The sequence below is a fragment of the Talpa europaea genome (assembly GCF_964194135.1).
Source record: "Talpa europaea genome assembly, chromosome: 3".
NCBI classification, from domain to species: Eukaryota; Metazoa; Chordata; class Mammalia; order Eulipotyphla; family Talpidae; genus Talpa; species Talpa europaea.
The window spans coordinates 35,683,515-35,755,603 of record NC_140069.1 but is presented as its reverse complement, the minus strand read 5'-3'; the positions used below and the strand labels follow the sequence as shown (position 1 = coordinate 35,755,603).

Here is a 72,089-nt window from a genome sequence, read left to right as displayed (position 1 = left end):
CTCACCCACATGTCTCTCCCAAGTTCCCCAAGTCCCTGCTGCAAGCCCAAAGCCTGAAGTAAACACACCCTTCTTTTCTACATCTCCCCCTGAGCTCACCTGTGTTCAGCGTTATATAGCTTAATTAAACTGACAACCTGGCAGCTCAGCTCCATCCATCATTAAGTGGGACTGGAGCAACTGACCTACCCTAACAAAAGCAGATTATATCAAACGTTGGAATATTTGAAACCTCACTAGTTAAGGAGAAATTTTTACTTTTTCTATACAGAATAACCTTTCACCTAATTGAAACAATTCAACTGCAAGCAGTGAATCAGTACTATAATTCCAGTATATAACTAACTCCTTAATCCAAAGAAAGAAATTCAGTGGTATCTTTTCATCATCCTTCTGTCTCTTAGAGTCAGAAAAGAGATCACAGCATATGGGTTGTAGGTGACAGGACAGGAAGCCTTCTTGGAGAGTTTTAAGGCACCCCTACTTCAAGAAACAATGAGTTCATTAGTGAAATGCCAGGCCTCAATGCCAAAACAGAAGTACTCTCTATCAGTATACATTGCAGGAGTGAGCACTGAAGTGTTCTCAGCAGTCCGCTAAAGAGATTTCCTAAGAGCACAGACAAAACAAATGTGAACTTTAAAAGGATATTAGTATTTATTAATCTTTCCATTTGAGATAACTTATATGGTTTCTGATGAATTGTGGATATTTAACCAATGACTAAGGGAAAGACTCAAGACTTTGTACAGCCTAGAAATATAGTTGATGCAAAAATATTTAAATATTGAGATTTTTCTCACTGTGAGATTAGAAAGAAAAAAATGAATATTAAGGAATAAAGTAATCAATGGTAGTTTTATTTAGCAAAGTCACCTAGAGTCTGAACATTTATATTTTTCTACTTCATACATGTTTGTAGCTAGCAATTATTTTAATATGTATATGCATAGTATGTCTAAATAATTATATACCCATATTATGTATGTATGTTCATATAAAACATATAAATATTGATTACATATCTATATTAGCATAAATGTTAACAATGGTTGTCTTGGGGGGTGGAAATAATGATATTTCAAGGATTGGGGAAGACATTCACCTATTATATTATCCACATCCATTGAGTTTTTATGGAAAATTGTGAGTTTGTATTAGAAGGAAGCCACCATTCCCATGTCTCATGTTTATATAAAGGGTCTGTACTAATATTTTTTGTATCTGTCCCTCCCTTACAGTCTCACCCCAGGAATTATCTGATAACTGAATTAGGATAGGAAACTGAGGCAGTTGACAGGTTCATTCTCAATCTATTCAATGTCAGTCTATCAATTGGAATCATGCATGTCTTTATTGTCTGTCACACCCCTCTTCATGTACTGACACCCACAAACACAATAAAACCATATAGGAGAGCAAGAACTTGGTCTCTTTTTTTCACTGTTGTGTCTCTAGCACCCAGAAATTACTAGCACACACTGAATGGTCAATAAATCAGTACTTTTTGAATAGTTTTGCTTTGCTCTCCAATATGTGGTGAGGCACCAGCCCCCTCCAGAGAGATTTCCCATTGTGCAGCTGTGCCAGTGACTGAGCTGACAACCTAATTCAGAGACAAAGTTGACAATTCAATGTGGTTGTACTCTTAGACCATGTTCATGTGCTTTACACAGTGCTGCTCAGCTCTACAGTTCCCCACTAAGTTCATTTCTCATTTGACTCCAAGTTCAAGAGAAGAAAGATACCGTTTACTGGGTATCCTCAAATTCCAACATTTTTATCATTAAGACTTTCAATTTTATTTATTTTTTTAAAGATTTATCTATGTATTTATACAAGCACTGGGTACAGTCAGAAGCGTGGGAGGGTGAGAGAATTCACCAGAGCCGGAGAGGGGAACAGAACAGGCAGACTGACGAAACACACTGCTGAGGGGAGCAGCAGGCGCGGCAGGAGAGGTCTGCGCACCATGTGGGACCCTCGCTGGTGGCCGGGGATCGAACAGGCACTGCAGAAGCTGCAGACAGCTTTGCAGCCCAGCACTCAACCACTGCGCCACCAGGGGAGGTCCGACTTTCAATTTTAAAATGGAATTATTTTATTACAATCATGTGCTTCTACTACTCCTTAACATGCATGAGTAAAGAGTATCTGAGCAATAACCAAAAATACCCATTACTGAATGGGCCATCAGAAAAGGGGCCAGCGCAGAATAAGAGTGCTGCAGCCCTCTCACTTACCTAGGCTAGTGACAGGAAGAGTGTCCCCGGTGACCATTCAAAATGGGCTCTGCACTATTTATAATAGCTAAGCTATGGAAACCACCCAAATGCCCAAAAACAGATGACTGGATCAAGAAGATGTGGTACATATACACCATGGAATATTACTCAGCATTCAAAAAAGATAAACTCATGCCATTTGCAGCAACATGGATAGAGCTGGAAGGGATCATGCTCAGCGAAATAAGCCAGAAAGAAAAAGAAAAATACCAGATGGTCTCACTCATAGCAGGAATTTAGAAAACCTAAATAAGGGAAATCAGGAAAAAGACTAATCATAATGAAGTAAAAATCAAAATCAACAGGCAACTATAAACCAGAGACAGAGTACCGGGGGAGGGGGGTGACGGGAGTAGGATAAAAACAAGGATGGTGGGAATTGTATGGGAACTATAACCAAGATGAAAAATGCATACATTGTGCAAAAATGAAAAAATGATGTAAAAAAATATAAAATAAAAAAAAATGGGCTCAGACTTTCAATTCCTCTCATTTCAGAATACCTGTGTCTTGACAAAATGCCCCCACTCTGATAAGGCAGGTATGAGAGGATACTTTGGCAGAAAGGAGCACTGAACTCCCCATAAGTTCAGTGCAGTCCTGCTTTTTCTGTTCTGACAAAGCCAGTACCCACCCAGCATACTTCAGAGGGTTAAAGACTCTCATAGGCACTCTTGTGAGGTTACTGCTCCAGTCCTTGCTACAATCCCACACATCTGCCCATTGGAAACCAAAGAGTCCCATAGTTCAGCTCCTCTAGTCTTTTACAAGTACCTCTTAGATGGGGTTTTAAGAGCTTAAACTGCTAGAAGCTCTTATCTCGGGGTTTGTTTTTAGACTTAAAAAGGAGAACAGTATACACCCACTTTGGAAAACAGTTTGACAGCTTCTCATAAAACTAAACTTATTTTTATCATATGATCCAGAAATCTACTCCTAGGTATTTACCCAAAGGAGTTGAAAACTTAAGTCCACACAAAAACATGCATATGTGTGTTTGTAGCAGCTTCATTCATAATTGACAAAACTTGAAAGCAATCAAGATGTCTTTCAGTAGGTGAATGTGTAAATAAACTCTGGTATATTCAGAAAATGGAATATTATTCAGTGCTAAAAAGAAATGAGCTATCAAGCTACAAAAACACATGGAGGAACCTTAAATGCACGTAATTAAGTGAAAGAAGTCGATCTGAAATGGCTAAATGCTACATGATTCCAATTATATGACATTCTGGAAAAAGCAAAACTATGGAGGCAGAAAGGATTAGTGATTGCCAGGAGTTGGGGATCTGGGAATCGGGGGAGCACAGATGATTCTTTAAGGTGAGTGAAATTACTCTATATGATATTATGATGATACATACTATTATATATTTGTCAAAACACACAGAATGTATAACACCAAGAATGAACTGTTATGTAAACTATGGACTTTGGGTGATTATAACGTGTCAGTATCGGTTCATCAAATGTAACAAATGCACAACTATGGTAGGGAATGTTGATAATGGGGGGGACACAGGTATGTGGGGGTAGTGGGGACATGTCTACACTTTCCTTTCAATTTTGCTGTGAACCTAAAGTTACCCTAAAAAAAAATTAAGCTGAAGTAAATAAATAGTGAAAATGTCATATTCTTCAATGAGAGGACGAACAGGAGAGGGAAGGAGAAAGAAGGAGGTGAGGGTGGAGAGGGGAGACAGAGACAAAGAGAATGCATTAACCTCCCCCTATGAGGGAATTATTGGTATAATTTTCTCTTTGCTCAATGTACCTCTTAACCTTTCCCTGACGTTTCTAAATACTGCTATCTCCTTGTCAAGCCCTTCCCAAATCTTAAAGCCTAGAAATAAATTTTCAGGCAAAATCTTAACTAGCAAATTCAAGCTGGTATGGAATTCATTTTAAATTGGATATTGGCTAAATATTAAAACCAAGAGCTTTAAATCCCTGAATAATTTATCAAGACTGATCTATAATTTAAGAGTCATCAACTGCTTAAATTATTAAGTTTTCAAATGTATAACCTGGCTACATTTAATCACTATTCCAAGAACTTAATACCAGATAGGATCATAACATTTTATAAGAGATTGATAAAATGCCTAGTTGTCCACTGGAGCAGAGAGAAAATAGAGCAAGAAAAAACGAAAGAAAAAACAAACACTAATAGCAAAACCAGAAGCCCAGTCACTTCATAAGCTTTTAGACAGCAGGCCTCCTGCCAGATTATTGGGAGATTTCTCCCTTGACCTGACTGATTCCCTTTAGAGCTAATAATTTGTATGGCACCACAGCTGTAAAGGGTTCAGTAAGTCATCAGTTTCTTCCATATGTCAAAGAACTCAGAGGCTTCCACGTATTCTTTTCTGCTCTGAGTTCAGAGCAGATGTAGTCACAAGACCTGTATTCTCTCCCAGATAAGACTTTGCCAACAAAATCCAACTTCTTATGATGAGGGACACCAGTATTTATTTACTTTGTAACTTACTATAAAGGGAGATTTATTCTTATTTGTTATGAGGAGATACCAAAGTTAGCAAGAAATTTCCTTAGAAATTTCTAAGACTTGAGACTAGACTAGAAATCTGCCCAGTTCTGTCACTTACTAACCATGTTACATTGGGGCAGTAACATTAACTGAGTATTAGTTACTAAGGCACTATTCAGAGTGCTTTACTTGGATTAACCCATATGATAGTCAAAAAGACTCTTGGAAATAGGAACCTATGAGATAACAAATAGAATAAGTAACATACTCAAGATCACAAAGCAGGTAAGATAAATAATTGAGATTAAAACCAAGTAACTCTCTTCCTAGAATCTGAACTCAGCCACTTCATTGGTGGTTTTAAAATGTTTTAAAGATAACCCACTATAACAAACATTTTTTTACAATCACCCATAGTAAAAAATACATTCTATAACATGACTCAGTATACACACATATAGTATATATGTGGGTATTTTATATATTGAAATCAAAACCTTGTGGACCTACACTCAGTCTTACTTCATTTGATGCATTGATATTTTCTAGTGTATTTTACTTCTGAGACCTGCTGGTCACTTCCCAGGAATCTGATTTGAAGATCCACAGAGAATCATGATCTAAAGTTTGAAAAACAAGGGACTTCATTTCTTTTAATTACCTTAGGAATTTGTGATGATTACATGGGATAAGGTGTACCAACTATTTACCACAATGCTTAGCTCATACTGTATGTGTTCAATTCATGGTTGTGGTTATCATTGATCTTGTTAACCAGCTGCAATTATAGGGGAACCCCTGACTGGGCTATAGATGAATTTATTGCCAGTTACAGTCTGTCCCTGGCAGTGAAATAGGGAATTTCCCTAGCATTTTTAACTTGAGATGACTTGTGGCTAATCCTGGTTTGTTCTTCCACTAGATAGGACAATTGACAAGTTGCTATGCCTCTCTACTGGAACCCTCAGTAAATTCAACTGATTACTCTGTATTTACATCCAGCACTGTTCTGGACACTATCAGCTATACAAAATTAGTCTTTGTAAGAGTCAAGATGGAGAGATACACTTCGCTATTGGTACTTCATAAGTGACCACAAACTTGGAGGCACAAAAAAAAAAAAAAAAAAACACTAATTGATTATCTTCCAGTTCTAGAGGCTAGAAATCTGAATCATATCTCAGTAGGATAAAGCAAGGTTTCAGAGCTAAAAGCTAAAGTCAGGCTGTGTTCCCTTATGGAGGCTCTAGGGCAAAAATCCATTTCCTTACCTTTTGTGACTTTTTTTAGAGGTTATCTTAATTTGTATTCCTTGACTTATAACCCATCTTCCATCTTGAAAGCCTGAAACAGGTTGAATCTTTCCCATATCCAATCACTTGACTGTAACACTGACTCTGTCACTACATCTGCTTCTCTAAATCCTCCTTACTCTTCCATTTTCTAAGATGCTTGCAACTACACTGGGTCTACCTAAACAATCCAAGATAGCTTCTCTATTTTAAGAGCCTTGACTTAATCACATCTGCAAGGTGTCTTTTGCCAAACAATCACAGGTTTTAGGGATTATGATGAGGATAACTGGAGGAGAGGAGGGGCAACTCTTCTGTCTAACTCCCAAAATAAGATATAACAACAATAAAAACATGGATCATTTATTGAACACATACTACATGGTAGGCTTTGCTTGCTTCAACTCATTTCCTTGTCAAACCAAGGTTCCAAAAGATAATGCAAATTGCCCTAATCACAGATCGTAGCAAACTAAAGTCTGCTTAACTTCAAAGATCATATTCTAAACCACTTCACTATACGTAACTAACTAGTAAATGTGTGCACATTTAGTGGTTTGCAACTTCTCCCCATCATAGATGCCTTTTATTCTTTTCTTCCAAAGGTTCTATTTTGAAAGATTTTGTATATAATTTTTTTTCATTAACTAAATACAAACTTCTGATTGTAATGTGATAAATTTGAATAAACCTCTTTGATTTTTTTTGGATTTATTTAATTTCAAGCAAAATAATGTAACTTTTTCTTTCTGAAGCAAGCATAAATGAGTTTACTAAAGAATCAAAACTGAGGACTTGAGCCCAGGTATAACCTCCAGATAGCTCTGGGAATGCTGTTCAGATTGTGAGCCTCACGTTGAGAATTTGAGATGATCTGCAAGGAAACATCCTACATTCTCAAGAAAGGCTGGTGGGGTGTCCAGTCAATGTATCTATATGCTGTGGTCTATATACTGAATAAAGCAAGGAGTGCTGTTAAAATTCATCCATTCTATTAAGAGCTTTGTCTTTCAGGAACTGGAAGTTAAAGCAATACCACCTGGAAATATGATTTTTTTAAAGCTACTGACTTGCTTAGAAACAACTTTTGGTTGTTACTGATACAGCTTCTTCAAAACACCAGTCTATCTCTGCCTTGACTCTTTAGCTTGCACCTCCTCTTTGAGACCAGGGAGAGGGCTATCCCTTTAACTGTTGAGATCAGTTTCCAACATCTAGGTGGGTCTTAGGGCAGCTGATGAGGAGAGCTGGGTGGTGATGAGCAGAGAATATATACCTTAATGCCAGCTCTGTCTAGATATTCCCACCTCATCCTCCTTAGACATTGAGCACTGATTGGTGGGTACTTGTTGGAAAGCAAGGTACAACAAGCTGTTGTCCTGTCCTCCAGGAAAGCATCCTTGAGAAGCAGTGGCAGTTTGTTCCAGGCCCCTGAGATTTTCAACTTTCTTCTCCAAGGCTTTGTGGACTAGCTCTGTCCCTCCTTTATTGGGGTTGGTTCCAGTGGTAGTGGTAACCCCACCACATGTGAGGTAGTTGGGCCAATACTTTCAGATGCCAGGTGGAGAAGTCCCAGCTTCTGTTGCTTGTCTCTCCTGCCCAAAGGCAGTTCCTCCATAAAAGATAGGGGAGAAAAGAATATCTGGTCTGTCGCAAGTTCAAGATAGGCCAGGGAAATCAATGCTTAGTCTGCATGGGGGCGGGGGATGGTGGCATCTCTGGACTCCATCTTGAGTCCAGACGCAAGAGTCAGATCTAAACAATAGATGAAATCAAGATAAGCCCAGCCTTCAAAGAATGCAAGTCACAAGGCTTGAAGGATAGGTAACACACAGTTGAAGGCAAAGGGAACCCAGTGGAATAGAACTAGTGTGCACTCTAGTAGGAGGAGAGGACCCTGCAAAAGAGTGACTGGTACTCAAGAGCACAGAAAACAGAAATACCAAGTCAGACACGCATAAAATGATAGGTCCTCCAGGCAACATGGACATGGAGAGTATATCTTAGGCTGTGTGTGCAGCAGTCAAAACTGACCATAACCACTCCTTCCCAAGCCATGGCTTAGCCCCATAAGTAGACTACCCCTTCCCTATATCCACAACACAGTGGGTGTTGAATATTCACTTTTAAGAATGCCCTAGTCCTATCCAGGATCCCAAGAGTTGAAATGTGCAAAGCACTGAGCAGAGGTGTCAGGAGATTCAGAGAGGGTAGAAAAGAAACAGGCAGAGCCAGAAAGAGTTCAACAGAGAGAGACAGAAATAGAGAGACAGTGCTCTTCAAGGAATAATCCTTGGGTCTCAGAACCATACCCTCATGTCTGGCTCCAGCCCTCCCTCCATCACCCACTTTTTAGTCCAAAGAGTGCAAGTCAGAAGTTAAAGAGCTACTGGGCTGTAACACACAGCTAAACCACAAGTAAATCTCACCTCAGAATGAAAAGGAGAGTAGAGGGTCTCCCTGGTGGCTCAAGGGGTTAAGCACTGCACTATGAAGCAGTCCGCAGCCTCTGCAGCATGAGTTCGATCCCCGGCCGGCCAGGGAGCAACCCACATGGCGCAGCAGACCTCTCCTGTCTCCCCCGCTGCTCCCTTCAGCAGTGTATTTCGGCCCGTCTGCCTGTTCTGTTTCCCACTCTGTCTCTGGTGAGTCCTCTCACCCCCGCATCTCTGGCCTGTACCCCAGCTCTTATATGCATAAATAAATAATTCTTAAAAAAAAAAAAAAGAAAAGAAAAGGAGAGTAGAGATGAAAGGACCTGAAACCTGAGTGACAAGGAAGCCTGAATGACAAGAAGAAAGACAACCAAGGTTGGGTCCATATATACATCAACTCATTTAATGGCAACTTCTTGAAGCTCTCTGGGCATCTTTCCTCTAAGTCTAACATGAGTTCTGACCCAATAACATCTTCTCCTCTTCCTGTGTTTGGACAGTGGCTCTAAGCCTGGAGGGGGACTTCCTTCAAGCGCCATTTTGAGGTCATTGCCAAAGCAGGAACTTCAACAAACCCAAGAAAAGCAACAAGAGGTGAAACTCTGCCAAACAAAGCCACACAGTCAGCACAAGGAAAGTGAACTTGACTGCAAGAAAACCCAGGACTTGTGGTCAAGGCCCATCCTTCCACTTGCAGAGACAATTTCTGGGTCAGTGAGTCTGGGACAGGGTCTCTGACTCTGTACACTAAAGCCCCTGAGGAAGCAGAGCTACCCAGAAGAAAACAGGTTTTCTCACCTCTGGGTTACATGAAAGATCCCTGTGGGACAATCCCAAGTACAGCCTCATGGCCCAACTGATCACACTGCTAAGTTCCTGATCTGGCTTGGTGTCTGACCAGCCAGGCTTGCTGGACTCTCAGGAGCCTTACCCATGGCTCCTGCCATCCTGCCAACACTCCCCTCCACCCAGGGGACTCAATGTGAGACAGAGACCTTGGCGCCCCCAAGAAAGCCCACAGGCTGCCCCAACCCCTCTCACAGATTGTTGCTTAGCAAACCTGTATTCATTTCGAAATTCAAGATAACTTATTATTTTATTCAATGTATTTTGGCATAATATTGGAATACTGAAAACAAGAACCCAACCCCATGTGCAGATGCCTAGAAATTCAGAAGTAGGAAATCTATGGGGGCAGAGTGTCATAGAAAATGGGGTTTGATAAAATGAAAATGCATACATTGCGCAAAAATGAAAAATGATGTAAGAATTATATAAAATAAAATATTTAAAAAAACAAATAATATCACATTTACTGTGGGAAAAAAATGGGGTTTGACCTCAATCTAAAAGTACAAGAATTTTTTTCTTTTTTTTAATTTTATTTTTATATTCCCCATACAATTGCAACCCCCTTATTTTGACCCCAATCCCTCTGTTCCCTGCCCACCCCCCCATAGTGTGTCTCTGGTTCATAGTTATTTGTTGATTTTGATTTTTTCTTTCTTATAGCTATTCTTTTCCTGGTCCCTTATTTAGGTTTTCTAGATTCCTGCTATGAGTGAGACCATCCAGTATTTTTCTTTTTCTTTCTGGCTTATTTCGCTGAGCATGATCCCTTCCAGCACCATCCATGTTGCTGCAAATTGCATGTGTTTATCTTTTTTGAATGCTGAGTAATATTCCATTGTGTATATGTACCACATCTAAAGCAGAAGAAATTTTAGCTACACCAAAGAAATGGGAACAAATACATGTAGATATGAGACATAAGAAGATTGTTGTTTTTTTTGGGGGTGGGGTGGGGGGATCCCTCGTGGTGCCAGGCATTCAGACACAGCACTATGAAGCTGTCTGCAGCCACTGCAGCATTAGTTTGATCCCAGGCCAGGGAGATGACCCACATGGCACAGCAGACCTCTCCTCCCTCACCCACTGCTCCCCTCAGAAGTGTATTTCAGTCAATCTGACTGTTCTGTTTCCCACTCAGTCTCTGGTGAATCCTCTCACCCCCTGCATCTCTGGCCTGCACCCCAGCTCTTGTATGCATAAATAAATAATTCTTTAAAAAAAAAGAAGATTGTTTGGGGAACTCATAAAAGAGATTATAAGATAACAAATACAGCATTTAGAACTTGTAAGAGAAGTAAATAAGGTCAAACTAAACCAGGAGGAAAAAGACAGAAGTTGAAAATATACTGAGAGTTCTTAGGCTGGGCACCCCAAGAGGGAATTAATCAGTCAGAAAAAAGAGCAAAAATAGGAAAAGGTGACAAATTAGCAATTGAAATTCACCTTCCAGGGGGAAAACTGGGTGTAGGGGAGACATGGAAGGTGAATGGAAGCTAACTTCACCATATTCCTTTTTGATTGTTCAAAATTTTATACAATGCACATGTATGAGTGAATATAATATATTAATACGTACATGTATATAACACTATCTTCACTGACCCAAAGTACCATGGAGTAAAACTAGGCATCTAGGGTCTCCCTGGTGGTGCAGCGGTTGAGCGCTGGGCTGCAAAGCTGCCTGCAGCCTCTGCAGCGCCAGTTCGATCCCTGGCCAGGTTCGATCCCTGGCCAGGTTCGATCCCCGGCCACCAGTGAGGGTCCCACATGGTGCGCAGACCTCTCCTGCCGCGCCTGCTGCTCCCCTCAACATTGTATTTTGGGCATTCTGCCTGTTTTGCTACCCGCTCTGGCTCTGGTGAATTCTCTCACCCTCCCGCGCTTCTGACTGTACCCAGTGCCTGTATAAATAAATAAATAAATCTAAAAAAAAAAAAAGAAAGAAAGAAAATGACACCATTAAAATTAAAAAAAAAAAAAATAGGCATCTACTCTTAGTACACAAAAAAGCTAAGGATAAACCACTCCTCAATTCTGCTTCCTCCACACCCTCAAATAAACTTACTTTAGCAATTTTCTCAAAGGCTTAAAAACTGGCTCCTTTGATCTCTATCTACCTCAGCTCAGGCTTCAGATTAGGCTGGTGGCCAAGTATGTTATTTTACTTTTATATTTTTTCCCAACTTGGATGAGAACCTACTGCAGAACTGACTTAGAAACCTCACAGGATGCTGTAAGTTATCCCCAGGATTCCAAGATCAGTATTAGAGTTCCTTAGTCTACACATCCCAACCCAGCCCAACCCAGTCCTGGCTCAAAGAAAACTTGCCAATTGGCTTCCTCTCCTCACCTCAGGCTCCATTCCGTCACCAATAGATTTTAATCAATATTTATCTTTTCAAATTAGTATGCAAATTAGAGAAATTTTTATATCAGAAATCAACAGGTGTCCTATTGTTATTTAGTTGTTTTTAATAGTTAACTGATAAAACAGCATTGTTTTGTGGGATGATGTTGAAACTTTGCACTATCATAGAGAAAGTGCTTTTTTCCTATGCTTCATCTGCAGTATCGAAAAACTAAACATTCAAAGCAAGTACTCCATCATTACTTGGTAGCCAACTTGTTGTGTCAGTGCTATAAGCAGTGACTGAAGCAAATGGAGGACTTTCAGAATTCTTTAAATGTTTTGAGATTTAGGAAGAGTTGTATTAGAAAACAATCCCTTAATCAATACTGACTTAATTGTATTTAAAGTCACAATGTTAAGCTCTTGTTAATAGCTAAGATGTTATACATGGGGTTGTATAAACAAGTTACAGGAGGCATAGGAAAAATAATAAACCAAAACTGATTGGCACAACTCAGTCCTAAAAGTCAATTTGGTTACTCTTTGTATATTTTGCCAATTTCAGTCTGTAGGATCACATACTATATTGTGTGAATGAAAGTGTTGCATCCAAATACCTGACTTGTCAATCATGAGTCATTGGAGAAATATTACTTAGCTCCCCACACATGAGTAATTTTAGAAACCATATTAACAGGAAAACATCCAAGGATGGAATAATTGTTAAGCCACTAAAAGCTGTTCTCTCTTTCCTTAGAACTTCTCAAAAATAGGAAACACCTTGTAGTTTGCTATATGTGCCTAGGATATAGATAGAAAGTTTATTGCCATTTGAAGACACTGTCCCAGGCACATGTAGCAAACTACAGAACAGAGCCATGATTCAGAACTAAAAATTAATGTTCATGAAGCATTTACCATGTGTTATGTTACCTCATTTGCTCTTCCCTTCCCCCTTAATAAATGCTGAAAGCAACATGGCTCTTGCACCCTTGCAGCACACAAGCCCCACCAGTGGTCCTGACAGACATGGTTCATGTTCTTGGACTTTGTAGCCCTCTCTGAAATGTACTGTCTCTGGGAACAACTTTTCTCTTGTTTCCAATAGCAAAAAATGGTCCTCTCCTTTGAATTGTTTCTTCAGATCACCTTTTTTCTGTAATTTTTTCTCAATTATTTATATTCTACAAAATAATAGTAAGTTGATTTCCATTCACTACCTCTATAGTAACCTCCACACTTTATCATGAGTATTACTGAATCTCTTTACAGTACTTCTGTTAAATATTTGTGTGCATATACATGCCATCACTCCATTGTGCCTCCATTGTTAGCTGTTAAAATTCTGAGGTATCCCAGGAATTTAATACAGATGTATATAACACTTGAGTACTCACATATAGACAATGCCTTTAGTCTAATGATTTCATCAGCTCATCAAAAAGTGACTATAAAGAATGCTGCAAATGTATGATATAAATTTATGATATAAAAAAAGCTCTGACTTTTATGTGAGTAGATTCTAGTTTTACCATAACTTTAGGATACTACATCATAGACTCTACTAACATAGACTTTCAGATGTAATAAAACTGAATTAGAATATCTGGTTTACTCCCAGTTCTGTTTCTTACTACTTCTAACACTTGAGGCTCGTCACTGTACTCCTTGATTCAGCTTTTCCATCTTTAAAATAGGAGTCACTGGGGAGACACTAACCACCATCCCCCCACATTCCGGTATTTCCTTCCAGGATGAGAGTCCTTCATTGGAATAACACATCCAGCCTCTGGCAGCACCATCCATTACCCTTCCCCCACCAGCCACAGGGCTCCTTCCTAGAGGTAGAGACTTATCTTACCTCACTTGTAAATTTGTGAACACAGTAGCTTATTCCCTTTCCCTTTGGCCTCTTCCTGTGTCAGTGAGAGTATATTCTGCCTTATTCCTCAGTGTAATACATTTGACACACACAGGTATCCACTGGTTCAGGCCTGGCCATGTCCTTCCTGTGATTAGATAGAGACAAGATTAGTGACCCTATGTGCCCAATACATCTAAATCATATAATCCAAATTTTAGTCTAATATAAAGGTCTCTGTCTTTGTTGCCATTTTGCTTATTCTCAGTTAGTTCTGAACTTTGGGTAAAGAATATAGTATAAGCCCCATCATACCTCAATAGGAAAAACAGAAAACAAGATTGTTTTAATTATTTGGATTTGGTAAAAGGTATAACTTTGTTTTTATTTTTTTAAAGATTTATTTGTTTATGCATACAAGAACTAGGGTGTAGGCCAGAGGTGTGGGGGGGTGAGAGGATTCACCAGAGAGAATGGGAGCGAAACAAGCTCATCCACTGAAATACACTGCTAACGGGAGCAGAGGGCAAGACAGGAGAGGTCTGCTGCGTCATGTGGGCTGCTCCCTGGCTGCTGAGGATTGAACTTGGGCTGCAGGGGCTGGCAATAGCTTGATAGCGCTATGTCTTTAACCCCTGAGCCACCAGAGAGACCAAAAAAACTTTTTTATATATATAAGGAATCAGTATTTCAACTTTATCACTTAATCTGTTTAACTGTTGACTACATCTACTAAGAGGAATAAATTTAATATCTAATTATACTTGAAACAAAATATTTTTATCCAGAGTTTTTAGTTTAATAAAATTTTAATTTTGTAGTAGGTGATAAAAATTATACTGCAGATGTACTGAGTAGTAATTATACTGCAGATGTACTGACTGAAGTTTAAAGAATGAAATTTTGAATGCAAAGATTTTTTTATCTTGCAGTTTTTTCATAACTTTATCTCTGTGAACTATGACTTTTAAGCATGAAATTGTAACTTCCCCCCCAAAAAAAAAAACAAAAAAACTTAAAATGAATGTGCCAAATAATCCTGCATTCTTTGACCCAAATCTTGCAATCTTCACTGCAAAAACAACATCCTTCTATAACCTAAAGTGATAATAAATAGGTTGGTATCAACTTTCATTTATTGTCCTAGGCACTGACCACATTTGAAACAAGAGTATGGTTACATGCTTAGAAATTGCTTTTCAGTATTTCATAAACCAGCCCTGTTAATCATCTTGTTAGGGGGAAAAGGATGTCCTAAAGCTATTTCCATACAGGCTTTGTGGACTCCACCCCACCACCCTACTCCACTCCAAATCCCATCACCACCAAAGGGAAGGTGGCTGGGACCTGAGGGTGGGGTTAAGCAGGCAGGTTGGTATAAAGCCAGACACGTGGGCTTTGGAGGGGTCCCCCATTTTGGCTCTCCGCCAGCTCGCGGCTTCCGGCCAGCTCTGAGAGTGCCTTTGGGTTTCCAGGTCGGCGGATCGGGTAGGACGCATTAAAGACTTTATTTCCCTATTTTCTCCCTGAGTTGTACTTTTCCTTAATTCCCTTTCCCTTGTAAATAAACCTTTCATTAACCTTTTGTGTGTGCCTGTAGTGGAGTATTTATAAGTCCCTTTTAAGCGTGCGGGTGAGGACCCACAGCCAGGCAACCCGTTCAATATCGGGGCTGTCTTACAACAATCTTACAAAATAGTAATTCTCATTTATTATATTCAAATTGGTAAGGCCCTAAATGCTTTATTTTGAGAAAGAAAACTAATATTTATTGGATATAATCCATGTGCATAATCCTGTTTAATTCTCAACATCCTTAAGAAAGGCATTATTTCACTATCTAATAGATGTAGAAAATGAAGCCCACAGCAATTATATAATACCAAAAAGCTCATACACGCATATACATTACTTGATAAAGAAGTAGGCTTTCTAAGCTTGATCGATTCATATTCATCAGATTCCAAAACCCCATAATTGTTAGGCTAGTATGGATTAGTTAATGTAAATTACTTCCCAAATAAATATGTTATTGACATAAGAAACATTTTAAGGATGAAAATATATCTATAAAGACTTTAGACATAGTCTTTGTACACAACAACATAGAGAATTTGTGTGTCTAATATGATATACTGAAGAACCATTCACATTATATATGTTCAATAAATGTTGAATTGTATTGTTAATATATAAAAGAATAAATTATAGTCAATGAAATTATTCCCATAAAGTTTGTCATTCCTACAGTAAACTATTATTGAAGAGACAATTCAATACTTAAAGATTGCTAGACTGAATTTCAACTTATCCTTGCTCACATGTATCTCTTCATTAAGTTTGTTGAACTATGGCAGATCATTCACACTCCATCTCTCAGCTGTTTACTAGTACTTCATAAGAACAGTTGAACACATTCATGACAAAGCAATATAATTTCCTTGGTTCAAATCTGGCTCTGCCACTTAACAACTCTGCTAATTAGTTTACCTAAATAATGAGTTTCTTTGTGCTTCAGTTTGTACATCTGCAAAATGATAATAATAGCACCAAGTGCATTGTGTTTTAAATTGAGTTATTATACATAAATTGCTTAAATCTGACACATAGCAAGTAATGTTAGCTATTTTTGCTATTGTTGTTATTGTTCTAGAAATTCAGGATCTCATGTCCACATCCACACCTACTTGAAGGATGAGATTATGGTCATCTTTAGAAGTTCTAGGCTTTGAAGTAAAACCAACACCATAGACAAGTCACTAGGGAAGCCAAAGGAGACAGCTCTCTGACTGAGAGGCAGATAGCGAGAGCTCCTGGTTGGGTAATAACTACTCTATAAACTTGTGTATGTCCTCTAGCCAAGGACACAAGGAACAGATCTGCAGTTCTATGAAGTTGGATTTAATGACTCACTGCTAGGAAAAAAATGTTTGTGGGGAAATGGGGAATGATGAAAAATCTCAATAAAAAATTATTAGAGAATTTGGGCTTGTCTGAGATAATTTGGGGGAGCATTCAAGAAAACAGGGATCTTCCTTGCATTAGATGCTATCCAGAAGCAGGGATAATTCTATGATTTGGTATTTTTAAAATTATTATCTAGACAGTGAGGGAATGAAATCAAGCTAAAAATGTAATCAGTTAAAAAAATAAGTCATTACTACTCAGGACAGGGCAAAGTTTGCACAATTTTATGGATTGGCCAATGTTCTTATTTCTGTCTATTGAGACATGATCATGAAAAGGTCTTGTTTTTTCTTGCTCCATTACAGTCACAAAGTGGTCTTATCTGAGTTTGGTAATCGATGAAAGTATTGATATTCAACAGGAAAACTTCAGGTTCACTGTGAGTGCCAAGCCAGCTCCCAACTAACAGGGGTTGCTTTTCTCTTTCTTTTGAGAAAGAGAAACAGGTAAGACTGTTTTGCTGAAAGGGCAAGGCTTGCCAAGAAAATAACAACTGTGATTGTTATTATTTACATATATTAACAGTTTTATAGCTTACAAAATTCTTTTATACTCATTGTATAACTTGAGCATCTTTAAACAATCCTGGGCCCCCACACTGAACAGCTCCATAAATACATTCATAACATATGGAATAACAGCTCCCCAATGTGAATAATGCCCTGGCCCTGGAGGTGTACAACAAAGTTGACAAGGTAAGGCATATATCTCTATTCTTTTTTACAAAGAAGCTCCCTGAGTGTTCTTTATTTGTCAATAAACTTTAGCGTTCTCTTTGGCAACCTATTCAGCAGCTTACCTTGGGTCTCTGATTCAGTCATAGTTTCCACTTGGAAGCAATTGCATCAGCCTGCCCTATTATGACCTAGACCACATGGACTACTACATTAAGAAATGTTACGCCTTCTACAACTTTGCATGTAACTGTCCAAAACCGGATGTTAAAAAGGATGCATTTAGCCACTTCCTAGAGCAAATAAATCAAAACAGTATGTCTAGTACCTAGAAAACAAATCTTTGGATATTTTGCCTATAATCTGGGAGTAACAGAGAAAATGACTCTGAGTTCTGAAAACATTTTTAAAAACAAAATATTCTGCTAAATTCAGAGGCTGACTTTAAAAGCAGTCTGAGTGACTAGGAAAATGGAATTTCCCACGGAATGTCCAGTAATAATAAACTTCTGTCCAGCACTTTCTTTTTGTAGCTGGGAAATTCCCTTTGCTACTCAATTTCTCTCCTGAAACAATGTAAAGCGAAACCGAAAACACCCTACGGATGGAACAAGCAGTTCCCGGAAACAACACTGGCTTTGATTCAGATTTGTTAAGGAAATCTATCTCTGTAATTTACACATTCTGTGACCTTGGGCAATTTACCTTACCTCTCTTTTTATTAAATTACCATGCATGCTTCTCTCCTTTCATATCTGAGAGTGCCCTGAACCTCATTATCAGACTCTGGACTTTGAATATCAAAACATCTATCACACTATACTGTAATTGTATGTTCAGGTTTCTATCTCCCTTAAGACACTAAAAGCCTTTTGCAGTAGACTTGATGTATATTTTGTTATCTTTGCATTTCAAGTATTTAGTGCATGGCACATAAAATATTTGTTAAATTTATTTGTTGCCTTGGGGGAGGCACTGGAGACCTGAAGAATCAGAAAGGCTTATTTTTCATTTACATACCATTTTATACCTCTTGAATTTTTTACCATGCCAGTTTAGGGGTGTGTGTGTGTGTGTGTGTGTGTGTGTGTTGTGCGTGTTTCTTTTCTAATTAAAAATCATATTTCCTTGAAAAAAGAAATGCTTTTTGCTTATAAGCAAATAAAGATTTGGTGATGGCATGTAATATTGTCCAGCTTCCTTTCCTCCTTAAGCATGGATCAAAGAAGATTATTTAAAAAGCAAATTATTTCCTCTATCTTCCTCTACCTAATAAGTCACATGTATAACTTGAGGAGTAAAGCATAATTTCACTTGGATGAAATTTTTCTTTTATTATGAAAGTGTTAGTCCACTCGGCTCTATCTTAAATATAGAACATTCCAATTTGAGGTTACTTGGAGGAGAGAGCAACGAGGAAGTTTCCTTGGGGGTTTTGCTTAGTGCTCCAGTCAGCTAATCAGAGCTTTGAAAATACATGGCTACTTTTCCTTCTTTTGCCACTGTTATTTGTGTGTTTGGATCTATCAGGGCACATCATAGAACGATAGGCCTGGGGGTTGAGGTAAGATGTAACTAACCATTAGACCGTTGGCATTCAAAGACCACCAAAATCCCTACCTCCACACAATATAAATTTGAATTTTACAGCAAGCAATATTCCATATATGGAATATTTTCAAGGTGTTAGTTGCTAATCATCTTAGTCTGAATGACCACAAACAATTCTCTAGTCTTTCCAAGGGGCTTCCAGTTCTTTAGTCATGTATCTAGATCATGCTGATATGTAAATATATGAGTCAATTGCATTTTTTTCCTACTAGAGTGAACACTCTATTTCCAGTTTTAAAAGGTTGACTATTATCCCTCAATAAACAAATAAAATGTGCAATTTGCCTGGAGTATAACCTAAAAGATAAAAGAATATTTTCCTGAAGTTTAACAGCCTTAGTGAAAATATTTTCAAGATTCCAACTTACATGGTCAACTAACTACGAAATGTCTCTACATTCTGAATTTGTTTCATGCTGTTCATATTTCTGTTGAGTTGAACAGGGTAAAGAAAGTAGCATGTACTGAGGGTATGCATAAACTAATTAATTAACACACATTATTTTATTTCATCACACAATAACTTAACAGAGGGAGAAAACAAGGCTAGAAAAAGTAAGCAGGCTGCCAAAACTTACACAATTCATATATGATGAAGCAGAAAACCAAAGTCAGGTATATATTACTCCATCAAGCTTCCCAAAAAAGTCAGCCAACATAACAAAATACAGATTTAAAAAACTACATTATAAGAATGGATTTGCATAGATTTGAAAAACCTTAATATCATTAAATGAAGAGATTAAATGTGATTCTTATGAGGTAGTATTACACATTTAATAGATAGCTAAAATTTAAAAAATAGTGACATACTAAATACTGATGAAGATGCAGAGAAATGGAATCTCACATATTGTTAGTGTGAATGTAAAATGGCATAGTCACTAGGGAAAACAGAAAGGCAGTTTCTTTAAAAAAGAAACTAAATAAAAAACTAAATATACCCATATGGTGCAGCAATTATATTCCTGGGCATTTATCTCAGAGAGAAATGAAAATGTATTTTCACACAACCACCTATATACAATTAATTGTTCATGGCACCTTTATTTGTTATAAGTAAAACCTGGAAACAACTAAAATGTCCCTCAATGGGTAAATAGTTAAGCAACTCTGGAGTACCCGTACCATGGAATACTTCAGCAAGAGAAAAAAAAAATTATTAATACAGGAAACAATTTTCCAGATGGATCTCAAGAGCATTATACTAAGTAAAAAAAGCACTCTCAAAATATCATGCAATTTCATTGACATAATCCTGAAATGACAAATTTAAAGAAATAGAAAACAGATGAGTGGTTGCCAAGGATTAGGGATGGTGAAGGGTAGCAGGTTGAGTGTGACTGTATGTAGTATGAGGGAGATCTTTGTAGTGATAGAATAGTTCTGTATCTTGACTGAGATGGTTCTATAGGAAAGTATGCAAGTGATAACATGACACAAAGCAATGTACCCACATTGAATAAGTGCAAGTTATGGGGTTTGATATTGTATTATAACTATATAATTTGTAAGTATTCAGCAGTTTAGGGCCCTAAAAAAAATTAACTGCCAACATATCCAGAATCACAGGAAACATTTGCTGGGCCCATAAAGCATAGGGAGAGCAAGAAACACCTAAAAAGGGGAAGGCAGAGCCTGTCCCAACCTGCTGCTGGGGCTGATAAAACTATACTTCGGGAGTTTACTAGAAGAGAGAATTTAGAAATTCCTGCCAGATCATAAGCAAACACTCTGGGGCCACCTGCACAGTAAATCTCAGAAAGAGACAGAGTGAGCTGCCCCCTATGTCCTATTTAAACCAGGAATCCCGGGCCTCCCCTGGTGGCGCAGGCGGTTGTGCGTAGCACTGTGAAGCTGTCTGCAGCCTCTGTAATGCCAGTTCTATCCTGGCCAGCTGGTGAGGGTCCCACATGGTGCAGCAGACCTCTCCTGTCTTGCCCACTTCTCCCCTCAGTAATGTGTTTTGTCAGTCTGCCTGTTCTGTTCCCCGCTGTCTCTGGTGAATCCTCTCACCCTCCCGCAAATCTGGCCTGTACCCTGGCTCTTGTATAAATAAAATAAAATAAAATCTTAAAAAAAAAAAAACAACACACAGGAATCCCTCACCACTCAGCATCGTTGTTCTTCCATGGACTCTGCCCACTTGGACTCCTTCCTACGTGTAATGTCACTGAATAAACTTTGCTTTGCTTTGTCTAGACATGAATTCTTTCATGGCCACAATTAAGAACAGAGGACCCTCCCGTCAAAACCTGATAAAAGTAACTACTGGTGCAAACTGGGTGAGGAATATGTGGGACCACTCTACATTATCTTTGCAACTTTTTCTGTTACTTCAGTATCTTTTATTATCTTCACATAGTTTTAAAAATTGTACCTGGGAGTATTAGTTTCCTGAGGCTGCTATAACAAAGAACCGCAAATCTGGTAGCTTAAGCTACAACAGAAATTAATTTACTCAGTTCTTGAGGGTGAAATTCAAAGTGAAGATGTTAATAGAGTTGGTTCTTTCTAAGGGCTGATTTCCTTTCATCTACCAATAGTCACAGGCTTGTAGATGTCTTTCTCCCATGTGTTCAACATATCCTTCCTTTAAGAACATTTCCCCTGCTTCTGAAGATGCTGGATTAGGGACCATTCTACTGGGTTAAGGGCCAGCCTAATGATCTCACCTTAAATTGATCAACTGTCAAGCCTTTTTCCAAATGGCCACAGTCACAGATACTGGGAGTTAGGAGTTAACATCCTTTTGGGGATACACAATTAACCCACAACACTGGGTCTACAAGAATCAACTGCACAAATACAGGAGACTTAAAGGAATTTTATCTTAAAAACAAAGAGAAACAAACTAAAGATAAAATTCTCTAGTTTCAGTTGACCAACCTAAATTAACATTTAAACAACACTGCTTAAAGAAGTGAGTGCCGTCTTCCATTGCACAAGTAGATGCAAATCAAAAGACAAACATAGCCAATGTTCCTCTCCTCTATCAAATTTCATATGGAGTCTTGGACGTAGCACTATACTGAATGGATAAATTGGATTCATAGGAAAATCACTGTGAGTCTAAAGTAAATGAAGATGCTAAGCCTAGACATATCTGCTGTAGGGTAAAGTAAAAAAAAAGTATCAGGCTTTTCTGCCCTCCCACCATTAGGATTGATGACAGAACCCTGCGGTCCTGAATGCACGCCTGATGGCGGGCACTGGAGTAGGGTGTGAATGCTCATATGTAGATGGGACTCACCTGGGCTAAGACTGGGCTTACAAGGGCAGTGTCACGGGGACGCCAGCAGAACCACGGGAACAGCATAACTTCAAGTAGAGTGAAAAGAACAAAAGGAGCAGAGAAGCAAAGGCCAAGAGAGAACGTCGGTGAGCCCAGAGAGAGAGAAGACTTGCTGGGACCCCTGCCTGCCATGTACCTGGTAAATCCCAATAAAAGCCTGCAAAAGCCACCGAGGGCTCCTAGGAATCTCCTTTACCCCATCTCCTGAATCATAAAGATCCTGCTCTGGCCCATCCTGCCACTACATCTGTCTTCAAAATACTCAAATTTTAAGTCCTTCATGAGACCTTAAAAAGTGACATGAATGCCACTTTGCTTGTTGAATGAATGTCAAAGCTTAAATTGTCTAGGTAGAAGAATTAGTCTTATTCAATATACGCAAACAGGTAATACTAAGACCAGGAGCACTTCCTAATATTTAGATTGTTGGAGAATTTTAATACTAGGACTATGTAGCTAATGGAAATAGCAGGCTCTAAATGTAGTGAATTTCCTATTTCCAGAAATGAGAAGTGGAACAACTCTCCATTGGCTATTCACTTTGGCATTAAGTGGGAGACTACTGCCTTGGAGTCCTTCTTTTGTTCTGCTTTTCAGTACTTTCATAGAAAAACATGTTAATATAACTGTCATAGGAATATTTTTAAAGAATTTCCTCATTTTCTGAATGCTAAATAACAAAGATGCAAATGGTTTGAAAATGGTTGAGAAAAAATGTAATTACGCTATACTGAATTAAAAGATTGATCTTAACATTATCTTTACCTGTAGTTCTATTATGAGAAATGGTTGCTTTTGTCCAATTGATGAGAAGAATTTTGCTTAATTTAGCTTAATTTTCAGAAAAAGCGTTATTTTGCCAATTTTAAAATATACACTTTTTGTACAGAACACACACCCTATTTCATCAGATACAGCAAGTATTTTTTGAGATTGTTTTGTGGGGCAAAGGTACCAAGCATACCCCCATACACTAGTTTTCACAAGTAGAACATTATTATTATAAAGACTTCTTTAGTACTTGTGTTTTAAAAACTTATGAGGTGCTTTTAGGCTGGAAAACAAAAAAGCTGAACACACTCATGTAGTTGGCACCTAGAATCTAGGTCCTTGATCAAGAAACAGAATAGTATTATGCCAGAAGTCCAGTGTTCTAGTTACTACCTCCCTCCTACAAAAGTCGTCACTATTCTGATTAAAGAAGAGATTCGTTTTGCTTATTTTTATAGTTATAGAAATGAGCTCATAGAATATATAGTCTCCAGTGTTTTTTTAATCCAATATTCAATTTGTGTGATTCGTTAATATTGTACGATGTTCAATCTCTCCTCTGTTTAGTATTCCACTCTGTAAAAGAGGCATGATATACTTTCCCATTCTACTACTGAAGAGTATTTGGGCAATGACCAGTTTGAGGCCACTATAAGTAGTAATGCTATGAACATTTTATTATAGTCATGCACATGTCCATATTTACATAGTAGGAAGGAATTGCTGAGTTATAGGATCAGCGTATCCTAAATTTTAACAGATACTGCCACACAATTTTACACCAGTTGACACTCCCACCAGCAATGCATGAGAGTTCCAATCGCTGTAAATCCTCACCCACACTTAGTATATTGTCTTTTTAGCTTTAGTCATTTTAATATTTTTGTACTAGTGTCACACTATGATTTTAATGTAGTTCCCTAATGAACGATGATGTTGAACTTCTTCTCATCTGTGCTATTCACATATCCCCTTTTATGAGGTGTCCTTGCCCAATTTTCTTTGGATTGCTAGTCTATGCTTTTAAATTTTGAACCACGTGAATGTATTACTTATTTTTTGAAAAGTAAATTCAAAGGTAATGTAATTAAAAACAAATTTCATAGAATTCTATATTGCACACTCTTCTTTGTAGAGATTTACAATATACTAGGAATTCTAAAGCTCTGCAATTCTTAAGTTCTCTCTCTCTCTCTCTCTCTCTCTCTCTCTCTCTCTCAGAGGAAAGCACAAAATACCAGTCCCCACTACCACAAATTACACAGTCACATTTCCCACATTTGGGGAAATCGCAGGGGCTAGCACATCCAGCATGCAATGGATAAATAAGCCTTACCTGAAAAACCCACTTTCATGATCTTCATGTCTCCCTTGACAGATAAGTGTAAAAGCTTTATACTTTTCATCACCACAGAACAATTTGGAGAAACGCTGTTTCCTCTCCTCTGTAATTTTATTTTTTGTGGAATTAACAACTGCCTCTTTTTCACTTTCTTAGCACTTTTAGCTTCTTTTTCCAACTTTAATACATATATAATTTGATCTATTAAATATCTATTAATCTAATTTCCCAGATATTTCAAGTTAGATGAGCTATGAATTCCTCTTTTTGTGAATAATGTTTTGAACTTAATTTGCATCTAATACACTATACTATAATTCTTACTGTCTACATCCATGTTTCTAATTAGGTTAGTCAAGTCCTTGAGGGCGGGAACCATGTTAACTAATCTTTTTATTCCAGAACAATGCCTGGCCTATTGTAGGTATTCAATTAGTCACTGTTGAATTAATGAATAAGTATAATTCAATTAATTTAACCAGTGTCCTTATTCTTAGAGTTGGCCATCATCCTGTTTCAGTGAAAATGGGTTACTTTCTAATTCTGTCATCTTTTACATATCAGGATTTCTCTTCACTTACTCCTGATTATGTTTTCTTTGTATCTTTCTTTCTTAACTTACTCCCATGTTTTGTTGGAGTACATCCTCTAGTGAATATTTCCATCCTCCCATATGTGAAAATATTTTAATTCTGCTCTTCCTCTGCCCTTTTATCCCAGTTGGTTTGTCTGAAATTTTAGATCGGAAGTTATTGTCCTTCAGAACTTTGAATATAATTTATTTCATTGTGTTTTAGCATAAAAATGTTATGGTGATAAATCCAATGCCATGCTAATTTCCATCACTTTTTGTTTCTTCTCCCAGAAAACTTTTCCAGTCTTTCTTCTTAGTCTTCTGACCCCCTTTTTTTTTTTTCTTAAAGATTTATTTATTTATTTATTTATTTGTTTATTTATACAAGCACTGGGTTGTCAGAAGCGCGGGAGGTGGAGAGAATTCACCAGAGCGGGGAACAGAACAGGCAGACCGATGAAACACACTGCTGAGGGGAGAAGCGGGCGCGGCAGGAGAGGTCTGCATGCCTTGTGGAACCCTCGCAGGCAGCCGGGAATAGAACCGGCGCTGCAGAGGCTGAGGGCAGCTTCGCAGCCCAGCGCTCAACCGCTGGGTCACCAGGGGAGGCCCACTTCTGACCCTTTTAATGATGCACTTAATATATTTTTTTGTTGTTTTCACTCACTGGTACTTGGTGGGCCTTTTCCACATGAAGATATTTCTCCTTCGGTCTTGGCAAAATTTCTTTATTTTTTGGATCATTTCCTCCCACTTTTTGTTCTTTTTCTGGAACTCTTAGTTTTTCTGAGCACTCTGTTGCAAAAAGCATATTAAGCAATAAAGCAGAGTATCACACCACATCTTGAAAGCAAAACAATTTATTTCAAATGATCAAAAATTTTGTACACATTATTTCATTACAACTGTTCACTATTGTAAAATGCCACTGTTACTCTCAACATCAAGCAATATAAAAATACAGGAAGCATTTGGTTCTCAGCAGGAAGAAATCCTCCACCAGGATTAAGAGTTCCTTTTTGCAGTTGTCTTAGAATTTATTAAATGCGTAGTATAGACTTGGCGTTGTATATATTTTCAATTCACATTCTACAAAAGTCACCAAAAGGTGAATGGTACTTGTTTAAAGCAAAACGAGGGGGAAACGTTTGCAGTCCTTTTCTGTTTGGCACTGAACACTGAGACACTTGCGATCTTCCCTGAAGTCAGAGAAGTGGATTTTTCAAGAATAGTTTTCAATTTGTGGCTCTAACTATGCGCTTAAAACAGAAAAAGTAGGCAAGAAAGGAGACACCCAGAGGACCAGTGTTTAACAGGAATGAAACACCTGTGTGCCCAGGATTGGGAACGCTGACAGGGCTTACCACTCACCCTTCACGTCTGAAGTGGCGGGAAGGGAGGGAAGCTCTGAGTCCAGGTAAGTCCAAGAGTCCACCCTACCAGACTTGCTGGGTTCCGGGAGTGTGGAGCAATCCTAAGTCACCTCGCTCCCGCGAAGCCCTCCCCGCGCAGGCGCGGAGCGACGCTCAAAAGCGCCCCCGCCCCCCGCCTCCCACGCCCATGCGGGATTCCGCGCGGCGCCAGGACAGGTGGCCCAGAGACCTCGCCCGGAAGTGAGGCCCGCTGACAGGCGGATAACGGCCAGCAGGCAGAGAGTAAAATTCCCCCACCCCCACCCCACCCCACCCCCAAAATCTTTTACAAACTTGGGGGATGAGGTGGAAAGCAGACAAGCAACGTGCCCCTTGGCCCCGCCCCTGGCCCGGGCGCCGCACGTGCCACACAGACCGCCTGGGTCGCGCCACGCAGCCCGCGGAGACCCGGGGCCTCGGGCTGAGGCGGGAACCCGCCCCGGGAGTCGCGATCCCCCGCCCCTCTCCCCTCTGACGTCGCCTGGGAAGTCTGGGGTGGGAGGATCTCGGCTGCCCGGGCTCAGTGGCGTGGCGCGCCGGGGCCGGGAGAGGAAGCTCCTCCTCGACGCGTCGCGCCGCCTCAGCCTTGACCGGGTTCTCAGAGCAGAGTCCGCTCCCGCTCCGGAACAGCCGCGGCCGGCGTGGGCCGCGCGGGGCATGGGCGACCGCGTGACCTAGTGTCGGGCAGCCAGGAGGACTCGGCCGGGCCGACCGCGCGGGGGCGGACCCGGGCGGCCGAGGGGGCGCGGGAGCCGAGGGAGAGCCGGGCACACCCGGAACCGGCCGGCGCCTGAGCGCCCTGAGCGCGCGCGACCATGAACGGGGAGGCCATCTGCAGCGCCCTGCCCACCATCCCCTACCACAAGCTCGCCGACCTGCGCTACCTGAGCCGCGGCGCGTCCGGCACCGTGTCGTCGGCCCGCCACGCAGACTGGCGCGTCCAGGTGGCGGTGAAGCACCTGCACATCCACACGCCGCTGCTCGACAGGTAGGTCGCCCCCGCTCCGCGACGGGGCCCCGAATTCAGCCGCATCCCCACCCCGCCGGCCAGGCCCGGAGAGAGCGGCCACCGGAGCCCCAAAGGTGGTGAGCACGGGGCCTCAGGCACACCCCTCGTCGCCTCCAGGCAGCCCGAGGCCTGGGGCTGGCCAGGTGGCGAGAACCGGCTTCTCTAGAGATGCAGCCTGTGCGTTCCTCCAGGTTCTTTCCCTGCCTCCTCCTTCCCTCTTGCACTCCTGGGCTTCCCGGCACTGTCCAGCCAAAAAAAAAAAAATTAATCTAGGTGTGAAGTAATCTCTGAATTACGTAGTTGTGTAAACAGTTGGCAGATCAGTAAAACGGGGGAGAAACCGGCACTCACAGCCCAACTCTAAACGTCCTATTGAAATGGGATTGAAATTGACGGGCGTTTACAGCGAGCATGGGTTTTGTTTTTTGTAGTAATTTTGAAATCGGATTCTACCCTCACCGGCCAGTGGGTCACTCTTAGCCACACGTGGCCATGGAGCGCTTGAAAAGGAACTGTGAGTGTAAAATACCGATTTCACTCTTAGTACTAAAAGAGGAAGTATAAAACCTCATGGACGCTTATATGTTGATAACCTAAGATTATAGTATCTTTTATCGATTGGGTTGAATGTAAGATAACATTAAAATTCATCTCACTTGTCTTTTTTTACTAGAAAATTAGAAAATTTTAGATTGTGTAAATGTTCACATTACATTTTCATGGAACAATACTGCTCTAGAGTCTAGGATGCTGTGGGTTGGGGGTTTTGTTGTTTTGTTGGCAGTGGTGGTTTATTACCTGTAGTCATGAAACTTTCGCTGTCAAATTTACCCTGGCAGTTTAGCGCCTTTCACACAGGAAAGCCTGTCCCCAGAGGAAATATGTATGATTTGTGCTAACTGTAAACTGAATTAGAAGACTATTAAAATGGCAAAGCCAAAACCAATATTTTGAATGTCTCTCACATCCTAAAACACTTTTAGTATAACGTGGAAATTTTAAGGGAAGGCTAGTTTCTGTTTCCAGGAAAATATTTCAACCACATGTCAGAAACTCGTGACTCTATGTGTTAGTCAATGGGTCTAGTCACTTAGTCTATTTGTTTTCCTTACAATAGCGATTTAAGTAGGCCCTGATTAGGTTCTTAGTTAACATCTCTGACTGCACATTCTCCCCTCTTCCCCTTATATCTAATGTGAAAATACCTCCTATTAGATGCCTGATTAGCCAGAGGTTGCTAATGTCCAATACAGTTAAGTTTATCAGCATCAGCCCTACCAATGTTACTGGACTTTCATCTTTTGCCAGTGTCACTATCAGACTTGGATGGGCCAGATCTCACAGAAGTCTGAGACACCTCTAAAGACTGTTCCACTTTTTGCATACCATAATACGAGTCTGGTGCTATACAGGGTGTGGTGTTGTTTACCCTGGACCTTGAATTCTGTGGAGCAAGTGCTAGGCAAGGGACTATATGTGCATGTAGTCAGTTTGAAGGGTAGTGATTAGAGAGGGCGGATATCTTTTAAAATCAACTATGCAAATATATGGAAATCTAACATTAAAAGATCTACTAGGTATTCTATAACAAATCGATCCTCCCATTTTGGATGTTGCTTCTAAGGTTTTTTGTTTATTTTTTTAAAGATTTACTTATTTATGCATGTGAGAACTGGGATGTAAGCCAGAGGTCCTGGGGCCAGGGTGGGGAGGGGGGGCTTCACCAGAGAGAATAGGGAGCAAAACTAGCAGATCTACTAAAATACACTGCTGAGGTGAGCAGTGAGCAAGACAGGAGAGGTCTGCTGAGCCATGTGGGTTGCTCCCTGGCTGGCCAGTGATCGAACTTGTGCTGCAGTGGCTGGCAACACCTTGATAGTGCTGCCTTTAACCACTGTGCCCAGGGAAGCCCACTTCTCAAGTTTTTAATTTAAGTAAATTTTGTGCCATTTGGAGGCCCAGGATTGAGGGGTCAGTTGCCTTTCCATATTCATTAACAGTTTTCATAATCTTCACTAAATTGAGTTGAAAATTAATTCTATCATCAAAGAAGCCATAAAGACCAGTGAAACACTCTGGAATAACTGCATTAGGTTCTTTTCTCCCACTTGTTACCTAAGATGTTAATATCACAGCATTTATGCAGTCTGAGTATAAAGCTGGGCTATGTAATTGACTCACAGGGTGTCTTATTTCCTCACTTACAAAGTGGGAGATGGTATATACATGTACTTCTTGGTCTCTGGTGCAAATAATGTTTGCATTGTTCTTTGGGATCTCATGAAAGAAAAGTAAGTTTATGTTCTGTTACCTGTGATTGGTGAGTCATTTTCCATAACCTGACTTGTGTCCAATAAGTGGCTCTTCCCTAACAATTTTTAACTATTTATAAGTAGATGAGTCTGATTGGTTGTTCAGACACACAGTAGGGGAAATGACTGTTATTTGACTGAAATGTTAAGTTGGATAATTTGGGTGATATATCAGCAGAAGCTGTATTTGACATTTCTATTTTTAGAATTACAAAAACCCATTTTAAACTGTTTTGGCTTTGTCTATTATTCCACTTACTCAATCTTTATAAAATCTGACTTCAATAACTTTCCTTCTTATCTGATGAAGCAGTAGAATGAGGGGAACATAGACTTAGTGATTCAAACCTTACTCCATGCCTGTCACTTATTATTGGCATGACCATTAGAAAATTACTAATTTATATGTGCCTCACTGCCCTTGTGTATAAAATAGAAATAATTAAAGCAACTGTAGAGGTTAATTTAGGATGATAGTGCATATGAAGTGGCCAAAATAGGATCAAAACAAAAGGAAGTATCTCATACTCTTAGAAGTGAGTGTATTAAGTATATATGAAATTTTGCTATCATTCCCTCTATATAGTTCTTTGAGTATTTCAGGAATTTTCAGATCCATCTTGTGTCTCCCTGTCAGGATGCAAAACAGTAATTGTCTTGTTGACCTACAACCCTTGATGCATATATAGAAATGTTTAAACTTAGGGTCTGTAAGTTAATTAAAACAGGTCTCAGACTGATAGAGTTGGTTACTTGATATTTGAGGTATTAAGTGGTAGAGATAGGGAGAAGAAGGAAGCTTTTCACTTTATATCCTCTTGTAATTTTTAAATTTCAAGGTATATTACCTATTCATAACATAAATGACTAAGATTTTTTGCTTTATTGTTTGTGTTTTGTTTCGAAAAACAAATCTCATAATCTGAGTTGGAATATCTGTTGTTTTCTTTTTTTTCAACAGTCATTCATCTAGAGCTTTGAGTGGTTACTCATCATCACTTACCCAATAGGCTTTTCCTAGAGACAATTTCTATTTTTTTTTACTGCTGCTACCAACACCCATTCAACCAGGGCAAAAACTGATGACATCTTGAATTCCTTTTTTTTTTTTTTTTTTAATAACCCTAGTCAGTCAATCACTAACCACCTGGGCATTCTATTCAGCTTGTGTTTTTATTTCCATTTGCAACCTTTATAATTTAGAGACTCTGCTTCACATCTTACCTAGTATTATAACCTCCTTAACATTCTGACTTTCAAACTGTATGTCTTTGTATTGATCCTACATTTTGCTACCAACTTAATCATCTGCTCATGTCATTCCTGCTTAAGAACCTATAGTCACAACTCAGAGATTACTACATAAAATGTAAACAGCTTCACCTGACTCTAAGCCTCTGCAGTATGACCCTGGTTCATATTCTAAGCATAGCTTTTATCTTCTTTGTATATAACTGGCACATATCTATTAGGTATACTACGTGAAAGGCACTGTTCCAGGTCCTGGGGATACACAGATGAAAAGACAAGGTCCCTCCCCTCTGAAGGTCACATCCATCTTGGTTACCCTTTTTCTAATGATTTAGAGTCTATCCATCCTTAAAGTGTAGTTGAAATCCCACCTCTAAAGACTATGGGGTAGCCCAAAGTTTACTCAGAGCTCCACATAGTTCTCTACTTACTTGTTTGCTTTTGGTGGCCTTTATTACATTCTGGTTTTTTTTTTTTAATTTTAATTTTAATTTTAATTTCTTACTTGGTCTCCTTATTTTTTTAACTTAATTGAGTAATAATTGACAAATATAATTGCATATTTTTAAAATGTGTAACATGACTTTGGTGGTGGATGTGGGTGGTGTGTTAAGATTTATCTGAAGAAGTGTGAGGCTATACCCTTAAATCGTATTATTGTTGTAAACCTACATTACATCAATAAAAAATCATATAGTTTGAAAAACTTAAGTGTACTACTTAATAATTTGATATACATACCCAATGTGGAACAATTACCAGAAGATAACAAATACTGTGTTGACATACAAATAAAAAGGTGCTCAGCATCACTAACCATCTGAGACATGCAAATCAAAACCACAGTGAGTTTTCTTAAAAGATTTCTGGCAGTTTAAGGGCATAATCTGCTACTTTATATTTATATTGTACATAGTGCTAAGTATAGTTTACTCATAATGAAAGTTTAATATTTATTTGTTTTATGTATGAGTAAGCAAATGAACCTGGTATTAGAGTTACCCCACAAATCTGTTTTAAGCATTTACCTGTTCTCATTGTTCCTGTCCTCAGTTCCAGTGTATAATTTTTAAGCATTAATATCCTTGCAACTATTATCATCTAGTCATTTAAACCTTTAACAATTTAGATGTTTTAATATTCAGGACATATTGGAAAATTTTCACATGGCATGCAACCATAAAGTTGAATGTAATATTGTAATCAAATCTGATCTTTTGAATACAATACAGACTTGTTTGCTTAGTTCACACACCAATTATTCTAATATCAATAGATTTATAAACTTACTCAGACATTGCATCTTTCCCTTTCCTAGAAAAGTACATTAATAATAACCTGGGTGTAGCACTTTTTTCTGTGATTGAGTTATGGAAGTTATTTTGATCTCTAAATTATCTGTGGAATATATAAGGTATGTTTTATCCCTACTTTATATGTGATGAAACTGAAGGATAAAGAAATTGCATAATTCATGAGATCAAAAGTTATCTAATGAGTCAAGCTTAATAAATTTTATGAACATAATAATTTTGTGTTTTTCATTATTTTAAAACATTTCGCATTTTCTGTTTTTAGTGAAAGAAATGATGTCTTAAGAGAAGCTGAAATTTTACACAAAGCTAGATTTAGTTACATTCTTCCAATTTTGGGAATTTGCAATGAGCCTGAATTTCTGGGAATAGTTACTGAATACATGCCAAATGGATCATTAAATGAACTCCTACACAGAGTAAGTATATATATTCAGTGGCTGTAATTCTGTTGTATAAACTATATATGTTTTGGTTTTACATGCAGTTAGATTATTTGGGTATATATAGATGAATCATAGTAAGAATAGTGAGAAACAAATGCAGTAGCAAAGTTTCACTATTTATGGCTTCTGTTGTGTTGTTAAAAATACTGTGGAGTCAGGCCCAGTATTCTAAGGGACCTAAGATTATTTTGCTTAGGTTACTGTTCCTGAATTATCCACATTTATATACACAGGAAGGCCTAGGAAGAAAAAGAGAAATTGTACACCATACAAATCAGAGTTAGTTGAGTCAGATTTTATTTTATATAAAAACAATTTAGGATTTAAATTAAATGCTAATAAAATCAGTTCAAAAAGTTCTGAATTAATAGGCCAAATAAATCTTTGAGTATTAAAAAAATTAGCTTCTCTGTTGGTAGACAATGGCATAAGCCTTTTACCTTTTTTTTTTTAATTATTTATACAAGCACTGGGTACAGTCAGAAGTGCAGGAGGGTGAGAGAATTCACCAGAGCCAGAGCAGGGAGCAGAGCAGGCAGAGGGACCGAAGCACACTGCTGAGGGGAGCAGCGGGCATTAGGAGAGGTCTGCGCGCCATGTGGGACCCTCCTCCGGTGGCCGGGGAGCAGCCAGGGATCGAACCGATGCTGCAGAGGCTGAGGGCAGCTTCACAACCCAGCGCTCAACCTCTGCGCCACCAGGGAGGCCCTACCTTTTGTTTTTATTTTGTTTTGTTTTTTTCAATGTATTTGTTACTCAGGCTCTGATTGAGAATCCCATCAGTAAACACATTTTGGGATTCTCTTTCTCAAAATACATGTATTCATCTATTGTTGTCTACTTGAGTTTACATTATTAATATTATATCCAATATAGGTTCTCTTGAGTAGTTTATATTACTCAGTCTATTTTTTTTTAAGAGTTGGCTTATTTAAAACTGGTAATAGAATCTATAAAATTCTATTGTTGGACACTCCTAAATTCTGATACATTACAAAAGGAAGAATGGGCCCCACTGTCTACCTGTCATGAAGTGACTTCCTCTTTGTTTCAAGATATGTCACATTGTACAATATTTGTCATGACCATCTGAAACAAGGATAAAGTAACCAGTGTCACAGCATAAGATTTCATCTGAGACTGTACCCCAGCATCCATACATTTGATCTTCAGCACCATGGAAATGGTGGCAAAAAGTGAAAGGGGGGAATTGTTAGGGTGAAAGGATGTCCTGAGCTATTTCCATACAGGCTTTGTGGATGTCACCCCCCACTCCATCAAAACACTGGGAACTACAAATCCCAGGATCCCCAAAGGGAAGTTGCAAGGACCTAAGGGAAGAGTTAATCAGCCATTTTCTCTGTTTGTAAATAAAAACCAGCCATATTAGTGGGGTTGGGCACACTTGGCTCGTGTTCTTGGCCAGGCAGATTTGGTCTCGGTGGGTCATTTGGGATTCCAGGTCTGCAGAACTGGTAGGACACATTTAAGAATTTATCTTCCTCTTTTTTCCGAGTTGCACATTTCCTCTTTCCCCTTCCCTTGTAAATAAACTTTCTGTTAACCTTTAAAAAATAATAATAATAAAAAAAATAAAAAATAAAAAAAGATTTTGTGTGACCATTGCAGCTATCAAAATACAAATATTAGGGCCTCCCTGGTGGCTCAGGGGTTAAGATGCAACCTGTGAAGCAATCCGCAGCCACTGCAGCACGAGTTCAATTCCCAGCCAGCCAGGGAGAAACCCACATGGTGGGACAGACCTCTCTTGTCTTGCCTGCTGCTCCCCTCAGCAGTGTACTTCGGTCCATCTGCCTGTTCTGTTCCCTGCTCTATCTCTGGTGAATCCTCTCGCCCCCATCTCTGGCCTGTACCCCAATTCGTGTATAACAATAAATAAATCTTTAAAAAAATACAAATATCACTGAAGCACATTTTTTATTATTGAAAAATGAATATTTAAGGTGAAATTCTTATGTTTTTTTCCAGTACCCCTACACCCCAAAAGATACTTTGGCACCCAAATTTGGAGCCCACCAAAAATTTTATCATGTTTCAAGGGGATTGCTAGATTTTGGAAGGAATCATAAAATCTACAATAAGCCCTTCCTTTTCTTCCTCTTTATGTTAAAAGCCTCCAAAACAATACTATACTGCAGAAAGTTCTCATTACTCCTTTAAACTACATAATTTTCAGGAAAAGTAACCACTTTACAAATTAAAAGATTCAGTTACTAAAGTGGAAGGATGTGTATATATACAAGAGGAAGTAATGTTCAACTTTAGTGTATTTTGTGTTTCTTTTGTTTTTCTGTATGTCATTATTAGGCTAGGATTTATCTTAAAGCACTTCCCCCAACCTCACAAAAGATTGTTGAAAAGTGACCCAGTAGCAGAAAGCATTCTGAAGATCAATTATGAGGCTTCTGTAGAAACATACTTTTCCATTTCATTGTTAAAAATGTTCTTGGAAAAAATAAATATAAAATAAAAATGTTCTTGGGAACAAGGTGCCTCATGTATTATTGAATCTTTCCAAAGTATCTAATGTATCTAATTTTTCTGAGTATAGTCATTCTGGAAAGCTGCATTAACTTCATATTCAGAAAACATTTAAGAAAATTCAGATAAACATCATTTGTAAATACAAATAAATAAAATGATTATGGTTTAAATGTATCCATATGATATATGCTTTAAAAATGAAAATGATCGTTGTTTCCTTCACAAAAACAAGGTTCCAAAAGGCTAATTTTTCAAACTAGAGTGCAAATTAATTATTTGGCTGAAAGTATAAGACAGTAATGCTTAATCTATAAATATATTATGGTCATAATTTTAATTGATGCAGTGATTATTATAAATTAGGTTTTATATTATTAGGAAAATTAAAATATAAGTTTTGAATGAATGGATAGATACATAATAGAAACTGTTTGTGTTTGTATGGTAGTATGTACACTTTATATCATATAAGTTGTAGAATAGGGAGATGGGTGTGAGTATAAGTGTATGTGTCTAAGTATCATTCAGATAAAAACTAATTGAAAACTGGGTCAACAAAAGAAAGAAGTCCCAAGAACATGTAGTTGCATTAACTATATAAACTAAAAGTAAATAGCAATACTATAAAGTTATCACTATTTTTTCTAAAAAGTAAGAAATAAGATGGAGATTAATGTGAAATTGATACATGTAATAAAAATGAGCATATGTTCTAACCTTTATGTAATATTTCCTCTTAGAAGTTTAATTTTCTAATCAGAAATTTAGCCACTAATTTTTGATTTATTTCTTTCCATATATATGAAGAAAACTGAATATCCTGAAGTTCCTTGGCCTTTGAGATTTCGCATCCTGCATGAAATTGCACTGGGTGTAAATTACCTGCACAATATGAATCCTCCTCTACTTCATCATGACTTGAAGACTCAGAACATTTTATTAGATAATGAATTTCATGTTAAGGTAATATTGTAAAAGTTTACTGCATCTTTAAAAACAGTTTAGTTCGTTCCACCACCTGAAAAATTTAATATATCTCCTTTTCCAGAGGCCCTGACTTTTATAATCAGTGTCTCTTCTTCCTTAATCATTCTTAAACCAAAGATATTGATAGAATTACCGTACAAAATGCAGTCATTATGTTTTTAATTGAAATTTTATTTTGAAATTGGTATAGGTGCACAAGAAGTTACAAGAACAATGCAAAGAGTTCCAGTTTCCACGAGTGGTTATATTGCACATAATTAAATAGTGCAATTTCAAGACCAAGAATTTGACATTAATGCAGTGCCTGTATGAAATTCTGTATCACATTAACACATTTAAATTTGTGTAACTACCACAGAAATCAAGATACAGCACTAATTGACAGAAAGATTGCTTATGATTCTCCGTTTAATCATAACAAACTCCTTTCTCCACTATTCTAGACCTCTGAAAATAACTAATTTGTTTTCCATCTCTGTAATTTTGTCATTACAGAGATGTCATTTCCACATGATAGCCCTTCTGATATTTGAAGATAGCTATACTCCAACTCCTCACTGACACCTGTTTTGTCCTCCCTGCTAAGCATGCTTAGTTCCTTCAGCCAGTTTCCTTATTAGATGGATTTTAATTCCAGGTGCTTTTGTTTATATATCTTTCTTTAAATCTCTGTTAAATTTTGATCCTCAGAACTGAAAAAAAAATACTTTTTGATATGTTTTAATGAGTGTAGAATATGATTTCCCTGGTCTTAAATACTCATTTCTTTAATATTTCTTTAATAATTCATCACTTTAGGGGGGGAGACAATGCTATATCACATTCAAATTAGGCTTAGTTTCAACAAAAAGCCCTGTTTTTTCGTGTATTGTTGCTTCAGCCACATTTCCTTAATGTACTTTCAGAGTACTTTCTGGAGATGAGCAGATTTTATCATGTTAGATTTGGAGTGATCACTTCAGTCTCTTTAGACCTTTTTGAACATTATATTTGTAGTTCAGGGGTTGAGCTTTCTCTCTCAGCTTTGTATCATCCTTGAATTAAATTAACCAGATTTTTGTATCTTCACGTCGTAACTTTTAACCAGTACACAGCTCAAATCATAACTGTAGAGCATGATGCCAAAACCTTCCTTCAGGTCATTATGAATCCTTTTCTTATCACCACTGTTGGGGAATAGTAAATCTTTCAATTTGTTACGATTACTCCTAAAAGAGCTATTATACATGGGACTCCCCGGTGGCTCAGCAGTTGAGCACTGGGTTGTGAAGCTGCCCGCAGCCTCGGCAGCGCCGGTTCGATCCCCGGCTGCTCCCCGGCCACCAGAGGAGGGTCCCGCATGGCGCATAGACCTCTCCTAATGCCCGCTGCTCCCCTCAGCAGTGTACTTCGGTCCTTCTGCCCACTCTGCTCCCCACCCTGGCTCTGGTGAATTCTCTCACCTTCACGCGCTTCTGACTGTACCCAGTGCTTGTATAAATAATAAATAAATAAATCTTAAAAAAATAAAAAAGAGCTATTATACAACCCATGTTTCTTTCTTTTTGTCCATAAGACTATTATGAAATAGTCTTCTCATATATCATCATGCAGACTCCTTCACCTCCTTCAGCCTCATTATCAAGTTTGGCTTTTCCTGACCATTCATCCAGTTCCTCTCTATTCTTGTATTTTGGTATATGCTTCCCCACAGAATTTTTCACTGATATAAGATTTTTAATAAATATTTATTGACTATCTTCCCCAGTTAGTAAGCAAGCTCTGTGAAGACAAAAATTTCAGTCTGTTTTATTAACTATGACATGCTCAGCCCATGCCAATGAAGCATTCAGTAACTACTTGTTGAAGGAACAAATGAATGCATTCCAGGTCTCTCATATATACACTAAATACACCTGCTAACTTAATGGTCGTGTGGATTTATTATTCAAGTATTTCAGACTGCTTTTTAATATAAACTTTTTACATTTGCTCTTTCATGGTAGTAATACTGTCAAGAAAAGAAATGAAGTCAGTTTTTATTCTGTAAGTAATTATGGAGCAACTATGGAATGATGGGCATTGTGCCAGTCACTTGGGGTAAATCCATGAGATCTGAAATTGACCATTTGTCTAATGTAATTTGGTTTTCATGAATTTTTGCTGACTTTTTCATTATTCATAAAGTATTCCTTTCATAAATTTTCTAAGTTTTTTAAAACAGATTTAAAATCATCTCCTACCAACACATTGATTTGCAAAATCAGTGTTTCTTTTACCTTCTTAAAAATCAGAGTGACATTTTCTTTTCTCGTATCCTATAAACTTTCCATTCTGTCTCACAAAGAACACTAAAAACATTATGGAGGTATTTTCAAATATTCCCAATAACCTGAAATATATATACATATTTATAAAATATATATCTTACATATATATTATATAAGATAATGTGAAACTTACACTTTATAAACTTTTCAACCTCCGTGGATTTTATTTTCTTTATAACATTTTCTCTGGTTTCATATCTAAGTCAACTCTTGGATATTTTTTGGAGAAAAATTTTAAATTCAATATTTTCCCTTTCAGATTGCAGATTTTGGTTTATCAAAATGGCGTATGATGTCCCTCTCACAATCACGAAATAGTAAATCTGCACCAGAAGGAGGGACAATTATCTACATGCCACCTGAAAACTATGAACCTGGGCAAAAATCAAGAGCCAGTGTCAAACATGATATATATAGGTAAAGTATGTTCCTTTTGCTCAGAGTTAATGTTATCTAAAAAATAAGATTAGGGACCTCCCTGGTGGCACAAGGGGTTAAGTCTCAGTACTATGATGCAATCTGCAGCCACCGAGGCATGAGTTAGATCCCTGGCCAGCCAGAGGGCTAGCCCACATGACATAGCAGACCTTACCTATCTCACCTGCTGCTCCCCTCAGCAGTGTATTTTAGCAGATTTGCCTTTTCTGCTCCCCACTCTGCCTCTGGTGAATTCTCTCACCCTCCCACACATCTGGTCTACACCCTAGCTCTTGTATGCATAAATAAATTAATCTTTAAAAAAATAAAAAATAATCAGTCAGAATTTTGAAGCTACATTTTAAAGCATGATTTTATTTCTTCACTCATAAGTATGGTGAAAATAAATTGGGAACCACAGTGGTTAATATTTTTCAAATTAGAAATGCCTTATTTGAAGCCACTTTTATAAATCCTTAAAAAAAGGTAAGTCATATGTTACTGTTCTGTAAAATTATAATACTCAGGGTTTTTATCATATATTACTTTGATGGGGAGAGGGAAATTATATGTGGTTAACATTTATCCACTAACAAAGAAGATAATTTCTTAAATGAGGAAAAAAGGTCACTCAAATAGGACTACATTAGACAATTTTTTTAATTTGTCTTTATTTTGTGTGAATAATAAATCATGTAACTAGAGGGCATAGCTTATATAGATATTTAGGAATGATTATCACAAGTCATCTTTGTGACTTCAAGTTTTTATTATAATAATTACCTTTTTTCAAATTGGTATTAATTTCCTTTCAAAACAAAACTGTACATGAATATTTATCATCTTGGCTATACTTCTTTTTTGAACATTTTAGTACCTTACCACTTTAAGAAATTACATTACTATTACTATAGTCAGCCTTTAAATTTCATGCTACTTTAGTTTATTATACATTTTTAGTTTATAATGTACTAAGTATATATTTTTATATTAAACAGCTATGCAGTTATCACATGGGAAGTTTTGTCCAGAAAACAGCCTTTTGAAGGTAAGTATACTTTGACTTTCTTAGTCTAGGTAATATCATTTGGTTGGCCACACTCAGAATTGTGTAAGGTTCATTTTATTTTAAATCTGCCTACCATTCATTTTGTGGGAAATATGGTATAAAAACATTATAATTTACCACTTGTGAATCCACTGTATTGTGGAAAGTATACTGGATTAAGGATCAGAAAAATACATTTTCTAATTCTTGTTCTGATAGCATTTAGCCATATGAGAAATTCACTAAATCTCCTGTATCCTCATTTTTTTCATCTGAAAAATGAAAATTTTGAATTTCTGTTTCTAAGATTCATTTTAGCTATAAAACTCTTTATTTTATTTATTTGTTTGTTTGTTTGTTTATTTATTTATTTGCACAAGAACCAGGGTACAGGCGGATTCGTGGGAGGGTGAGAAGATTCACCAGAGACAGAGGGGGGAACAGAACAGGCAGACTGACTGAAATATACTGCTGAGGGGAGCAGCAGGCAAGACAGGAAAGGTCTGCCTCGCCATGTGGGACCCTCGCCGGCTGGCCAGGATCAAACCAGCACTGCAGAGGCTGCAGACAGCTTCACAGTGCTGCACTCAACCGCCTGCGCCACCAGGGGAGGCCCGATTCTAGCTATAGAACTCTTTATATGAAAATTTAATTAGTGGTCCTTCTGTAAAGAACCAGTAAACATTAAGAAATAATTTAAACTTTCTCGTAATAGTTCTTAATTTTGAGGTTTGTATAGGTCACCTTGCTATAAACAATCTCAAAATCTCAGTAGTTTAAAATAAACTTTGATTTATCATTCACATTAGGGGATTATCTGAAGTAGCTCTTTTTTATTTTCTGCTCAGCCCTGAGGTCTGTTTTACTCTTCTCTACCTGTGTTTCATTGGCCAAATCAAATTATATGACCAAGTGCAAAAAATAAAAATCTTTCTCCCACAGGAAGGAGGTAGACAAGTCTGGTAATGACTGGGATATATGTATTCCTTTGACAGAAAATGGGGTAATTTAATGAATTACTCCCATATTTTAAGATTCTCTCATTTTCACTTTGAGTAATATATATTTTTTTAAGATTTTATTTATGCATGTAAGAGCTGGGGTACTGGCCAGAGATGCAGGGGGTGAGAGGATTCACCAGAGACAGAGTGAACAGAACAGGCAGATTGACCAAAGTACACTGCTGAGGGGAGCAGTGGGAGAGCCAGGAAAGGTCTGCTGCACCATGTGGTTTGCTCCCTGGCTGGCCGTGGATCAAACTCATGCTGCAGAGGTTGCAGATTGCTTCATAGTGCAGTACTTAACTACTTGTGCCACCAGGGAAGCCCTGAATAATATATTTCTAATGAATGAAATATATTTGTTTCTACAGAAGTCACCAACCCTTTGCAGATTATGTATAGTGTATCACAAGGACATCGACCTGACACTAATGAAGAAAGTTTGCCATTTGATATACCTCATCGAGCACTTATGATCTCTTTAATACAAAGTGGATGGGCACAAAATCCAGATGAAAGACCATCTTTCTTAAGTGAGTGTAGAGTATTAACCTGAACCTTTTAAGTTGTGAAAGTAACAAATATACTGTGAATTAAAGATTTCTTGAATAATTATGGAAGTTAGATGACAAAATCAGTGTTTTGTTTTTAATTCTCTTTTCTTTTGCTATTCATAGCATTTATAAAGGGGTAACTATTTCTAGAGCAGAATTGAGAATTCCTAACAGAAAAATTATTTGATAGAAGTTATCTTTCCACTCACATTAAAAAAGAATTTATTGACCACCTACCACGTGGTTCGTACTGAGATGAGCATGAGTAACAGAGTAATGAACAAGGTTAATCTAAGTTGCTAAATTCCTGGAGTTCACATTCTACTTTGAAAAGGCAGGGGAAAACCACATAAATAAACAAGTCATAAATTGTGAAAGTCCTATAGGGAAATAAGCCCAATAAAAGAGTAGCTAGGGGAGGGGCAGAAAGCCTTTTAGATAGAAGTTAAAAATTTGAACTGAAATTTGAAGCTTGGGAAGAAGGCAGCCATTCAACAGCTAAAGGAAGAGTATTTCAAGCAGAGAAAACAGCAAGGAAAAGGCCCTAAGACTAGAAGAGAAAACTTTAGTATTTGCAAGGAACAAAAAAGAAAGGTGTGTATAGCTGGAAAACAGTGAGCAAGGAAGGGAATAATATGAGAAAAGATTAGTGGGGGGAGAAGAGGCTATTGCCATCATTAAAATGTTACATATTCCAAGTACAATGGAAAACCATTAAAGTATTTTGTAGGAAGATGACATGATTTCATTTAAGTTTATAAGAAACCAATGCTGTTGCATGGAAAATAATTGGAGAAGGGAAGAATAGAAGCAAAAAGAGCAGCTAGGAGACTCTTGCAGGAATTTCCTAATTAAGGTGGTAATCCTGAAAGAAAAATTTGATAGAATTAAGATTTGTTTCAGAAGTAAAATGAATCATCACCTAAATGTAAATGTAGAAGAGAATCTTCAACACCTTGGGCAAGGCAAAGAATTCTTAGATATTACATAATAGCAAGATCCATTTTGAAAAAACTAATAATTGGACTTAAATAAAATTTAAATTTTTGCATTTTAAGAGTCCATTAAAAAGATTGAAAAGACTAGATGCAAACTGAGAATCTTCATTCCACTAAAAAAACAATGAAATAGATTTTCCAATAAAAACTGTCCAGTGCTCACCATTTTTACATTTAAAAAGAGTAAAAGTTGCTAAAATAATGGATTCACATATTATCTTCTATTTCCCAGAGCCGTGAACCTGGGGGCCATATACCCTTTGTCCCAGGGCCATCTCCTCTCCACTCTCTAAAAATTGTAGCGCCCTAAAAAATGTAGCCATTGGGCAATACTTGTTTATGAATTTCCTGATTTTTTTCCTTATTGTTCATTGATGACTTTGGTTTTTGGCTTACTTTTTCACCCTGCATTAATCATGTTGTTCAGTACTTGTGGGGAACATTCTTCAGATCTCTGAAGTTCTCTCTCTTTGCACGTCCCCTTTTCTCTGGTACTCTGTCCCTATGAACCTATCTGCCTTAGTTTACCAAGACTCTCAGCCCCATCTCTTCAACTCTGAATGTCTACCAAGCTCTATTTCACTTCCTTCTCTTTGTGCTTTAATTAGAAACTTTCTCAGGTAGTAATCCAGGAAATCTTAAGGTTCATCTCATTTGTTTCCCATATGTTAGAGATCAATGTTCTTTGTTGTCTGATATCTACTGTCTTAAAAACATTCACTGTTTCATTTACTTTGTCAGGCTTTTTAGTTGCTTAAATCAGGAAGATAAACCATTTCCAACTACTCCATTTTGTTTTTTTTTTTTTTTTTAAATTTTTTTATTTATTTATACAAGTACTGGGTACAGTCAGAAGCGTGGGAGGGTGAGAGAATTCACAGAGCCAGAGCGGGGAGCAGAGCAGGCAGAAGGACCAAAGTACACTGCTGAGGGGAGCAGCGGGAGGCAGGAGAGGTCTGCGCACCACGTGGGACCCTCCTCAAGTGGCCAGGGAGCAGCCGGGGATTGAACCGGCGCTGCAGAGGCTGGGGGCAGCTTTGCAATCCAGCGCTCAACCGCTGTGCCACCGGGGAGGCCCCCAACTACTCCATTTTGATCTGAAGTGGAAGTCACTAGTTTCTGTAAATTAATGGCCAAAATCAGGCACTAAACACTACTTAGCAATTCCGTTATGCTTCTCAAATACATCTGCTATTCCATTATCATAGATCAGCTGTCCTTAAAGTATAAGAGTGTACGAAGCTTGGGGTGCAGGTGGGAGCATGAGGGTTGGTCTCTGGCACTCTTATAAGGAGTTCACAAAATCAAAGCTGTTTTCAAAATAATAAATACTAGGAATTATTTTCCCATTTTTACTCTTCTCTCATAAGTGTATAATGGATTTTTCCAGAGGTGTGATTATATCATTATTCCAATAGTTAACACTTGTGTTCTCATATATTCTTCTGTTCTAAATTTTTCTGTTTTAATTTCTAATTTAGTAAGTATCAGTAGATATGACTCATATATACAAACCTTCTTTGGGGTAGTCAACAATTTTGAAGAGTCCTGACATATAAAAGTCTGAGAATTACTCCCATAGATTATCATCTTTGCTGAAAACAACACTCAAGTTCTATTCTTCATGTTTCCAAAATGAGGTTGAAATTCCCACTTCAATTCCCAAGAAGGAAAATATACAGTAGGTAGAATATTTCAGCTTCTGTATTTTCCTCAGTCACTCCTCCTCAGACTTACCTCATTTATTAATTTTGGAGAAAAACTGAACATGCTTATGTGGGTTCGTTTTAGTTTTCTCCTTCTTTTAGAAGTCAGCCTGTCTAAAGGATGCACATATTTTCTGCTCCCTCATGTGAAAGCACGGTGAGACTTGTGGCTTAGTGAGTAACGCTGTCAACTGCAGGGGTAAAGTATTACCAAGCCTATAGGCTACAGATCTAAAGGTACTTTCTCCAAATAGCATTATCAGTAATAAAGGTGATATTTTGATCACCTTCTATCTATAGTCTATGACTTTTGTTACAGATTTTGAACTCAGAAAGAAAAGAGGAGTGACACACATACCTTAGTCTCTCTTCTTAAGCCTTCTTCACTCTGTGTTCCATCTTTCCTATGAATTGATGATCTGTTCCACACTACATTGAGAAAATAGAAACCATGAGAGAGAATTCCCTCATAATTCCACTAGCATATCTATCTACTTAGTTGTACTGATTATCCATCTTTCATGCATTAGCTCTTTTGCAATGGAGAAAAGTAGTCTATAAACTTATACAAATATGAGTAGGACCAGTTGTGCTCTCAGTACCATTTCCTCCCTCTTTCCAGAATTCTATTCCTTATATACTTTCTCATCGCCTACTTTGCCAGTCTCTCCATGTCTACTGGACCATAGGACTGCCATTCAGATATATTCCATTATTGTCTCTTATTTTTATATGGGAAAAAAATCTTATACTATATCATCCTTCAGCTACCACCTCATTTTTCTGCTCCCATTCAGAACTATTTTGTAGTACTTGTCCATACTTGTCCTCTACTTCTTTCCATCTAATTCATTTTTTCCATCTAATTTCATTTTTAAACATATTTATATCAATGTCCTTTTTTCATCTCTCCACTAAAATTACATTTGTTCAAGTTACCAATAATCCAGCGATGATGATATTGGAAAATCCTGCTAATCTTAACTTGGCCTTTTGGCACATTAGTTTTAACTTAAAAATTTCCTTTGGTGGGTTCTACGACATGAGAGACTACACTCTACTGTCCTCTTTTCCTCAATGTTTTTGTCTTCCTCTGCTCAATTTCTAAGGGTTGGAATATCTCAGAGTTTGCACATGGGTTCCTTTACTTTTTGCTATCTATACTCCCTTCTGGGTGATCCAGTTCAAATCATGACTTTATATACCATCTATTTGTTAATGATGCTCAGTTTTGTATCTGTAGCCCTACCCTCTCCCTTGAGCAACAAGTTCACTTATTATTGGAGTAGTAGCCACTGTGATGGTATTAGCTATTATGAATAATGCTGCTATGACTGCCAAATTGCTAGTGTTAGTGTGAACATGCTTAAGTAACTACCTATGAGTAGAATTGCTGGGTTGTATGTTAAATTAACCTTTTATTTTTAAGAAACTGTCAAATTGTTTTCTAAAGTGGATGTATTATGATGTGGATTTTTCCACAACACTTGTAATTCTTTTATTTATAGCCATTTGAGTGAATATGGAGTAATACTTCTTACATTTAATTTGCATTTCCAAATGGCTACTGACATTAAATATGTTTTTATGTTTTTAGCCACTTGCATATCTCCCTTAGTGAAATTCAATCTTTTGCCCATTTTTTAATTATCTTATTTTTAACTTGTCAAAGCTCTTTATATATTTTAGATGTAAGTCTTTTAGCAAATGCATGATATGCAGAAATATTCTCTCAGGTTGTCTTTTTATTTTTCTTAATAGCATATTTTGAAGTACAAAATTTTCCAATATTTTTGAAGTCCAATTATCAGTTTTATTATGGATCCTGTTTTTGATGTCATATCTAAGAATTCTTTGCCTAACCCAAGGTCATGAAGATTTTCTCCTATATTTACATTTAGGTGCATGGTCCATTTCAAGTTAGTTCTATGTATGGAGTGAGGTAAGCGACTAAATTTATCTTTTTCCATGTGGCTATCCAACTGTCCTAGTACCATGTGTTGACAAGATTACCCTTTCACCCACTGAATTTTTTTTATTTGTGCATACAAGAACTGCTGTATAGGCGAGAAGTGCGGGGTTGGGGTGTGTGGAGGTGAGAGGATTCATCAGAGATAGAATGGGGAGCAGAACAGGCAGATCTACTGAAATACACTGCTGAGGGTAGAGCAGCGGGCGAGTCAGGAGAGGTCCTCTGCACCATATGGTTTAGCTCCCTGGCCAAGAGATCAAACTCATGCTGCAGTGGCTGGCAATAGCTTGATAGTGCTGGGACTTTAACCCCTAAGTTACCAGGGAGACCCCTCACCTACTGAATTTCCTTAGCAACTTTGTCCAAAAGCAGTTGGCATTAATTGTAAGGGTTTATTTTTGGAATCCCAATTTGATTCTGTTGATCTATATGTCTGTTCATTTATAGTTATAATAAAGGCTCTCAAAACTGTTGAATGTAATCATAATGGGTATTGACTCAGAGCCCTATCAGTTAATTGTTATGTTTTTCAATTTAATAATTAGAAACTATTCAAAATCATTTTTTTTCTTACTTAGAATGTTTAATAGAACTTGAGCCAGTTCTGAGAACATTTGAAGAGATAACTTTTCATGAAGCTGTCATTCAACTAAAGAAAACAAAGGTAAATTACTGAATGAAATGCTAGAAATTAAAACTTTAAATAACATCATTTATTGGGCTTTTTGTTTAATGTAATTTAGTTTTTATCTATATTCTTTACACAGATATAGGCTACAGTATGGGTGCAGGAGAATTTATCAGAGACTATGAATACTAACTTTCCTTTGTCACAGAAGAGTTTTTCCCATTTCATTCATATTATTATCTCTAGATTTTCAGAGATCCATACAGCAAATATAAATTTAAAAGATGTAATGAATGCCAGTTGTGTATAATTAATACTCTAAATCTCTAGAATTTTTTAAATCCACATTTCTCTGAAGTCTTAATATATTGGTTTGACACCTTAGGCGATATTTGGCATCCGTGCAATTATTCTCAATCAATTGCTTACTGATATCCTGAAACATTATCATAGCCTTTAGCAAACAATCTGATTAGAGTATTCTCACTTATCTGCCCACAGTGGCCTGAAAACCCTCTTTGATTCTAATGAAAGGAAAAGTGTTTAAATGTCTCCACTGAAAAGGAAAGCACATTTTTCAGGAAGATTTTAACCCACGTGCTGTCTCTGATATTGTTTTTCATAGCCAACAGATTCTTTCCCAAATTAGTGACAATAGTTATATTGTCACTATATAACTCAGTTATGTCTAATAAGGTATACCTTACAACACAGGTGCTCCATGCTGAATGTATTCCATCTGTACCATGTCATCATTTAGATTGGACCCCAGTTCTCACAGACTATCCTAAATTACTTTTTTGCTTAAAGCACAGGACTAACAGAAATTCCTGCACTTTCCCTCCACTTCTGGTTGCTTCAATTCTATAGTTATCAATAGATTTTTAGGTTTGATTTGGTTCTATCTGACCCTTTTTTTGTTTGTTTGTTACTTTATATTCCAAATACAAGCGGTGTTTGTCTTTCTCCTTTTCACTTATTTTACTTAGCATAATATCCTCCAGTCCCATTCATGTTGTCACATATGGCAAATGTTTATCTTTTTTGGTAGCTGAATTACATTCCATTGTGTAGATATACATCTTCCTAATCTGCTCATCTGTCTTTGGGCACTTAGGTTGTGTCCATACATTGGCTCTTATAAACAGTGCTGCATTGAACATAGGAATGTACATACCCATCTGAATTAGTGTTTTTGCATTTCTTTGATACATACATAGGAATAGAATTGCTGAATCATCTAGTAGATCCATCTTCTATTTTCTGAAATCTCCAAACTGTTTTCCATATGAGCTGGATAAGTCTACATTCCCACCAATCGTATGCCAGGGTTGCTTTTTCTCCACTTCTTGACAACACTTACTTGGATATGAGCCATTTTCACAGGTGTGTGGTACGATGCATAAATCTTAAGACACTATCAATAATATCAATCCACTAACTGTTAAGGGTGAAAACGGCTTTGAATACCAAGTGCCTATTACAGTTGCTAGGAAGTACCTGTGTTTTTTGTACCTTCCAATCAATTCTAATAGTTCCTCTAGGACATTGCCGAGAATTAGTTATTACTCTATGAGTCAGTGTATTATAAGGCATTTCCCCCAGTCTTCTGCCATAAGCAGCTATAAAGTCAGGCAGGATATTAGACAACATTTTCTGTATTTTAGAAAAGTCCTTAAATGCAGTACAGGACATAATGTATTGTGATCATCATTAGAAATAGTATAGATAATAATACCATGCATTGGAATAGCACTTCAGACTTAAAATGGCTTCTACATATTACTCCAAAGTACACATTTGGACAGGTGACAAGTCCATATGATATGCTAGATACTCCCCCTCCCCAATAATGGTAAATGAATTATTGGGCAGAGAATGGAGGGACAGCTAGTTCCACCTTGTGTCACTGGACAAAATGCTTGATTGCCACTGACTCATCAGGTTGAGAATCCACAAGAACCCAAACCTGATCAGGAAAACCCAATCTCTTTCCTATTGCGGCTTTTCTTTTCATCCAGCTGGAAGTGTTCATCCTATTAGCCAAAGTTTTCTTTTTTTTTTTAACTTCAACTTTGTTTCTAAAAGGCACAGATGTTTTTATTTCCATTCATTTCCTTGACCATCAGGAAATAACAAACTGCAAAATAAGAGCCAGCTCAGGCTAACACACTGGCAGAGTCAAGAAACAATTATGTGCTTGCAATTGCCAAATAACTCTAGTTCTCAAAACAAACAAACCCACGATAGTCACAAATACTAACCACATTCAACTGATAACCAGCATGTAGAAGTCACAGAGAGCATAGCCTATCTTCTGCCTTCTCTTAGCACAAAGGAAAAGCAGAGGAAGTTTCTATATGTGACAGCCAAATGTTTTGATTCCAGGTGATAAAGCCTGACTGAGTGGTTTATCACTCAGGTATTTATTTCTGTGTTTAGAAAATAAATTTTTTACCAAGAAGCTACTCTCTGCAAGATCTCAAGACTCTCTTGATGCATTTTTTAGCTATAATTAGCATATTATTTATTAGTACAACTTATTGATTCAATATCTGTATAGATTGTGAAATGATCACCACAGTAAGTCTAGTTAACATCTGGTACCGTATACATAGTTACATTTTTTTTCTTGCGATGTGGACTACTAAATTTTTTTTTTTAACTTGATGGATTATTGGTTTATTAAAAGCAGGTAAGATAAAGGCTACAGATTAACATCCAGATGGAAGGCATGCATAGGGTAAGGTTTGGGGAAAGGGTGTAGAGCCTCCATGCTCTCTCTTCAAGTGCTTCACTTTTTCCAAATCCCTATCCTTTTGGGTTTTTGTGGAGACGTCATTGCATAGTTGTGATTGAATAGATTACTGACCACTGATTCATAGATTCAAACTGCAGCCCCACTCTCCTCCCAGAGGTTGGGAGTGTGGGGAGTCCTTCCACTACTGAAAGTTCCAACTTTTCTAGTCACATGATTGGCTTCCATAACAACCAGCCTCCATCCTTGTTACCTATGGGCATTCAAAAAGTTACACCACTCATAAAACAAAAGACATCTTTATAGCTCTCATCACTTTGGAAATTTCAGTGGTTTTAGAAGCTCTGTGCCAGGCCCAGATACATAATTTTTTATTGTAAGTCAACAATATTATAGCTACACAATTACAGATTATTTCTTGGAGGTGCATACATATTTTCAAATTAATGTTTTGTTTTCTTCAATGAATGGCCACAATTGGAATTTCTGAATATTTCTAGGTCATATAGTAGCTCTATTTTTAATTTTTTGTAAAACCACCATATTGTTTTTGTTAGTGGTTATACCAGTTTACATTTTTCACCAACAGTACACAGGGTTCCCTTTTCTACTGCCTCACTTGTTATTTGTCTTTCTGATTATAGCCATTCTAACAATTTATGAGGTGATATCTCATTGCAATTTTCATATGCATTTCCCAGATTATTAGTGGTGTTGAGCATCTTTTCATGTATTTGCTCATCATCTATATGTCTTCTTTGGGGGAAAAAAAAGTCTCTTCAGATCCTTTGCCCATTTTTAACCAGACTGTTTTTGTTGTTTAGTTGTAGGAGTTCTTTATAATATTTTGGATATTAATCCTTTATCAAATAGATGATTTACAGATATTTTCTGTACATTTGAAAAAAAATTTTGGTAGGTTGCCTTTTCATTTTGTTGATAGTTTTCCCTGCTTTGCAGAAACTTTTTAGTTTCCTGTAGTTGGTTTCTGTTGCCTCTGCTTTTGGAGTCAGATCCAAAAATTCATCACCAAGACAAATGTTAAGATGCTTACCACTTACATTTTGTACTAGGAGTTTTATGGTTTCAGATCTTGATTTCATTGTCAGTTAATTCCATTGTCAAGTCTTTATTCCACTGTCAGTTAATTTTTGTGTCTGGTATAAGATGATAGGGTAGTTTCACACTTTTGCATGTGGCTGACAAGTTTTTCTAACACCTTTTATTGAAGAGACTGTTCTTTCCCTATTATATATTCTTGGCTCTTTTGTTGTTAATTAATTAATTAGCCATATTTGTACATAGGGTTATTTCTAGATTCTCTATTCTGTTCCACTGAATTGATTTATGGGTCCTTTTTATGCCAGACGATACTGACATTGCTATTGTGGCTTGCCTAATCTGTTGACACAACCTTTGATTCAAAAGGGAAGTTGCATGAAGGAAACCACTACCCTTAGTCAAACTAAAACTTGACAGTGGCAATATATTAGTACATGAGTTTTTTAGGAACTATGTTTTGATTCTTTTGATAACTTTTCACTGACTTTCACCCTTTTATTTTCAGTCTTTTCCAGAGCAATCCAATTTCTCCACTTCTTAATAGAAAAAAATTTTCTTTTTGCTTTATCTTTCAATGCAAATGCCCTTTTCTCTCCTCACAACTTTCTCTTCTTCTGCCAAGCAAAGGGGGATAGGAAGTTCTGTTTTCTTGGTTATGAAGTAGAAGAGAAACATTATAGTTCCTTTTTTTGTTCCCAACAACTTAAACATTAGAAACTATATTTAAAATTGCTTTTTTTAAGAAGAAAATTTGGCTTGTAATATAAAGTAATTTAAAATGTATTTCAAAAACTTTATAAAACATTTACTAATAACATTACTTCTTTTGGTGTTTTTGAGTTGCTGTATTGTTTTCACTTTGAGTTGTGAGCTGTTTTCCTTTCCTTTTCTTTTTTTAATCTTTATATCAATTCTGTAAAACTGGTAGAGCAGGAATATTATCTGCATTTTATAGATGAGATAACTGAGATATAGAGTAAGTTTAGTCACACAAAACCCTACAAAGCTAGATTACAGCAGGGCTAAAAGTAGAATACAAATTTAATAGGATTTTTGATAAAGAAATTTCTGAAACGTTGATCACTGTTTAGGGTGACTTGTTTTATTTGAGTTTCCTACATTTTTCTCAGCTCTTTGAGCCAGCTTCTATAATTCATGTATTTATAGATAACAATTCCTGTATCTTGAGGTAGTAGAAACTGAACCAATTTTTTTTTCCTTAACATTCCACTTCATTCCTTGGAATCCACTCACTGGTTCATAAATAGTTTGAATTAGAATAACTGATCAGTTATAAGAAATTATGCTCTTCAAGGATATTGCGTTATCAGAAATATTTGGTAAGTATAAAAAGCACAGAAAAACTGCATATAATAAAAATAGATCCAAAGACCAGTTTTATAGCTTCACATAAAAGTGTATTTAACAAATGTTCATTGTATAGGTACATTATGTCTGTATATATTGAGATGAATATTTCTTTTTTGTTTTTCTTCTTTTCTTCTTTTTGTTTTTTTGTTTTGTTTTGTTTTTGTTTAGAGAAAGAAAAAAGTTTATTGAGGAGAAAAGGGATAGAAATAAAGTAGGATTCCCAGGCCCGTGGCACCAGGCCAGGGAGGGGCAAGGAAGTTTGAGATGAATATTTCTTCTTACTGGAATTCCCTTTCCTTGCAATGTAGTAGACATTCGTAAGTATAAAAAAGGGAGGGGCAAGTGAGAAACCCACCAGTAAAGCAGTTAGCATTGATTTGGGGAAGAGAAGCAGACTAAATTTGTTTTCAAATCTCTCAGTAGTGATGTTAACTAATCCAAGCCTGGTTTGTAGAGACAGGAGTAAATTAATGACTTTAATACAAAAGTTAACATTTAAATAAATCATCTGCAAACGTCTACCATTTCTTGAATTCTTATTAAGTCTCAGGGCATTTTTGCATGTATTACTTTTAATCATCCTTACAATTACCCTGCAAAAGGTAGTATTCTTATCTCTAGCTTATAGGTCAATAAACTGAGATTAAGTCTCATATCCAAGATCAAACAGTTAGGTATCTGGGATTCTAAATCAGATCTAATTGACTGCTTAGGACATACTGCCTCCTTTACTTAGTTACCCTCATTTTCTTTTATCTATAAAATTTAAATAATTATATTACTTATAAAGCTCAGTGCCTAAAGTACAGTAAATGCTTAATACTTATGGATAAACAAACACAAACTGAAATTTATTATGTACCTAGCTTGCACCAGAAACTTTATATTCATTATCTTAATCTCTGCAACAGTTCTGCATGTGGGTGTTATTCCATTTTTATATATGAAGCCTTAAAAGATCAATAACTTGCTCAATGTAATCAGTTACTATGAGGCCTGTGTCTCTAAAATTTTTTGCCCTATTTTATACTGTATCTATCTTTTTTAATAAATTATTTTATTTTATATAATTCTTACATCATTTTTCATTTTTGCATAATGTCTGCATCTTCATTTTGGTTATATTCCCCATACATTTCCCACCCCCTTTTTCTGACCCTAATCCCTCTTCTCCTCTCCTCTCCCCCCACTGTAGTGTATCTCTGGTCTATAGTTGCTTGTTGATTTTGATTTTTACTTTATTGCAATTAGTCTTTTTCCTGGTCTCTTATTTAGGTTTGCTAAATTCCTGCTATGAGTGAGACCATCCGGTATTTTTCTTTTTTTTTCTGCCTTATTTCGCTGAGCATGATCCCTTCCAGCTCCATCCACGTTGCTGCAAATTGCATGAGTTTATCTTTTTTGATTGCTGAGTAATATTCCATTGTGTATATATACCACATCTTCTTGATCCAGTCATCTATTTTTGGGCATTTGGGTTGTTTCGAAAGCTTAGCTATTGTAAATAGTGCTGCTATAAACATAGGAGTGCAGGTGCCCTTTGGAATTAATGTTTCTGTGTCCTTTGGGTAAATACCTAGGAGTAGAGTTGCTGGATCATATGGAAGCTCTATCTTTAGAAGGTTAAGAAATCTCTACACAGCTTTCCATAGTGGTTGGACCAGTTTGCATTCCCACCAACAGTGCAGGAGAGTTCCTTTTTCTCCATATCCTCACCAACATTTGTTGTTGCTAGTTTTTTTAATATGTGCCATTCTCACTGGTGTAAGATGGTAGAGATACCTTGTAGTTTTGATTTGTATTTCCCTGATTACTAGTGATGTTGAACACTTTTTCATATGCCTGTTGGCCATTTGCATTTCCTCTTTTGAGAAGTTTCTTTTGAGCTTTCCTGTCCATTTTTTGAAGGGATTATTTTCTTTGTTTTTTTTGAGTCTCATCCGCTCTTTGTAGATTTTTGTGATCGGTCCTTTATCATTAGTGTTGTGTGCAAAAATTTTCTCCCAGTCAGTGGGGCTTCTCTTTGTTTTGATTATTGTCTCTTTTGCTGTGCAGAACTCTTTAATTTGATGTAGTCCCAGCTGTTTATCATTGCCTTCACTATCACTGCTTTGGGCGATGTGTCTGTAAAGATGTCTTTGAGGTGCATGTCATATAATGTTTCGCCTATACTGTATCTATCTTTAAGTTTATTTATTATATCCTCAACTGATTTAGGTTTTCTTTCCATTGATTTTGTATAAACATATAAAATATGTTAAGTGAATTGTTGGTATAATTTCCTAATGACCTCCAAATTAAAGTACATTTATATATTCATTCTAGTTACAGAGTGCTTCAAGTACTATTCACTTATGTGAGAAGAAAATGGAATTATCTCTGAACATATCTGTAAATCATGGTCCACAGGAGGTAAAAAAAATTGTTGATAAACTCAAAATATAAAAAGGATGGGAAAATTATTCAGTCTAACTTCTTCTTTTATGAATGGGAAATTAAAGGCAGGAGATATTTAAGCACTTGTTAGCCAGCCAGTGGCAATCTTCAACTTGAAATCCAGCTTTCTTTACTCTCAGTTCATTGTTCAACTCATCAAATCATAGTACTTGCCTCGTTTTGGTATTAATTTTTGTACATGTTATTGTTTTATATGATGAATGTCATTATAGGGAAGTACATAGGCAAATCATTGATTACAGTTCTGCCACTATATTTATGCCTTCTTATCCAAATGTAAAATAACTATAATACCTTCCTTGTCCTTATCTCCTACAATGGTTAATAAACTCATTATGGGGCCTCCCTGGTGGCGCGAGGAAAAAGGAACTCTCCTGCACTGTTGGTGGGAGTAATGATTATTACGAATAGTTTTTCCATATTTCTACAAAATCTCAGAGACTATTTTCAGTGAATAAGAAACTTGAAACCTGCAACCTATGAAACTATCTGTAGTCACTGCAGCACGAGTTCACTCCCCGGCTAGGGAGCTACCCGCATGGAGCATTATATCTCTTGTGACTTGCCCACTGCTCCCCTCAGCAGTGTATTTCAGTCAATCCACCTGTTCTGTTCCCCACTCTGTCTCTGGTGAATCTTCTCACCCCCTATACCTCTGGCCTGTTACTCTAGTTCTTGTATGCATAAATAAATAAATTTAGAAAAAAGAAAATAAAATCATTGTGGCCATCCAAAAAGGCATAAAACCTAATTTCCCAATGATCATACAATAAAGGATATCATTATTTGGGGTATGCTGCTAATTTTCACAAAGCATTCAGATACTTGAATTATCTTTTCCCTTTCCTGCCTAGAAAAAGCACTGCCATTTTATGTGCTATAAAATGTGAGAAAAATGAATGACTATAAAATGTGGCTGTAAATCATGTGACTATACAATTTGTGACTACTCAAAAGGAAAGATTTTTTTTTTAAGATTTATTTATTTATTTATACAAGCACTGGGTACAGTCAGAAGCGCGTGAAGGTGAGAGAATTCACCAGAGCCAGAGCGGGGAGCAGAGCAGGCAGAAGGACCGAAGTACACTGTTGAGGGGAGCAGCGGGCGGCAGGAGAGGTCTGCGGGCCATGTGGGACCCTCCTCCCGTGGCCGGGGAGCAGCCGGGGATCCAACTGGCGCCGCAGAGGCTGCGGGCAGCTTCGCAACTCAGAGCTCAACCACTGCGCCACCGGGGAGGCCCAGGAAAGATTTCTTTTAGTAGCAGTCATTCAGACTTCATATTAATAATTTCTTGTAAGAATATATGATGTTAATTTTACAGACTCAGAAAGTATTAAAACTTTCCAAATGAACCTTAAGACACAGTGCCTCGTTTTTGAAGTCATGAAACTACTAAAATGTATTAATACCTCCAAAATGAACCTTACAGCACAATACATAGTTTTTGAATCACTTTTATGTGTTGGATCTTAGAGCCCATATATTACATTTTTAAATAGATTACAGATGCTGTAAAAAAAGAACCTGAGAGTCAGATAGTTTAAATGCCTTGTCAATGATTCACAATTACATGACAGTGCTAGGAAAACCAAACTCTATATTAGTTTGTCTGTGGTTTTCCATCCCTCTGTGTTGAAAGAAATTGAGGCATTGAGACTAGCAATAGGTATTTGCTCTAAATCAATAAGAAACCAGAGTTGCAGGTTTCAAGTGTCTTATTCACTGAAAATAGTCTCTGAGATTTTGTAGAAAATATGGAAAAATTATTTATAATAATCATTGCTCATTTTGAATTGATAAAGAAATTGGGGGGTGCGTGTGTGTCGAATTTCATAAGGTATAATTTGTTGTAGTATTGAATATTTATAATAAGCCAAAACAAGAATTTTTTAGAAATTAAAGCTGTATATAATTTTTTAAATATTTCATAATCCTAAATGGTTTCCCTCTATTTACTTTAGGAATCATGTGGAACCTCTCAGCACTATAAAAGTAGTGTCTCTTCTGGAACCTCAAGGTCCCTGTCAGTGCCTCAAGACGATGGTTTTTTATCTAGTATGTACATTTTTTTAGTCAATACTACTTGTAATTTTTCTGTTTTCTTTCAAGATCATATTCTTGGCAAGAAATCATGGTTTATATGGAATACATCTTTCACTTGCATTCATAACTCATTTTTAAAAAGCGACAGTCTAAAGATAGGATAATACTACTGAGATGTTCAAAAAATATATTTAAGTATTAGAGACATTGTGTTAGACACCATAGAAAGATACTAAAAAATATCTTCTAAGAAAGGAGAAATGTTTCTAAGTAACGAGTATGACACAGAAAGTGATGGAAGAGATGTGGTCTAGAGCTAATACAGAGTAGTGACAGAGTACTATGTTTTACAAAGTACTTTCACAACAACCTTGTGAGGGAGTTATTCCTCATTTTACAGATTTTTAAGATCAAGACTTCTGGATTACATAGTTAGTAATGGCACATCCAAGACTGAAAGCCAAGCCTTTTGATAATTTTATGTCACTCCACTGTATCATGTTATCATCATGAAGAAATTATTTCTGGCTGAAGGTTGGACCTATAGTTACAAAGGATGGGAATTCCAGGCAAAGGAACAACATAGAGGCCAGAAGCCAGAGAACAGTGAGTAGTTGGCCTTAATAGGCAAAGAGGGTTTTAAAAAAAAAAAAAAAGGAGGTAAAGATCACTAGGGTGGAATTATTATAAATTCTAACACTAAGCTAAGTTATTTGGACTTTTATACTTGAATAGAGAGCAACTTTTGTAAGTTTTTGAAAAAGGGTGCCACATGGTAAAAATTTTTCCCTTAGAAAGATTCATCCTGATTGGAATATATAGGATATTTCAGAAGGAAAAGTAGACTTACAGTGGGGATGCCAGTTGGATTATTGGTCTATTACTATAGCAAAGATAAGAGATTACAAGAAAGGAACAGTGGTGTCAGAGATGTTACATAGGACACACTGATAAGACTACAACTTTTCTCTTGCAGGAAGAAAGAGAAAAAGATAAAGTTAAACAATTTGTTAAACCTGGTAAACAGGAAAAAGCATTGGTGCTACTAACAGAAATAAGAGTTGAAACAGGTCTAGGAGTTAAAATGAATAAGTGTCTCATGTTTTTGTATATGAGATACTTAGCAACATATATGAGGGTGATAGTGAGTGAACTGTTGAAAATGTAGGACTAGGTTCAATGAAAACAAAAGTTTAATTACATGGATTTATTTACAAAGAGATGTGGCAGTTGAGGCCATGAAGTTGATTAGGATTGCCAAAGAGTATAGAAACACACATGCCATCGATGAGTTTGGAAGACATATTTAAAGTACAGTAGGAGCCAAGAAGACACAGAAGTAAAATTCTGTGATTTTTAATTTACAAAGACAAACACAAATATGGTGAAAGTATTCAGTATAAACCTTTGTTCTAAAAAATAGTATTTACTTGCTGAATTGGGTTTATGATCTTACTTGAAAAACAGTGAAAAATTAAAGACATTGAATATTACTCTCTGTATGCTCCAAATGATAACATTTTAGCAAATAGAGATATCTAAGAATATCTTACAGTTAATGAAGATGTTATGTTTTATAGGAAAAATGCAAGACTATTCTGTGCTGCATCAATGTCCAGTAAATCACAGCTGTGATAGTAACGTTTATACAACTCAGAGGGTGACATTCTGTGATCACAAGACTAGTGTACCCTCTACAGCAACAATAAATTCACTCTCAGCTGAGGGAAATTCAGGTAAATATTTCTTGTGATACACTTTTTAAATTATGTCATTTACTTGACACAACAATATGTTCAATACATGTGCCATACAATTACAGTTTTATCTGCCTTTATTTCATCAATATGAAAAATATGTATCATCAGTAGGAAAGCACTTCTAATCTCAAGGATATGAGCACTGGCATGTAATAAAGGCCCAAATGATGTTCCATGAACATCCAGCTAGGGAGGAAGTACTTACATTTTTCTAAAGATCTGAGAAGAAAATAATGTGATTTTTGCCCCATAATTTATAACAGATAAAAAGACAGTCCTTTTTCTAAGACGGAAAGGGAGGAATATTTGAATGGCTCCTGAAAGTTAATAATCTACCCCAAATACTGGTATACCGCATTGGTGTAATTATATGAAAATCATAATTACATGAAAATCAAAATCTTACTATTGCTTTTCTTACGTAATTTTACTCATAGCTATATATCTTCTCACCTTTTTAATTGTCTTCCCTTATTTAACTACAGAGCGATTACAGCCTGGTATAGCCCAACAGTGGATCCAGAGTAAAAGGGAAGACATTGTGAACCAGATGACTGAAGCCTGCCTTAACCAATCGCTAGATGCCCTGCTGTCTAGGGACTTGATCATGAAGGAGGACTATGAACTCATTAGTACCAAACCAACAAGGACCTCAAAAGTCAGACAATTACTGGACATCACTGACATCCAAGGAGAAGAATTTGCCAAAATTATAGTACAAAAGTTGAAAGATAATAGGCAAATGGGTCTTCAGCCTTACCCAGAAACACTTTTAGTTTCTCAATTACCATCTTTAAATTTATTTCAAAATAAAAGTGTATAGGTGACTCTTTTTCAAGAAGTAAAGTCAGTTTTATAAAGGAGTTTTTTATATTTCTGATATTTTGATCAAATTGTTTTTATAAAACCCATATGAGTATTAGAAGCTTTAATGAAGTTTCTTCTTCAGGTAAATATTAGTCTCCTTTCATAACATTACAGTATTCTTTAATATAAGTAGAAAGTTTTCATTTTCTTACATAGTTCACTATTTTGTCTCATGGTTAATTAAAAACATTTTTAAAGTGTAATAATTATATTCTTGTGAATAACAATATCAAAGTGTCATATTTCACATGCACTCTGGATTATTTATTATTTGTCTAAGACATAATTTTGCCTTATGAAGTATGCCCTTTATACTTAGAAAGTAGTAGTTCAGCCTTCCTGTTGTACAATCCCATGTTCTTTAAACTCTATTATTCAGATTACATTAAGTTTTATTTATTGAATTCTACTTTTGAAAAATCATTTCACACCTGAACGTTACATAATGTTATAAAGCAGTGTTACTTCAATAAATAAATAAATAATTTCAAAGGTAAAATAGATAAAAAGTATATAAAGAAAAAAGTTAATTTTTCAACATGGGACTTTGTCCTCCTGTCTAACCCCAGCCTTCCCCATTGTCACAGCAACTAGCAGCCTTCATTCTCACATTTAAAGTGTCTATCTTGGCACATATTAAAAAAACTAGCAACAACAAATGCTGGCGAGGGTGTGGAGAAAAAGGAACTCTTCTGCACTGTTGGTGGGAGTGCAAACTGGTCCAACCACTATGGAGAGCTGTGTGGAGATTTCTGGACCTACTAAACATAGAGCTTCCATATGACCCAGCAATTCCACTCCTAGGTATTTACCCAAAGGACACAGAAACATCAATTCCAAAGAACACCTGCACCCCTATGTTTATAGCAGCACTGTTTACAATAGCTAAGCTTTGGAAACAACCCAAATGCCCAAAAATAGATGACTGGATCAAGAAGATGTGGTACATATATACCATGGAATATTACTCAGCATTCAAAAAAGATAAACACATGCAATTTGCAGCAACATGGATGGCGCTGGAAGGGATCATGCTCAGCGAAATAAGCCAAAAAGAAAAAGAAAAATACCGGATGGTCTCACTCATAGCAGGAATCTAGAAAACTTAAATAAGGGACCAGGAAAATGAATAACTATAAGAAAGTGAAAATCAAAATCAACAAAAAACTATGAACCAGAGACACTTTTAGGGGGGCGGGGGTGGGAGGGGAGGGATTGGGGTCAGAATGGGTGGGCTGCAATTGTATGGGGAATATAACAATAAAATTTATAAAAAAAAATAAAGTGTCTATCTTTTGGGAAAGGGTCTTAATATCATTATACACTGCAGCTTGTTTTCTTATACTCACAGTATATCACGTATAGGCTTCTAGATCATAGCTCTACTCATTCTTTCTAATTGCTGAACAATATTATCAGGATTACTGTGTTGTTTCTTTTACTTATATATACCAAATTTAGTTCAAATAATAAAGATATAATGGTTTTTTTTTTCTTGGTTAACAGGTTTTAGCGCAAAATAAAAGCTTACAAGGAATAATAGCCCTTTTCTTAAAAAGTGTTTTAATGAAGTCAGCAAAAATTAAAGGATATATTGGAAATTACAAACTTTCAAGAAAATCTAGACCTATAAATTTTAAAAAAGATGAATAAGAGTAAAAAATTATTTCAACGACATTTAGGTAATTAAATTATTAAAATTAGTAAGTATTTTAGGGCCGCCCCTGGTGGCGCAGCGGTTGAGCACTGGGCTGCGAAGCTGCCCGCAGCCTCTGCAGCGCCGGTTCAATCCCTGACTGCCAACAAGGGGTCCACATGGCATGCAGACCTCTCCTGCCGCACCTGCTGCTCCCCTCAGCAGTGTGTTTCGTCTGTGTGCCTGTTCTGCTCCCTGCTCTGGCTCTGGTGAACTCTCTCACCCTCCTGCGCTCTGACTGAACCCAGTGCTTGTATAAATAAATAAATCTTTAAAAAAAATTATTAAATAAGTATTTTAAAAATACCACTTTGGAACTTGGCATTAACTTGTGATGCCTAATTACTGTGCCTCTAAGAAATGAGAAGTTAATGGAACTAAGCATATAAGTTATATGGCATTTTATCTTTTTTTTAAGGGTTAGGATAAATAATTTGGGAAGTGAGAAAAAATATTGTATACAAAACCACTAATACAGGGCCTCCCCAGTGGCACAGCGGTTAAGCGCTGGGTTGCGAAGCTGCCTGCAGCCTATGTGGCGCCGGTTCGATCCCCACTGCTCCCCGGCCACCTGAAGAGGGTCCCGCATGGCGCGCAGACCTCTCCTGCCGCCCGCTGCTCCCCTCAGCAGTGTACTTCGGTCCTTCTGCCTGCTCTGCTCCCCGCTCTGGCTCCGGTGAATTCTCTCACCCTCTAGCACTTCTGACTGTACCCAGTGCTTGTATGTATAAACAAACAAATAATAAATCTTAAAAAAAAAAAACCCACTAATACAAAAAGATTTATGCCTGCGTTCACAACAGCATTATTTACAATAGTCAAGACATGGAATCAATCTAAGTGCCCACCAATAGAAGACTGGATAAAGAAATTGTGGCATATATACTCATGGAACACTACTCAGTTATTTAAAAAGATGGAATAGTACCTTTTGAGACAATATTGTTGGATCTTGAGATGATTATGCTAGGTGAAATAAGTGAAAGGCAATTACCAGGTGGGTTCACTCATTTATGAAATACAAATAACCTAAGAAAACAAACGAAAGCACAACAAAAATAACTAGGCTGGGAGCCTCCCTGGTAGCACAAGGGTTAAGACACAGCCTATGAGGCAATCTGCAGCCTCTGCAGCACATTTTTGATTCCCGGCCAGCCAGGGAGCAACCCACATGGCACAGCAGACCTCTCCTGACTCACCCGCTGCTCCCCTCAGCAGTGTATTTCAGTCAGTTTGCCTGTTCTGTTCCCTACTCTGTCTGGTGAAGCCTCTCATCCCCCGCATCTCTGGCCTGTAACTCCAGATCTTGTATACATACATAAATCTTAAAAAAAAAAAAAATTAAATAGGCTGAAAAATATGGTGTATAGGAAGCCAAACTGATTGTTTCATAGTGTTTTCATAACTTTTTCTTAAGATAGTATCAGTTGGAGGAGGACCCTATTCTCAAGGAAAGTACTTTTTCATGACTAAATGACCTGCTAAATAAACATAAAGCAGGCAATTACAGATTACAGAAAGTTAAAAATTAAATGAATAAGGTCTTGTGAGAGAGAATTTGCGTGTGAAGTTGAAAGAACTGGTTTGTTTTCCATGGTAGGAATGCCTCTCCTAGCAATTGACACTCCCCAGTGGAATATTACGGGAGTGAGGGTCAACAGACTGAGGCTATGAGGGAAGGACTTTAAAGCAAAAAGAGCTGGAAGACAGTGGTGGGGAGTTATGAGAGACGGTGAAGAGGTACAGTCCAGAGCCAAAAGTACAATTAGGAATTTTATTTTAAATATGGAAATGCCTGAAAAGTTTTAAGGAGAAATTTGTGCCCATGGATGGCTTTGTGACAAGCAGATTTGGGGGGAGAGAAGAAGCAAGAATGAGATTCCAGTTACATACCTGAACTAGAGTGGAGCAGTTTTAGCACAGAGATGAAACATGGATGTTGAAATTAGAACATAGACAATGTGGTAATGATTTAGATACAAGGGAAGGAAAGGATTAAGGATTACTCCTAGGTTTGGGACCTAAGAAATATAGTGAGTAGGAGAAAATTACTTTGACTTATGGCCCCCTGAAGACATCCCAGGGATCTCAAATTCATATTTGTTACACTTTGAGGAATGCTGGCTTTAAGCAACAACAACAAAAAAAATTGAAACATTAAAATACTAATAGAGAATATCATTAAATAATCCTCCATGTTATTAGACAAGAACTTAATTCTTGTTAACTGAATCAAAACCTTTTTTGGTCTTCTTACACTCATATTATGCTAGCAAAGATAACTTCCTCCTTCTAAGAATAAATAACCTTTTGTTTCTGCATTTCTCCTCCAACTTGTCGAGTGCTTTTATCCTTTTACTCTACTCCAACAGTGCCCTTCTGCAGGATCCTTCCAGTAATACTTGGACCTGCTCAAGACTTTTTCATATTAAAAAGTCTTATCCCCTTCTATTTTTCTCTTTCCTTCCTCTTTTCATTATAGCTAGACTTCTTCCTCTGCTTTTTAAAGTTATAAAGTAAAAAATATATAATATAAAAATAAAATTAGATAAAATACATGAATAAAAATTTTAAATACAAAGTGAAAGTGATAGATTATCCCTAACTACCAGAATAATCACAATTCACAATCTGGTATAAAGTATATAGATTTTGCTTTTCAATAAACTAATTGCACATGCCATTCTGGTACTTTTTAATGTATCAGTTTATATAAATTTCCATCATTATTTTAAACCACTATGTGGTATGCCATTATACAGATATCCGATAAATATCCTATCTCACATTTAAGGAAATTTAACATTTCCAGCTTTTTGCTCTGAGTAGTGTGAAAAGGTATATATGCTTTTGCACATTGGTAGAAACATAACTAATTGAATCAAAGACTACAAACGGGCCTCCCTGGTGGTGCAACAGGTTAAGATGCAACCTACGTAGCAATCTGCAGCCACTGCAGCATGAGTTCAATCCCCCAGCCGGCCAGGGAGCAACCCACATGTCACAAAAGACCTCTCCTGACTCGCCCACTTCTCTCAACAGTGTATTTTGGTCAATCTGCCTGTTGTGTTCCCCACTCTGTCTCTGGTGGATCCTCTCACCATCCGCACCTCTGGCCTGCACCCCAGTTCTTATATATGCATAAATAAATAAAATCTTAAAAAAAAAAGACTACAAACATTAAAAATATTGGTGAATATTGACAAATTTCCTCCTAAGAGTGTACCATTGACACACCCACAATAAAGTAATTGTGATCAGACTTTTTGAAAGTGCTGTTTAAACAGTTCTCACTTTTGTATATCCCTAGTCACGCTCTACTCACTCCCTTGTCCACTTAATCTGGCTTCTGTTTGAACCACTCCCCTGAAATCGCTCTTACCAAAAAATGACTAACATGCCCGCCCCATTTTTCAGTCCAGACAAAATGTTTTCTGTCTTCCTATTTGATGTGACTGACTACTCCTTCCTTTATGAATGGTTCTCTTTCTTGTGACCACATTTACCTCTGTTCTTCCTCCTATGTTTGGTCCTCTCCTGGTAGTGTCTTTAAGTACTAGTTTTGGGCCTCTTCTCTTATTCTATGTCTTTTCTCTGATATACCCCCATTGGTCTTGTAATCTGGACATCAATGACTCCCAAAGTCTGCCCTCTCTCCTCCACTCCAGATTTACTTCATACTTGACCTGCCCACTTGAATGTTCCACAGGAACCTCCACATTCCAGAGGTGACCTTTTCACTCCTCACCACAACACACGCCCTGAACTAGCTTTTCTTCTTAGGTTTTATATCTCAGTGAACAATACCACCATTTATCCAAATAAGCTCAACTCTTCTCTCTCTTACTGCCCCTTTCCTCAACTGTCCAATTCCCCACAGTTCATATCTAATTAAACACAATTCCTGCTGTTTTTATCCCCACAGATTTATTTTCAGTTTGACAACTTTTCCCATCTCCACTGAATTATCATACTTCAGATCAACAATATTTCTTTACCAGACAACTGTCAGCTTAGACAATCACCTGGTACTTAAAGAGCAAACCCATCCAAGTCACCCTCTGGCTGAAAACACTTCAGTGACTTATTATGCTGAGGGGAAAAAATCTACAAGATCTGAGTCTGCTGATCTCTGATCTCATGTCACACCATCCTCTTGTGCCTCCTCTGCGGTTCACTGGCATCCTTTCTCTTTCTTTCACAAATAGTATCTTTCCTGACAGGAATCTGGGGCCAGATACTGTCCCTTGTATCACCCGTGTATTTCTTTTCTATTTTTCAAACTGTAAATATTTGGTTTGATTATTTATTGTCTATTGCTTTATTCTCAGTAAAATAAATCCCTTAAGGACTGGTGAGGACAAGATCTTTTACTTATTCTAAGTACTTTAAAGGCCTACCATTTCTAGTACTTCAAAAAGATATTTAATGAATACTGAATAAATGATCGATTGCTACCTTCCCCCACAAATTTTCTACACTGAACCAGTGTTACCATTCAGAGCACAAGCTAAGTCTATCTTCCCCTTTTAAAAGCCCCTTGGTGGCTTTTCATTACCAGTGAACACAAGTCCTTCAAATACTGGCTTCTGCTTTTCTTTCCTCCAGAAAGAACCAGCTCTGCTGACACCTTGACTTTAGCCCAATGAAGCTTATTTCAGACTTCTGCCCTGCTAAACTAGAGGAGAATAAATTTGTGTTGCTATAACAGCAATGAGGAACTAACAAACCCACCCCTATCATAGCGTTAGCTCCTCTCCAGCATTACTGGCTGTTGGTCTATAATCCACATGTGAAAAATGGACATAAGAAGTGGAGCCATTTTAAAATAGAATCAGAGTTCTCATGAAAGAAAAGCATGGACTGCCCAAAATAACTTTGAACTGAGCCAAATGGTAGTTCATATACTTGTTTGAGAACATACAAGGAAAAGGAAATCCCTGATCAAGAAGATGATCATGGACCTATGCCAGAGGTGAGAATCTGTAACCAATTATGTATAGCCAAGAACTAAAAGTTTAAGCCTATTAATACTAATTAACTCTTATCTTTTACCACTTACCTAATCTTCCCCATTTCTTCAACTTTTACCTCTTTTTGAGATTTCTGCCTGAAAGTGCGTAACACAAATTATAATTCATTGATTGCTTCTCATTTTGGCTTTTTATTTTTAGATGACTACCCACTAGAATATGAACTATTTGATGACAAGAATTACGTCTTATTCACAGTAACTTTCAACAAGTCTAGCAAAATGCCTGCCAAATTGAGTTCAATTGATATTTCTTGAATGTTGTTCAATAAATTATGGCATATCTTCAAAATAAGCTATGTATACACCATTAACATGAAATTATAGAAAAATATTTAATGTCATTGAAAAGTGATAATTGAAAAAAAAGAAAAGTGATAATTGAAAGTAAGAATATATTTAGTGAAAATTGTGTTTCCTAAAATATATACACACTATGATTCACAACTTATAAATTTTATGTGTACTTATATGTAGAATATGCAAAATAGTAATAACTGATCTCTAAGGGTTAGGAATTATTTTAATCTGTTAAACTATCTGTATTTAAATTTGTTTCTATGATACTTATTTTGCATTAGAAAAAGCATGATGATTTCAGAAGAAAGATCTCTAACAATATTTAAGGAGACCATGAGTCAATAACAAAACATTTCTATTGAAAAGGCAAACTCTTGAAGAGGATATGAAATTAGGAGGATATTGTACATTGAAACCCAAAACAGTATTACTTTTCAGACAATAGTGCTAATTAAAATGCCCATGTATTCAGGTATCATCAAATCTTTTCTAGACAGTGTTAGAGCTGTTAGATATTTCTTGGTTCTATAATCAGAAGAGATGGGTATGCATTGCTTATAGAAGCAATATGGGAAATTTGGAAAATCAAACCAAAATTACTGTGACGAAAAAACAAGCCAATTGATACACAATTTTGGCATAAAGTAAGAGAGCCAATCTTTTTTATTAAAAATATTTGTAGAGCAGGGAACAGAACAGTCTAGCCTGTACCCCAGTTCTTGTATACATAAATAAATAAATCTTAAAAAAAATATTTGTAGAGAGGAACAAGTCATGCTGGGTCTGAGAGCATACAAATTGCAAAATCTCTAAAAGGGAAAAAGTATGACTTTTCTGAGCAACAGGAAGGAGGCCAGTGTAACTGAAGCCGTGTACAAGTTGGGTGGTACAGGCTTTACAGTCATGGGAGGGAGTATATATATATATATATAATCGTAAGTGCAAAGGGAACATTATGCAAGTTTTTTAAAAGTGCAGAGATGTGATGATTTGAAACTTTAAAAACCACACAAGCTGCTATGTGTTAATATGGATTTTAGGGACTCAAGAGTGAAGAAGGGGAAAATAGTTGGGAGGCTATTACAGTAGTCCAGGTGGATGAGGGTCTTGGCAGTGGACCTGAAGAGAAGTGGCAGAGTCAAGACATATTTTGGAGGTAGACCAAGAAGACTTGCCCACACACTGACTGTGGGAATGAGGAAGAAGGAGCAGTCAAGATGATCCCAAGGGTTTTTGTGGTTTGTTGTTGTTGTTTTAATTGAGATCCTATAGTTTTGTAACACTGTATATGACTTGGGGGAATAGATTCATACCCTTAGAGATTTAATTTTAATACATGGTTGAATAATATCATTTTCTGAGGAAGAAAAAACTGGGAACAACCGGGTTTAGCATGAAAAATACCCAGAGTTTAGTGGTATATATTGAGCCAGGACAAGTGCAAAACATCAAGCACAAGTCTGTGATCAACAAAATATGAATTAGATTGCCAGAGGACTACTTCAAATCATAAAATGGATACAATTGTGAAGACAAAGAAATAAGAAGATTAAGTATAAGTTTACTGAAATACAGGAAATATATGATGACTATCCAAAGGATAATAGAGGGAATATCTGAACATTACTCCTTCTCTTCTGCAAGTATATACTTTCAATATATCTTTGTGAAAAAGCATGCAGATCAACTAACCAACTCATTTTCTGCCCAAGAAAGCATCTTACTGAGCTTTCAACTTAAAAAAAAAAAAAATCTATATACAGACTGATCAGTTAGACACAGCCTTCTCTGAAAATTATGCAAGGAACTTTTTTCCTTTTTTTTTCTCTTCAGTAATTAAGGCCAGTTTGACTAAAAACCAATGACCTGTATGATATGTAATCTATAATCAAGCCTACTTTTTTTCAATGTATCTTTCTATCACTTATCTAATTTTCTTTAAAACATCCTTAAACAAAGATTCTAGCTGGACACATTTGATCTGACACTTAACTTTGTACTCTCCAATTTTAAGAGCCCCACCCCCCCAAAATAAAAACCATTATTTTATTTTACCCTCGTCATGTTTTTATTGGTGACTATCTCTAAGTTACTTTAAAATGTCTTAATTAGGGGCCTCCCTGGTGGCGCAAGGGGTTAAGCACCACACTACGAAGCAATCTGCAACCTCTGCAGCACAAACTCGAACCCCGGCCGGCCAAAGAGCAACACACATGGCGCAGCAGACCTCTCCTGTCTCGCCTGCTGCTCCCCTTAGCAGTGTATTTCAGTCAGTCTGCCTGTTCTGTTCCCCACTCTGTTTCTGGTGGATCCTCTCAACCCCCCGCATCTCTGGCCTGTATCCTAGCTCTTGTATACATAAATAAACCTTTAAAAAAAAGTCTTAATTAAATTATGCTTCTGGAACTATATTAGGAAATTTAAAAAGGAGAATTCTTTTATTTGCAGCAGCTTGCTCTTCATAAGAAAAAGAAAACCTGCACAAGGAGGGCAGATTGATTTCAAGAAGAGATAAGAAACAAATATTTAAAAGTTCAATATTTTTTTCAGTTCTCTTTTGAATTCTTTGCATGGTCATGGGTGATTGGCAATGGGTGAATTCACTCTTACTAAGATAATTTAATAATTCCACCAAAGGAAGATGAAGTAGAACAGCAGTTTCTACATGGTGAGAAATGACCAGTGTCTATGATATAAGAATTAGTATCCCTTTAGCAGCAGGGGGAAAAATCTTTTCAAGTTATTTAAAAAGCTCCCCCTTTGAAATATCTCTTTTATGTTGTGGAAGTGTAACATAGTCTTTAGAGACTAGAACTAGTCCACTTTAGAATAAAATGCTTTTGAGCAATAATAGTCATATTTAGTTTACATGAGCTCTGTTTTAGAAGTCAAGACAGTAGGAATAAGCCTTAACTGAAGTTCAGAAGGGAAAAAAAAAAAGTCAGGTATCAACTGTGTAGTAAGGGAAGAAGATTTAGATTCCTAAGGAAGTAATTTTAAAAGTGTTCTTCACAAGTGTAAGGTTCCTCACTAACTAAAACTGTTTCCCATAAGGAAAAGTCACACCCCATTTTTTTTTTCATATGTTCTGCTCCAAACCCCAATCACCTCTCCCCTTCTCCCTAAGATGCAAGACTCCATATGCCCCGCTTTATGAGACAATACAGAGCGACAGAATAAAAATGCACTGGGTATTCCTGTAACATCATGTGATTTTCTAAGACCAGGACAAAGAAGATAAATACACTGCATAAATCAGAGGACTTTCCTGTTCACACAAGACTGCTATCTGACACTTGTAAAGGCATTCTCAAAGTAGGAGGGGCAGCAGGGGCAGGTTTGGATTTTCCCCAGAAAGAAATTTGATTACACTACCAGTTATCAGTCATAGCAAGGAAACTCTTAGACTGTTCAAACAGAAAGAAAAGTGTGGTATGCAGGGTTATACCTTTTTTTTCTGGAATATCTAAGAGCTTTTCTTTAAAACTAAATGGCATATCTATTGATTTGCTCTGGGAAGCTTTCCTTGATCTTTCAATACATGGTTCTTTACTGATTTACAGTGTTCTTAGAGTGAGAATGGTTTAAATGATCAGCTATCAAAAAGGACATAAGTGGATTGAGTGGAATAGGGATTTATTTTCCTGCTCTTTATCATACAGAAATTAAATTTCATCCTAAGAAATTTGTCTTACTGTATGATTTATTAAGACACAGTAACTTCATAATCTGGATTTTTTTCTTATTCTTTTTTTTTTTTTTTTTTTTTTGGTAATACCACAGGAGAGCCTTGCTTTGTGCTTTTGCATAGGTTACCAAACCTTAACATCTCTCTTTTTTTTTTCTACCACATTTGGGGGTAAGAGCATTTAAGTTTTACTCTCTTAGCAAATGTCAGCCATACAATACAGTATTATCAACTACAGCCATCATCATTAGTTTTACATCCTCAGACATTATTCATTTTATGGTCAGAAGTTTATACTCTTTTACCAACCTGTCCCCTCTTTCTCCCACTCCCTAGCCTCTGGCAACCACTTTCCCACAAGTTGGTCTCTGGAAGTGAACCTTTTTTTTTAAGACTCCATTGATTTCATTTTATTTCATTCCAAATCTCTGAACCCCAAGATCAGTGATGAAACTAAAGATTATTAATAATGAGTTTTGTTTTTACTAATCATTTTCTTTTCTTATTTTCCCCACTCCATCCCAGCCTTGGTAATAAGATTCTTGAGCATATTCAGATATTAATTCCTATTATAGTGAACATATCTTATTTCAGTAAATCAAACATCAATCATTATAGCAATCATGTTAGAAAATCAAATGTGCTGTGGGCTGTTCATCTAAGAGACTTCAGTAGTTTCTTATGTTCAGTGGTACAATAACAGCCAAGACTTTTAATTACCTCTTAGTAATCAAGACTATTTCAGGAATTTCAAATGCTAAAATAGAGACTGTTTGGTCACATTTGTCTTTCATTAGTTATGCATGAACATGGGCCACTTTAAATGGACTCCTAAAAGTCAATCTTTTCCACGATGTGGGAAAGCAGAATTTACATGCAAGCTGCTCAGTAATGTCACACACTGCATATAGTTGATAGTCAGGATAATTTCAAGCAAAATAAAGAGAAAATGTGGAAAAGTGCTTAGTGAATGAATCCAAAAGGAAAAGAGCCAACTGAGAATCATAGCAAAACAGACTGTGAAAAATTCAGCTCTAGTACATATTCACTCTCCAAATGTACTGAAAATGCCCTCCTGTCTATTTATCTCAGATTCTCCGATTAGCTACTTTGCTGCATTATCACTGACTTGAAAATGGTGGGCAATCAGAAAACTGTTCAGCAAATTAATTACAGAGAGAAAAGGCTAGGGTTTGGTTGTGCTTAGGAGAAGATTTGGGGGAAATATTTCTAATTTGGAATGGTGAATGATAAGGATGGAGCAGTTCCTAGGAACATTGTGGCAGCCTATTTTTACTGAAATGATAATAACAAATCAGTTTTGCTAATCATCTCAGTGTAACAAATCCTGTGGAATTGTTGCTACTAATGGTATCACTATCCTAATCTTTGAGTTGAGTGGACCAACTTGTTCAGATCATATGCCATATCGTAAGCAGCAGAGCTCAGAGTTCAAACTCCTATCTTCCAACTCCAGCCTCCACATCCTTTCCACCTCACCAGGCTTCCTCTGTCCAGAGGAACAGTCTGGTTCCATCCAGTAAAAGAAATTATTTCGCTCCAGTGTTTTATTTTCTCTTGATTGCCATATTTAGTGTATGCACTAAATCTCAATGGACAGCACTTGGTCCTGCGTACCCTCACCCCATCCTTCTCCTTACTCCTCATAAGGACCTACACAAAATGGCAAGTACCAGGGGATTTCCAACCCTACTAATTTGTTTCTGTGTGGTCTTTGACTTTTCTGAAGTGATCAGTAAAACAGCACTACCTCATTATGTGTACCATCTGAATTTTTCTTGCTTTCTTGCCATGCATATTTCCATTAGAGATAGGAGTTGCTGTGCTTGCAGAGCATCTAGATAAAGACAACTCAAGTCTTCTTTGTCATACCCATTCTTCAGGCTTTTTATGTGGACTCAAGAGAAGGGAACTTCCCTGTAGGCGAAGCACACTCTACCCAAAAGATTCACACTGGTCCCTATGTGTCTTTCCAATGTATGCAAATCTGAAGTATATCTTACAGAAACTGGTAAGGTCAAAAGCTCATCTCTTGTCTCACTCATTTTCTGTATTCATTTATTTGAGAATATTCACAGATCTCTACCCAGTTTTAAAGTAAGGCATGCAGGGGCCTATGTTTTTCTGAGGACCTAAGACCATAGACGGACCAGAGACAAATTGTGCCAATACATGCCTTCCTCGGGTCCTCTGCTCTCCTACCCCTTTGATGGGACAGTAAAAACGTAAGGTTATCTCTGTTCTTCAAGTGTTTTGTTTGTAAACTTAATTATAGTAAGGACATACCAAATTTTTTCAATAAATAGCTGTGATTGAAAATCCTTGTCTATCCCTGCCAGTGTGCTGAAGCAGTGGCACTGTCCTT

At 37.1% G+C, this 72,089-nt stretch overlaps 1 protein-coding gene across 1 annotated transcript; it reads left to right on the top strand.

The window, feature by feature from the left end:
* Nucleotides 1–26,962: 26,962 nt before the first annotated feature.
* RIPK2 (receptor interacting serine/threonine kinase 2) lies at nt 26,963–58,943 on the top strand (the record flags this gene model as incomplete). The annotated part of the gene is made up of 11 exons (XM_084230542.1): nt 26,963–27,200; nt 32,363–32,516; nt 35,856–36,011; nt 38,604–38,761; nt 39,760–39,809; nt 41,182–41,343; nt 46,619–46,704; nt 54,185–54,271; nt 56,279–56,372; nt 57,941–58,096; nt 58,606–58,943. Exons 1-11 carry the CDS (start codon nt 27,028–27,030, stop codon nt 58,941–58,943), a joined length of 1,614 nt encoding a protein of 537 aa, XP_084086668.1. The 5' UTR covers nt 26,963–27,027.
* Between the last annotated feature and the right edge of the window lie 13,146 nt (nt 58,944–72,089).